The sequence below is a fragment of the Phyllobates terribilis genome, unplaced genomic scaffold (genome assembly GCF_046119375.1).
Source record: "Phyllobates terribilis strain yellow unplaced genomic scaffold, ASM4611937v1 Scaffold_65__1_contigs__length_7625178, whole genome shotgun sequence".
Taxonomy (NCBI): Eukaryota; Metazoa; Chordata; class Amphibia; order Anura; family Dendrobatidae; genus Phyllobates; species Phyllobates terribilis.
The window spans coordinates 4,361,470-4,422,417 of record NW_027362825.1 but is presented as its reverse complement, the minus strand read 5'-3'; the positions used below and the strand labels follow the sequence as shown (position 1 = coordinate 4,422,417).

Sequence of the window (60,948 nt, the reverse complement as noted above, 5' to 3'; positions counted from 1 at the left end):
GTGGGACTTGGTCTATTAGTCCATCTATACTGACCTCCATCAGGTTGCAAATTGAATAAAAAAATTTTCTGCATCTAGCTCTGAAAAAATATTTGGGCTTCTAGCGGTGTGTGGGACTTGGTCTATTAGTCCATCTATACTGACCTCCATCAGGTTGCAAATTAAAAATAATTTTTTTCTGCATCTAGCTCTGAAAAAATATTTGGGCTTCTAGCGGTGTGTGGGACTTGGTCTATTAGTCCATCTATACTGACCTCCATCAGGTTGCAAATTAAAAATAATTTTTTTCTGCATCTAGCTCTGAAAAAATATTTGGGCTTCTAGCGGTGTGTGGGACTTGGTCTATTAGTCCATCTATACTGACCTCCATCAGGTTGCAAATTAAAAATAATTTTTTTCTTCATTTAGCTCTGAAAAAATATTTGGGCTTCTAGCAGTGTGTGGGACTTGTTCTATTAGTCCATCTATACTGACCTCCATCAGGTTGCAAATTAAAAATAATTTTTTTCTGCATCTAGCTCTGAAAAAATATTTGGGCTTCTAGCAGTGTGTGGGACTTGGTCTATTAGTCCTTCTATACTGACCTCCATCAGGTTGCAAATTGAATAAAAAAAATTTCTGCATCTAGCTCTGAAAAAATATTTGGGCTTCTAGCGGTGTGTGGGATTTGGTCTATTAGTCCATCTATACTGACCTCCATCAGGTTGCAAATTAAAAATATTTTTTTTCTGCATCTAGCTCTGAAAAAATATTTGGGCTTCTAGCGGTGTGTGGGACTTGGTCTATTAGTCCATCTATACTGACCTCCATCAGGTTGCAAATTAAAAATAATTTTTTTCTGCATCTAGCTCTGAAAAAATATTTGGGCTTCTAGCGGTGTGTGGGACTTGGTCTATTAGTCCATCTATACTGACCTCCATCAGGTTGCAAATTAAAAATAATTTTTTTCTGCATCTAGCTCTGAAAAAATATTTGGGCTTCTAGCGGTGTGTGGGACTTGGTCTATTAGTCCATCTATACTGACCTCCATCAGGTTGCAAATTAAAAATAATTTTTTTCTGCATCTAGCTCTGAAAAAATATTTGGGCTTCTAGCAGTGTGTGGGACTTGGTCTATTAGTCCATCTATACTGACCTCCATCAGGTTGCAAATTAAAAATAATTTTTTTCTTCATTTAGCTCTGAAAAAATATTTGGGCTTCTAGCAGTGTGTGGGACTTGTTCTATTAGTCCTTCTATACTGACCTCCAGCAGGTTGCAAATTGAATATAATTTTTTTCTGCATCTAGCTCTGAAAAAATATTTGGGCTTCTAGCGGTGTGTGGGACTTGGTCTATTAGTCCATCTATACTGACCTCCATCAGGTTGCAAATTAAAAATAATTTTTTTCTGCATCTAACCCAGCCAATAGTTTTGGCCTAATACCACAGTTTGGCCACTCAGCTCTGCTCGGTTACCATCCATTGTTTTTTTGTGCAAACAACTCCAGAGTTGTGAATTAGTTAACCACCAAAATGAGTGGAAAAAGGCCTGCTGCTGGTGGAAAGGGGAATAGGCGTGTTGGGAAGGGGAAAAAAGGTTGTGTCCGTGGGGTAGGTGCAGAAGAAAGACCATCTTCCAGCCAAACTAAAATGTCTACTTCTTTTAGCGGACAATGTGATAAGATCCCTTTCTTACGGCCACGCCAATCGCTACAAATTCCAGATGAGGCACAAAAACAGCAGGTGCTTCAACGGATATCAAGTGCTCCTTTAAGTGGGCTCTCCTCCACATCAACTTCAACATCACAAATACTCCAGTCCTCAAAGGTGTCACCCAAATCGCACTTGCTTCCTCACAGCTCCCAAATCTCCAGCTGCCCGTCTGAGTATGAGGTAGAACAGATGGTTGAGTCTGCAGAGCTGTTTACTCATACTATAGCCTGGGAATCAGAGGTCGACTCCAGCGCTTCTGTGAATCCAGACGAGGAAATGATCTGCACTGATGCCCAGAATCTTTATGAGTCGGATCCAGGACCAGACGCAGAAGGTTCTGACCATAATGTAGACCCTCATTCCCAAACTGTAACTCCTGTTGGTGGAGACAATGAGGAAGACGATGATAAGACTCAAATACCTGATTGGAGCGACAACTTTAGTTTTTTGTCAGGGCAGGAACAGGTTGGCTCTGAGGACGACGGGTGTGATAACGCACAGGGTGATGATGATGAGGTCGGAGATCCCACTTACTGTCAACCCACAGTCAGCCAAGAGATGAGGTCAGCAGAGGAGGTGGAGGAAGATGCTAGTGACGACGAGGTCAGGTTGCGCCTTCCTGGACAGAGACGTAGTACTGGAAGCACGTCAACAACTGCATCCTCAAACACAACTCTGCCTCTCACCACAAGTCGTGGTGGCTCTTCAGGTCGCATGGGTGCTAAGCCTTGCATAGCCTGGGCATTTTTTCAGATCGATAAAGATGACCCAACTCGTGTTATCTGTAACATTTGTCAGCAAAAGCTAAGTAGAGGCCAAAAAATACATAGTTTGAGTACTTCATGCATGAACCGGCACATGGACATGAAGCATAAGTTGCAGTGGGAAGCTCAGTGTGCTACAATGCGGCCTAGCCGGCCGGGCCAACCACCGTCTGCCATATCTTGTGCATCCGCGGCCTCTTCATCCTCTGTGACTGGGGGGACAGCAGTCACACCTGTTTTGGGGCGCAGACCTGCCACCTCTTTACCCGCAACAGCCAGCGTGATTGGCAGGTCATCATTTTCTTTGGAGGTGGTAACACCAGCTGGTCTTGAGCGCTGTCCGACATCGATAGCACCACCTTTGGATCAAGGCAACCTAACATGTCCGCCTGCATCTTCCTCACAGACCGGCAGTTTGCCGGGGACACCCTTATCAACCCCGTCTAAGCACAATAGCCAGCCCTCGGTCCCTCAGATGTGGACAAGTAAAAGACCATTTCCTCCTAGCCATGAGAAAGCTAAGAGGTTGAATTTCACCATCTGCAAGCTCTTGGCTACAGAAATGCTGCCTTTCCGCCTGGTGGACACAGAGGATTTTCGAGACCTTATGTCCGTCGCAGTGCCCCAGTACCAGATGCCCAGTCGGCACTACTTCTCAAAGTAAGGTGTGCCTGCGCTCCACCAGCATGTCGCACACAACATCACCGCTTCTTTGAGAAACTCTGTGTGTGACAGGGTGCATTTCACCACAGACACTTGGACGAGTAGGCATGGACAGGGGCGTTACATGTCGCTGACTGGGCACTGGGTAACTATGGTGACAGCAGGACAAGGGGCTGCTGTCCAAGTCTTGCCGTCCCCACGAGTTGTGCACCCAAAGCCTGTCTGGTCATGCCACAAGCTTTCTAACTGCGCAGAAGGGATCCTGCACACCTCCTTACTATGCTGGCAGTAGGGCTCAACGTCATCAGGCGGTTTTTACATTGAAATGTCTGGGAAATGTGAGTCACACAGCTGAGGAGTTGTGGTCAGCTCTGGAGAACCAATTTCATGAATGGTTGTCTCCACTGGACCTGAAACCAGGGAAGGCCGTGTGCGACAATGCTGCAAACCTGGGTGCGGCCCTTCGCCGGGGCAATGTCACACACGTGCCTTGTATGGCTCACGTGTTGAACCTGGTTGTCCAGCAATTTTTAGCCCACTATCCCAGACTAGATGGCCTTCTGCAGAGGGCACGGTCGCTGTGTGCTCACTTCCGCCGTTCGCATCCCGCAGCTTAGCGACTTACATCTCTACAGAAGTCGTTGGGCCTGCCACTTCACCGGCTAAAATGCGATGGGCCTACCCGGTGGAATTCAACTCTGCACATGTTGCAGCGACTGTGGCAGCACCGACAAGCCCTGGTGCAATACGTTCTGACGTATAGCCTGGGCCAACGAGATTCAGAGGTGGGGCAAATCACGCTGGAGGAGTGGTCTCAGATCAGGGACCTATGCACCCTTCTGCACAGTTTTGAAATGGCGACGAAGATGTTTAGTGCTGATGATGCCATTATCAGCATGACTATTCCGGTGATTTACATACTGGAGCACATGTTAAACAGAATTCGGAGTCAGGTGGTGGCACAAGAGGAGGTGGAGGAAGTAGAGGAGGAGGAGTTGTATGCGGAAGGGCTAACATCTGCAAGGTCCAGACGGTCGGCAGCACCAAGGCGGCAGGCATGTGAGGGTGGGGGAGATGGTTTTACCAGGGCGCATGGTAGCAGCCAAACTAGTGAGGAAGGTGCAGGAGCCCAGGAAGAAGTGGAGGACGAACTGATGGAAGACTCATCAGATGAGGGAGACCTTGATCACATTTCTGTTGTGCGAGGTTGGGGGGAGAGGACAGAGGAAGGAAGCATGATTGTTACCTCGCCACCAACACAACAGGGACTTGGTGCTCCTGGATGCGCAACACACATGAGTGCCTTCTTGCTGCACTACCTGCAACATGACCCTCGAATTGTGAGAATTAGAAATAATCCTGACTACTGGGTTGCCACACTGTTAGATCCCCGGTACAAAAGTAAATTTGCAGAAATTATTCCTGCCATAGAAAGGGATGCACGCATGCAGGAGTATCAGCAGAGACTGTTGCAGAATCTTACATGTGCTTTTCCACAAAATACCAGTGGTGCACGTAGTGAATCTCACAGTTACAACTTGCCAACCGTGGGACCGTCAAGTGTTCAGCACTCAAACCGTAACAGAACCACAGTATCTGCTGGTAACATCAATTTTGCGGAATCATTTCACCACTTTTTTAGCCCATTCTTTGCAAGGCCACAGGAGACAAGAAGTCTGACACATAGTCAACGCCTAGAGACGATGGTACAGGAGTATCTCCAAGTAAACATTGAAGCCACGACTGTGTCACTGGACCCTTGCTCTTTTTGGGCTTCCAATCTGGATAAATGGCCGGAGCTAGCCACTTACGCCTTGGAGATCTTGTCATGCCCCGCAGCCAGCGTTCTGTCTGAACGTGTGTTCAGCGCTGCTGGTGGTGTGCTGACAGATAAGCGCACGCGGCTCTCCACTGATAATGTAGACAGACTCACGTTCATAAAGATGAACAAATCATGGATCCGAAACGACTTTTCTACCCCTGTGTCATCCTGGGGAGAGTAAAAGCTTGATGATTGGTTAAAATCCCCTACCAACCGTTTTAAGCTTTCAAATTACTAATCATGTTTATCTGTATCTTGACTGGAAAATAATTTGGGCTTTGTAGCAGTGTGCAGCACTGATCCTATTAGGCCATCTATAATAAGCTTCACCAGATTTAAAATTAAAAATAATTTTTAGCTGCATCTAGCCCGGAAAATAATTTTGGGGCTCCGAGATGCGCAAGACACATAAGTGCCTTCTTGCTGCACTACCTGCAGCATGACCCTCATATTGTCAGAATTCGAAGTAATCATGACTACTGGGTTGCCACACTCTTAGATCCCCCAAACTTTTCGATCAACCTTTTCATTTTAATAAAGACCAAAAAAATGGTCATTTTTGAAATTATAAGCATTAGCAGGTTGTTAGAAACTGAAATCAAACAGTTTTCAACTCAAAACTTTATTCTAGGTGATGTTACATTTTCACATAGGACCCCTTGTTCGAAAGGAGCTTCTGAACTCTCTCGTTCATTGAATTTGTCAGGTTTTGGATGGTTTCTGCTTCAATTGTTTTGCATGAGGACAGAATACCCTCCCAGAGCTGGTGCTTAGATGTGAACTGCCTCCCGCCATCATAGACACTCCTTTTAATGATGCTCCAAAGGTTCTGAATGGGGTAGAGGTCAGGGGAGCATGGGGGTCACACCATAAACTTGTCCCCTTTTATGCCCATATCAGCCAGAGATGCAGATGTTTTATGTGCAGCATGAGATGGTGCATTATCATGCAGAAAAATGATCTTGCTGTGAAATACACGGTTCTTCTTCTTGAACCATGGCAGGAAGTGCTGTTTGAGAAAATCCACATACATTATGGAGTTCATCTTTAGCGCCTTCAGGGATCCTAAAGGGGCCGACAATCTCTCTCCCCATGATTCCAGCCCAAAACATTACTCCACCTCCTCCTTGTTGGCGCTGTAGCCGTGTTTGCGTGGGGTGTCCATCAACCAGCCATCCTCCACTCCATTCATCTGGACCATCGAGCGCTGCACGGCACTCATCCGTGAACAAAACAGTTTTGAAATCAGTCTTCATGTAATGTTTGGCCCACTGGAGCCGTTTCTGCTTGTGTGAAGTGGATAGAGGAGGTCGACAGGATGGCGTATGCACAGCTGCAAACCTCTGAAGGACCCTGCATCTTGTTGTTCGGGGGACGTTGGAGGCACAAGCAGCTTCAAAAACTTGTCTGCTGCTATGACAAGGCTTTTTTGCCGCTGCTCTTTCAACCTGACGTAATTGCCTGTAGGAAAGAGTCCTCAATTTGCCCTTATCAGCACGCACACGTGTGTACTGTGAATCAGCTACATACTTCTTGATTGCCAAGACACTTCATCCTGATCATCGCACAATGTTGATTGTAGTCATGCCTTGACCTAAACACTCCACAATTTGTTGCTTCTCAGCAGCCGACACATCCTTTTTCTTTCCCATTTTGGCAGAAAATGTAGGCTGCTTAATAATGTGAGAGAGCCTTCTTAAGTAGTCTTGCCTTTCATTGGACACACCTGCCAAACTAATTAGCACAGGTGTCTGCAATTGCTTACAGTGATATAAAGAGCCCTGACACACATCACCATCAATGAGTTTAACTGACAAACAAACAAATTCTTCCCTTATCACTCCTAAACACTTTTTGCATAATAATTTGGAACGCGGTGTACATGTGCTTTTCCACAAAACACCAGTGGTTCACGTAGTGAATCTTACAGTTCTAACTTGCCAACCGTGGTCTGTATGGAATTGTTCAATAAAGGGCCCAAAATTAAGATAACATAGATGGGAGAGGTCTCTATGAATAGGAATTCCTAAGTATTTGATACCCTGTGAGGGCCAGGCAAAGGGAAAGTTGGACTGGATGGAATCCTATATGGATTTAGGGAGGGAGACATCGAGGGCCTCAGACTTCGCTGCATTGATTTTAAAATTTTACCATGTAACAAAGTGATCTATTTCAGCCATAACAGCAGGGATGGATATATGTGATTGAGTGATATATACTAGGACATCATCAGCAAATAGAGAGCACTTGTACTCGGTGCCTCCCACCTCAATCCACCTAATATTGGGGTTATGGCGAATTGATGAGAGCAGGTGCTCCGTCACTAGGATGTATAAGAGAGGGGACAGAGGACATCCCTGCCTTGTCCCATTGGTGATTGTGAAAGGTGATGAAAATGTTCTGACGCACCCCCTGGGCCTTGGGACACCCGGAGCCGGACCCTTTTTGGTGGATGCTGGTGGTTGTAGTCTTCGTGGCGGCGATCCGGTTCCGTGGCTCAGGGCGGTCAAACCAGTGGCTGAACTATTTATGTGGTTTTGATGTTTAAATGTCCGACTACGCCACCCATGGATTGCGGTCAGAGTGAACCGCCGCTACAGGGCAGACCGCTAAGGCTGGTGTTGTGGGTGCAGCAGAGCGTAGCATAACTCCCCACGGGAGGAGTATAGCCTCAGGGCAGTGTATGCGGAGGATGGGGGTGATGGTGCAGGGCAGCAGCAGTAACGACACGGAGTCAGTGATGCAGTTCAGGGCCTTTACTCACAGTTCTTATTATCCAGACCACGTCTGCAGGTAACGGCTGCCCACGTCGTACTGTGCTCACCAGGTGAGGGGCTCAGACAACTCCCAGATAACTTTGGAGCGCTTCACAGGACCCCCTTTGTGTGTCCTTTGTCTGGCCTTTCTTACCAACACTTCTGTCCGGCTGCCTCGGGCCTCCTCTTGGTAAACTTGGCGCCAGTTTCCCTGACCCTATGTGGTGCCTTCCTAGCGGGTGGAGCAAGGGGCTGCGCCACATAAAATGTCAGAGCCTCCGGTTTCTAGCTGAGGGTCGTTTCCTGCCTCCACTAGTTCGGGGACCGGTCTCCCCCTTTGGCCTGACCCCTCCACACAGGTGGATTCGGGCGTGCGGTGGCGACTCGCCCGTCCGCACCCCTGGGATCCCTTCATTCCTCGTTCCTGGAGCCTTCTCCGCTCCTCTTCCTTCCTTCTCCCTCTTGCAGGCCTGGGCCTGTGTTACTAGGCCCGCCTCCGGAGCAGAGCTCATGCAGAGCCCCTGCTCCCTGCCACTTCTGCTCAGACTTCTCTGCACTGAACTAAGATGGTGCCCACCTTTTATACTCCCTTCTCAATGCACCCAGGAACTGCTTCCTCCCTGCTCCTGCACTGCAGGGTTCCCCTTCCTCAGTGTTCCCTCCCCCCACTCCAGCCAGGGACAGGGACTGTCGTGCCCATCTCAGGGGCATATTGGTCGCCCTGCCCCACGGCAATGTGGTGTAATGCATGCAGGTGTCGGGTCCTGATCCACACTCCATCCTTATCTGAGAGTGAGATATCACACCTCTGGGTGAGGTGCAATACGTCTGTAGCAACCGAGCCCTCGGTGCTACAGTTCCATTTATCTTCAGCCTAGGTGACGTATTGTGATACAGGGCCGTGATTTTGGCTATAAAAGGGTCCCCTAGACCCCTACCCCAAGCTTTTTAAGAGAATCATATATGGCGTGCCAGGAGACTCTATGGAATGCTTTCTCAGCATCCAATGAGAGTATCTACTTACAAATTTTTAACTGCATCTAGCCCAGGAAATACTTTGTGCCTAGTAGCAGTGTCTGCTAGTCAGCGGATTATCCCGGCTGTTAAGCAAGCTACACCACCTGTAGTTTGGACACTTAATTTTTTCAAAGGAAATGCTTCGGGACCACGGGATACTCAGTGAAGAGCATCAGGAGGCACCCCAAGGCATAGGGGCTGGGACTGGCACTAGGATGCCTTGCGGTGGACAGCCAAGCTCGATCCTTATAAAAGCTTTTTAACTGCAGCAGCTTTAGTGGACGCTACTGGAGCTGGAATTACGCGGCTGCTGGCATGAGACTTGCCCTCCAATAGATCCTTGTAAATGGATTTAAAGTGTATTCATTCAAATTAGAGGGACAATTTAAATTAAAAAGCTTAGAGCTGCCTCCACCACAGGGGGGCTCTCTCGACCCACCAGCGGACAGGCACCAGTATTGGGAGAGGGGGGCTGGCCGTCAGGGTTCACCGCGGCTCTGGCACAAACCCGGCGACACGGAGGTGGCACGGGCAGGAGCGGACTGGCCGTGTTGGCTTCTCACTTTTTGGATTTTAGAAGGGCATGACATGCCTATATCTGTGTCTCCCCCTCCTTTTACTCCTCCACCTCTTTTCTTTTCACATGACTATATGTACTTGTCACTTTTCCATGTGTTAGTTGTGTCTTCTGAGCAGTTTGTCAGCTTTTGGACACCTTTGAAGGTGTTTTCTATGTGTTTCTATGTGTTTTTGTTTGCCTGCCATTGGTTTTAACGGTGTTCGAAGGTGTTCGACGAACAGTTCGGCGAACACACGGGTGTTCGACGAACCGAACCGAACTCGAACACTACGGGGGTGGCTCAACACTACTCATAACCAATAGACAACGATAGAAGCGTCTTACCTGGGCCAAGGAGAAAAAGACCTGGACTGTTGCTCAGTGGTCCAGCTTCACTGTCCACTGTCTCTGAAGAGAGGCAGCAGTGTAAGTGCAGGCCCCGCCCACTGCACTTGTTGCTCATTTGCATAACAATTAAACAGTACATTTCTCTAAAATGTAAACCCAGATTTTCAAAATAATGGTATTTATGTGATCAGCATTACAGGGACTTTATAAAAATGTCATTAGTTTGGGGTGTAAAACCTGATGAGAGGTTCCCTTTAAGAGCAATATTACAGATTTCAGTGTAATTATTTGCAGGGATCCAGGTAACATTAAGATGCTGTATGGCAATAAATCTGCTTTTGCTATTCCTTCCAGTGATTTTCCGATGTGTAAATTTATGACAAGCAAAATGTCAGCACTAATGGGGCCAATGTCTCACTCACATGTCTTATTCTGGGTGCGAATGGAAACAGGATGAAATCTTCACCCATCAGAATTATTTCTTTTGTTGCAAAGGGGAAGATTGAGGCCTGAATTGGAAATCTGTGATGAAACCAATAAACTAGATTATTTTGGCTGGAATCATTTTGGATTTTTCCCAGTTCTGGAGAAGATCCATAGTAATCTGCAGATGGGAAAGCAAAGATAATCTATCTGATCTGCTGATGGGCTGCAGCGTTCACTTGACAAGCAAAGTAACCAGATCCCCAGGTAACACGGCGCTCGGAGAGAAGAAGTTGGGCTTGTTTGGGATTTACAGTTTTTACTTCTTTTATTCTGTACACCGAGAGCATTGAAAAGGGATTTTCCAGTAGTGGACAAACCCTTTGAGGGTATATTCACACTTTGCGTTTTTGCTGCCTTTTTATTCTGCAGCAAAACCTGATCTCTTGCCAGGAGGTTTGTTCGGGATTTTTCTTGCTTTTTTGCTTGTTTTTTGGTGCGTTTTTTAACTGTCCTTTTGTCTCTTTTATGCATATACATAAAGTTCAGTGAAAAAAAGTCTCATTCTGGTTTTGACAAAAAAAATGCTGAAAAAACACTGAAAACCCTGACACCTGCGTTTTTGGTGCGTTTTTTCAGCATTTTTTTCATCACCCATTATTTCCAATGGGTGAAAAATTGCTGAAAAAAACACTGAAAGAAGTGACATGCTATATTTTGCAAAAAACCCAACCAAGGCACAAAATCCTGATAAAAAAAACATGATATGAGCATGAGATTTCTGGAATCTCATAGACTTTGCTGGTACTGTAAAACGCAACTGAAAATTTGCATAAAGAAATGCATCAAAAAACGTTGAAAAAAACATGATGTGTGAACATAGCTCCAAACCGCTGGACCTTCCCGCCATACATTTTCTACCAAGATATTAACTCTTTGTAGAAGAGTCGATAATACAATCAGCAATACCTGAATTTATAGTAGATAAAGGACAATCACTGGTAAAATTCAAGAAAGTTGCTCTTAGTGCAAACATTAACCTTAACATAATGGAGACAATAAAGAAATGTAGGAAGATAAAAAATGTTGGAGAAAAAGCTTATGAAGCACCCCAGATAGGACTCAAACCGACAAACCGTAGCTTAGGAGGCCAGTGCCTTATCCATTAGGCCACTGGGGCTTAGTGGGGGCTGATTGCTCACATTACCTGGACTTTTTTCACATTTCATAAATCAGTGGAAATGTTTTTTAGCTGATGTTCCTTTATTCTTTTAATACCACACCAGGATTGGTTTATTTTGTTTACAGTAATGTAGTAAAGCTCTGTATATCTATATTCCCGTATATACAGGTGTTAGTGCTCACATAACTGCGCTGTAAAGTAAGGAATGTGATCAGACAGGTCATCACTGATTGTCGATACGATATGGGGTCAGATCACAGTATGATATAGGATTAGGCTTCATCATATCCTCATTACGATATACCATATCAATGGCAGGGATTGGGTTAAAGGTGTTGTCTCACAAATAAATGTTTGTTTAATTCTCGATTCCTTAGATGTCCCTTTAAGAAATCATTGTAGGCTGAAATTAGTTAAAAGAAGCTTAGGGAGAAGAGCTGAAAGTCCGTGGCTCAATGCTGCGTTACCATATAAATTCTATATAAGATTTCAGTGTTATTATGTGTTCTAACATGTACTAATCAATTACAGGAGAGAAGCTGTACAATGTCAGGAAGGAAAAGAACTGATGTCAGAAGTGGGATTCGAACCCACGCCTCCAGAGGAGACTGCGACCTGAACGCAGCGCCTTAGACCGCTCGGCCATCCTGACTGCTGCTGAATGCTGTGAATTAACTGTTTCCAAACCAGTCAGCTACAAGCTGATTAGTGTTTATCATGAATGGAAATGTAGCATAATTTATTTTTATTATTGATCTTTAACCCCTTAGTGACAGAGCCACTTTTGAGATTAACGACCAAGCTCATTTTTTTCAATCTGACAAGTGTCACTCTTTGTGTTAATAATTCTGGAACACTACAACATATCTTAATAATTTTGAAAGCGTTTATTTGTGACATATTGTCCTTTATGTTAGCGGTAAATTTAAGTCAATATGTTTTTAGCTTTGTTTGTGAAAATATCTAAAGTTTGCTGAAAAGTTTGAGAAATTTGTCATTTTCAAACTTTGAATGCTTATATCCTTAACCCCTTTACAGCCTGGGGCATAATAGTATGCACCAGACTGTCACCCCCCGTTCAGCGCGGGCTCCGGTGGTGAGCCCACACTGAACCAGGCACATGTCAGCTAATTTTTACAGCTGACATGTGCCCGCAACAGCCGCAGGTGGAGTCGCGATCCACCACAGCTGTTAACATGTTAAATGCCGCTGTCAAACTCTGACAGCGGCATTTAACAGCGCCGCGCTGGAAGTGCGTTTCTTACCCCGCCCATCGGTGACTCCTTCACGTGATCGCGGGTCACTGATGGGTGGGCATGACAACCCTGGGTCTGCAGCAGACCCCATAGGTTGTCATGTACTGATCGCTATGAGCGCCACCTAGTGGTTGGTGCTCATAAGCACAGGAGCATTTCTGCTACATAGAGGTGATCTGTTCATCACCTCTATGTAGCAGAGACGATCGGACAGTTGCTGCTTCTAGTATCCTATGGAGACTATAGAAGCATGCAAAAAGTAAAAAAAAATGTTTTTAAAAATATTAAAAAAATAAAAAATATATAAAAGTTTAAATCACCCCCCTTTCACGCCATTCAAAATAAAATAATAATAAAAAAACCACATGCACATATTTGGTATCGCTGCGTCCAGAATCACCCGTTCTATCAATATAAAAAAATAATTAATCCGATCGGTAAACGGCGTAACGAGAAAAAAATTCTTGAAGATTGAAGTTGAAACGGGGCTGGGTCTTTCAGCATGACAATGATCCCAAGCACACCGCCAAGGTAATGAAGTGGCTTTGTAAGAAGCATTTCAAGGTCCTGGAGTGGTCTAGCTAGTCTCCAGATCTAAACCCTATAGAAAACCTTTGGAGGGAGTTGAAAGTCCGTGTTGCCCAGCGACAGCCCCAAAACATCACTGTTCTAGAGGAGATCTGCATGGAAGAATGGGCCAACATACCAGCAACAGTGTGTGCCAACCTTGTGAAGACTCACAGAAAATGTTTGACCTCTGTCATTGTAAACAAATGATATATAACAAAGTATTGAGAAGAACTTTTGTAATTGACCAAATACTTATTTTCCACCAAAATGTGAAAAAAAATTCTTTCCATATCAGACAATGTGATTTTCAGGATTTGATTTCCCATTTTGTCTCTCATAGTTGAGGTCTACCTATGATGGCAATTACAGGCCTCTCTCATCTTTTTAAGTGGGAGAACTTGCACAATTGGTGGCTGACTAAATACTTTTTTCCCCACTGTATATGTCTACTTTATGTCAGCATCATTTCCCAAACCTCCTTTTATTTCGTTGGGATGTTAGAAAAGTTAAAATTTAGCAGCAAGATTTAATATTTTTTTTAAGAAAATTTAAGAAAATTTCCAAGTCCTATTTTTCACAGACCTAGTCAGTTTTGAAGTGACTTTGAGGGTCCTATATTTTGGAAAAACACCACTGGATTCACCCTAAGAACTTGTTCACCCAATACATTCCCAAACAAAAATGACAATGCAGTAAACTGATGCGTTTTTACTATATCTTTTAATTTTGCAAAAAAAAAAATGCATTGGGAACGCATCATGTGAACACAGTCTTGAACTTTATTTTTATGCTATTCAAATTAGTAAAGAAATTAAAAAATGTTTTTTTCATTGCTTCAAAATTTATTTTTATATATGCAGAAGAATATGTAAAAATATTCTTTAAAAGATGCTTTTCCTTTTGCCGAAACCCAGGATTGAACCAGGGACCTTAAGATCTTCAGTCTAACGCTCTCCCAACTGAGCTATTTCGGCTGGTGATGTGCTGCAAACTTCAACAATGTAAACCGAGGTCTAGAAAAGTTTCAATAAAAGAAAATTATATTTTTATATCACCGGCAGTTCTAAGGCTGTGTGCCCACGATGCGTTTTTTAAGCATTTCCGCAGCGGGAAAAACGCTGCAGAAATGCTTAACAAACGCTTGGTAGAAGGCTGCCATGTTCCCCAATGATAATCCGCATGTGCTGTGCACATGCTGCAGAAGTTTCCACTGCGGATTATCATTGCGGAAAAAAAAGCAGCACTACCAATTATTTTGCGGAAGCGCTGCGTTTTCGCCGCCATTGACTTGCATTAGATTGCATGGATTACGCATCACTGTATATGTAGATGCGCATTCCATGCTTTCTAATGTGCGGATGGTACCCGGGTGTAGAGGAGAGGAGACTCTCCTCCGGACCTGGGTACCATAGAAAACTGTAAAAAAAAAGAATAAAATAAAAAATAAATATATACTTACCTTCTGGCGGCCCGAGCTGCGCTCCTCCTCGCATGCTGGCAGTTCGCGATGGACTGAAGGACCTGCGCTGACGTCATAGTCATGTGACGGGTCACGCGACGCTGAAGTCGACAGGTCCTTCAGTCTACCGCTGCCGGCAAGGGAGAACGGAGGGAAGCAAGACACCGGGGGCCATTAGAGGGTAAGTATATATTTTTATTTTTAGTTTTTTACCATTCTTTCGGTCATAGTATATAAATCCAAGCCGTTTGCATGGATTTATATAGTGTGACCAAGTTGACAAGCACTTTCCAAGTGATGCTAAAATCGCTTGGAAAGCGCTTGTCAACCCGCATGTGGAAATACAAGTGAAGAACGCTTCACATCCGCATGTCCCTGGCAGGAAAACGCATGTACAGTCCGCATGTACAATCCACATGTACAATCCACATGTACAATCCACATATACAATCCGCATGTACAATCCACATGTACAATCCGCATGTACAATCCGCATGTACAATCCGCATGTACAATCCGCATGTACAATCCGCATGTACAATCCACATGTACAATCCGCATGTACAATCCGCATGTACAATCCGCATGTACAATCCGCATGCGTTTTTTTCTGCCAGGGAGATGCAGAAACGGTCAGGAAAAATCCTGAGCATTTCTGCATTGTGGGCACATAGCCTTAACATTAATTTTCCTAGTGGAAATATAGAAAGTTCTATCAGCATATTGATAGTAATACAAGAGTGGAGAAGTCAGGGTAGAAATACCCACAATTTGTTATAAGACCTTTTTATTGTATTTAGAACAGACCAAATACTGCACTTTACTGTACAGAGAAACACCTTCACGAGGACCCGTCCCAAGGTCAGAACTGAGCAGTTTTTGCCCCTATTTTATTCCCACTGTTCCCCTGAGTTTACCGCTTTTTGCTCTTTGAAATTCACCATCCAGTTCCTGAGATATGGGCATTTTTGTTTAGTGATAATTTTTGTCTTTTACCAAGGGGGCGTTGCTCGCAGGGTAATAATGCAGAGCAGCCTAAAGACACGCCCACAGAGAATCCTGTGAGCCACACCCCTTTGCCAAAGAACAGAAAAATTTGTACTAAACGTAAAGATCCCAGATCTCTGGAATTGCATGGCAGGTTCAAAAAAAAGGAATAATGAGAGCAACAGCAGGAATAAAGCAAGGGGCAAAAACTGGAAACTTTTGACCCGGTGATAGGTCATCTTTAATGGTCTTAAAAACAGCCATAAATCACAACTGCTAAATGATACACTGCACATGTACATGCTTTCTGGAAACAGGGTGATCATCTAGGCTGGAGCACATGATTTTTACATCATTTAGACGCCAATGTCCTCCCTTCCACAGAGGAAACCATTAGCGCTCAATTCAGGATGGGGCTGGAACTTGGCCTGCGGCTAATTTTAAATGGAATCTGTCACCAGGTATTTGCTGTTATCTGAGAGCAGCATAATGTAGGGACAGAGATCCTGATTCAGCAACGTTTCACTTGCTGGGCTGCTTGCTGTAGTTTTGATAAAATCCCTGTTTTTTCTGCTGCAGATTTAGCAGTGCTCTGAATGCTGAGCTTTGTATAACTCTGCCCACACCACTGATTGACAGCTTTTGTGTACACTGCATAGGCAGAAAGCTGCCCATCAGCAGTTTGGGTGTGGTTATACAGAGCAGGAGAACTACATGTGCTATTGTGATAATCTGCTGATAAAACCCTGATTTTATTGAAATTGCAAAAGCTGCACAGTAAGTGATACATTGCTGGAATCAGGGGTTCTTACCCTACATCATTGTAGATTTTAAGCTCTTACGAGCTGGGTCGTCAGTTTTTTTGCCTTAATTATTGTATTATCTCTAACTGTTACTTATGACTGTTGTATATGAACCTCTGAATTGTAAGGACCGATCCAGATTCACTGTCCTTTCTGGAGGAGGTTTTATCTTTCATGATTGGGCTGAGTTACTGCAATCAAATTGACATTACTCCTAAGAATAATATACTACTTACACTCCCTCTGCCAGTCTTGTTACAGTGATTGGCAGGTCACTATTTATTCAGTAACCTGCCTCTTCCTCCCGAGATCCAGTGCCATCATTCCCCATGGTAGAGAATAGGGAAGAGCAGCAGCAGTGTAAGTGCAGGCCCCGCCCACTGCACTTGCGGCTCATTTGCATAACAATGAAACAGTGCATTTCTCTAAAATGTAAACCCAGATTTTCAAAATAATAGCATGGCTATAATCAGTATTACAGGGGCTTTATATAGGGGGCTTTATCAGAATTCTTTCTTTTGTTGCAAAGGGGAAAATTGAGGCCTGAATTGGAAATCTGTGATGAAATCAAAAAACTAGATTATTTTGTCTGTAATCATTTTGGATTTTTCCCAGTTCTGGAGACGATCCATAGTAATCTGCAGATGGGAAAGCAAAGATAATCTACCTGATCTGCTGATGGGCTGCAGCGTTCACTTGACAAGCAAAGTAACCAGATCCCCAGGTAACTCGGCGCTCGGAGAGAAGAAGTTGTGCTTGTTTGGGATTTACATCTTCTTCTTCTTTTATTCTGTATACTGGGAGCATTGAAAGGGATTTTCCAGTAGCGGATGACAACTATAAAACCGCTGGACCTTCTTGCCTTACATTTTCTACCACGATATTAACTCTTTGTAGAAGAGTCGATAATACAATCAGCAAAACCTGAATTTATAGTAGATAAAGGACAATCACTGGAAAAATTCAAGAAAGTTACTTTTATTTAGTGCAAACATTACCCTTAACGTAATGGAGACCATAAAGAAATATAGGAAGAAAAAAATGTTGGAGAGAAAGCTTATGAAGCACCCCAGATGGGACATGAACCCACAATTCCTGGCTTAGGAGGCCAGTACCTTATCCATTAGGCCACTGGGGCTTAGTGGGCCTGATTGCTCACATTACCTGGACTTTTTTCTATTTCATAAATCAGTGAAAATATTTAAAAGCAGAAACCCGGCCGGCTGCTGCTTCTAAGAAGGCGAGATTGAATTCTCTGAAAAAAGTAGATGGAAAAGGGAAGGAAATGGTAATAAATTCCATCACATTTGGGGCAAATGCTCTCATTAAAACGAATATCGTGAAAAAAACATGAAGGAAAAGTATTTGAAACAAAAACTACATTGTGACTCTGAAACACTGCAGCATTTCAGAGAAAAACCTAATATAAGGGCTCTTGCACACAAATGATTTTCTTGGACGAGTTCTATCTGTGGTTTTCACTGATTGCTCTTGTGCGTATGATATTCTATGGGGCTGTGCACATGTTCAATTTTTTCCCCAGACTGAGTAGTCCACTGAAAAAATCTGAGATATGTCCAATTTTCATTCGAGTACAGGTCCATGAAAGAAATCAGATCGCACTCAGATGACATCTGAGTGTGCTTCAATTTTCAGGGACTGAGAGAGTGGAGAAAATGATCAAAGTCTGAATCAGAATAATAGGACTGTTTTTCTCAGATGTAGAATGGTCCTGTGACCCCACCGTAAAGGTCAGCCGGGGACCAGGACGCATGAGTGACTAGTGGAAAAGGTTGGTCCCTGCAGCTCCTCCCGCCCGCTCCTCTGGAATGATATGTCTCTCTCAGTGTGTGTATATAGGGAGAGACCTGTCAGTCATTGTCAGCGGATGAGGGGAAGCGACCAGGAACCGAGCTGCAAAGGAGACTGGTAGGAAAGGTCGTTCAGGTTCCCTTTAGACTACATTACTCACAAATACATTATACTTATGAATTGTTAGGTACTTAGCACACAAATTGGCCAATTCATGTGCGCTCACTAGATATGAAAAGGTGATCTATCTTTGAGGTGCTGTCACTAACTTAGACCTCAGGTAGGAGAGCAATACGACACTTAATAATCACAAGCAGTAGTGTAGCTACCACGGGGGCAGGGTGGGACGGTTGCCCCGGGCCCCACACTCTGAGGGGGCCCACCCGGAGCTACACTATTGTAACTGTAGCGGCGTGAGCAGCACGCCGCTACAGTTACACTCTGGACAGAGCAAGGAGACTCGATGTCCCTGCATTGCCTGGCGGCCGCTTTGGGGCCCTTGGGCAGGAGGGGGGCCCCCGGTGCCAGCATCGGGCCCCCCCACCATTCAGCGCAACCGCGAGCTCCCTCTCCAATTAGTTCCCATAGTTTCCTCTGTGTCTGACGTCACTGTTGTCATCACTTGGCACCCGGCCCCCTGAGCTGAAGATGTGTGCGGGCCGGGTGCTCAGAGCAGCGGGGGAACTAGGAGGAGAAAGAGGTGAGTATTGTGCTTATTTATTTTTTCTTATGGGGGGGATTATGCTGCAGACAGCCTAAGGGGGTGGGGGTATTATGCTACAGACTGCCTATGGGGGGGATTATCCTACAGACTCTGCCTATGGGGAGTGCATTATACAGTGGTGGGCAAAAGTATTGGCACCCCTGCAATTCTGTCAGATAATACTCAGTTTCTTCCTGAAAATGATTGCAATCACAAATTCTTTGGTATTATTATCTTCATTTAATTTGCTTGCAAGGAAAAAAACACAAAAGAGAATGAAGCAAAAATCAAATCATTGATCATTTCACACAAAACTCCAAAAATGGGCCAGACAAAAGTATTGGCACCCTCAGCCTAATACTTGGTTGCACAACCTTTAGCCAAAATAACTGCGAACAACCGCTTCCGGTAACCATCAATGAGTTTCTTACAATGCTCTGCTGGAATTGTAGACCATTCTTCTTTGGCAAACTGCTCCAGGTCCCTGATATTTGAAGGGTGCCTTCTCCAAACTGCCATTTTGAGATCTCTCCACAGGTGTTCTATGGGATTCAGGTCTGGACTCATTGCTGGCCACCTTAGCAGTCTCCAGTGCTTTCTCTCAAACCATTTTATAGTGCTTTTGGACCTGTGTTTTGGGTCATTGTCCTGCTGGAAGACCCATGACCTCTGAGGGAGACCCAGCTTTCTCACACTGGGCCCTACATTATGCTGCAAAATTTGTTGGTGGTCTTCAGACTTCATAATGCCATGCACACGGTCAAGCAGTCCAGTGCCAGAGGCAGCAAAGCAACCCCAAAACATCAGGGAACATCTGCCATGTTTGACTGTAGGTACCGTGTTCTTTTCTGTGAATGCCTCTTTTTTTTTCCTGTACACTCTATGTTGATGCTTTTTCCCAAAAAGCTCGACTTTTGTCTCATCTGACCAGAGAACATTCTTCCAAAACATTTTAGTTTTCTCAGGTAAGTTTTGGCAAACTCCAGCCTGGCTTTTTTATGTCTCGGGGTAAGAAGTGGGGTCTTCCTGGGTATCCTACCATACAGTCCCTTTTCATTCAGACGCCGACGGATAGTACGGGTTGACACTGTTGTACCCTCGGACTGCAGGGCAGCTTGAACTTGTTGGGATGTTAGTCGAGGTTCTTTATCCACCATCCGCACAATCTTGCGTTGAAATCTCTCGGCAATTTTTCTTTTCCGTCCACATCTAGGGAGGTTAGCCACAGTGCCATGGGCTTTTTGATGACACTGCGCACGGAAGACACAGGAACATTCAGGTCTTTGGAGATGGAATTGTAGCCTTGAGATTGCTCATGCTTCCTCACAATTTGGTTTCTCAAGTCCTCAGACAGTTCTTTGGTCTTCTTTCTTTTCTCCATGCTCAATGTGGTACACACAAGGACACAGGACAGAGGTTGAGTCAACTTTAATCCATGTTAACTGTCTGCAAGTGTGATTTAGTTAATGCCAACACCTGTTAGGTGCCACAGGTAAGTTACAGGTGCTATTAATTACACGAATTAGAGAAGCATCACATGATTTTTCAAACAGTGCCAATACTTTTGTCCACCCCCTTTTGTAGGTTTGGTGTGGAATTATATCCAATTTGGCTTTAGGACAATTCTTTTTGTGTTTTTTCATTGAAGACAAATTAAATGAAGATAATAATACCAAAGAATTTGTGATTGCAATCATTTTCAGAAAGAAACTGAGTATTATCTGACAGAATTGCAGGTGTGCCAATACTTTTGGCCACCACTGTACTATATTGAGGACTATCTGGCACATTATACTATATGTAGGCTATTTGTGCAGTGTGGGGATTACAGTTAGGGTCATACCGTGTGGGAGATTATGTGGGGTCTTTGCACATTGTAGGGGACATCATATGTGTGGGAGATAATGTGGGGTCATTTGTATAGTGTAGGGGCCATCATACAATGTGGGAGATAATGTGGGGTATTTGTGCAGTGTGAGGGCCATCATACAATGTGGGAGATAATGTGCGGTCTTTTCACAGTGTGGGGGCCATCATACAGTGTGGGAGATAATGTGGGGTCTTTGCACAGTGTGGGGTCCATCATACAGTGTTGTAGACATCAATTTGTAGGCTACTAAGGGGTCAGTATACTGTGTGTTGGGTACTATACAGTGAGGGGGCATTATACTATGTATAGGAGAGCATCATACTCTGCATAGGGAGCTGTATATAGGGGGAGACTCAGGACATTATTAAATGTTAAGTGGGCACTTATCGTTATAGGGTAACTCAGGTTATTGTGACTGTCAGAGGGGCACACAGAGGGCATTATTACTTTCTAAGGGGCAAAATTTGGTCACTGTTTTCTAGGGCACTTGCACATGGCATTACTATATGCTAGAGGGTTGTTTTACTATCTTGAGAGCACACAGAAGGTGCAGTAATATGGACACGTACAGCAACAGAGGCTCAGTATTGGGGTATCAGCAGGAAGAGGTGTTTGTGCAGGTTGGGACTAGATGGGGACGGGGCCTGAAATGTAAGGAATCAAATGTGTCTTTGTTGTTATCTCTGCAGACCTGAGAGTCTGAGTCCTGGATGGAGAAGTCGTTGTGTCAGTCTGGGCCAGATGAAAAAGAAGGGAAAAGTGAACAATTTAATTAGAAAGAACGTCAACTGTAAGTTACTACATATAACAGTGCTGTGATCTCTTATATATTCTGCAGGACTGGTATCTAGCAATATGTCACCATATGGCGGTAATAGCAGTGCTGGTCTTTGTATAGAGATTATTTTCAGTAACAGCGCTGTCATCTGCTGAGGTTCTCCTACATCCACTATCTGGGTGCGCCACTATTTTTGTAATCAGGGTTACTTGGTTAGGGGCCCACTCAGAAGTTTCGCCCACACTGAACCAAAGCCCTAGATACGCCTCTGCTCACAAGCTATAAAAATGTTGATATTCGTTTACAAGTCTGTAACCTACATGTGGTATAGATATCTGGGCTCAGACTGGCCCACCGGTCAACAAGGAATCCTCGGGTGGGCCCCCAGTGTGCCCCTGAGCCTTGGGCATAACGATAGTAATTATGTCCTATGTCACCACTGCCACCCTTTTGTATTTTACAGTTGTTCCTCCACTATAACGAGGAAAAGGCCAAAAAGATATTTGCATATAGCTGTTGTGTGACCCCTAGAGTCAGTTCCACCTGTGTACACCAAAGATCCTAGTCTGACCATACTGATCTCTAGTGGCCAATGTGACAACTGCAATTTTTCATTACAAATTGTTTTGTTTTTTTAGCTGATGTTCCTTTATTCTTTTAATACCACACAGGGATTGGTTTATATTGTTTACAGTAATGTAGTAAAGCTCTGTATATCTATATTCCCGTATATACAGGTGTTAGTGCTCACATAACTGCGCTGTAAAGTAAGGAATGTGATCAGACAGGTCGTCACTGATTGTCGATACAATATGGGGTCGGATCACAGTATAGATAGGATTAGGCTTCATCATATTCTCATTACGATATACAACGGCATGGAAAGGGTTAAAGGTGTTGTCACACAAATAAACATTTATTCAACTCTTGATTCCTTAGATGTCCCTTTAAGAAATCATTGTAGGCTGAAATTAGTTAAACAGCTGAAGGTCCGTGACTCAATGCTGCGTTACCATATAAATTCTATATAAGATTTCAGTGTTATTATGTGTTCTAACATGTACTAATCAATTACAGGAGAGAAGCTGTACAATGTCAGGAAGGAAAAGAACTGATGTCAGAAGTGGGATTCGAACCCACGCCTCCAGAGGAGACTGCGACCTGAACGCAGCGCCTTAGACCGCTCGGCCATCCTGACTTCTGCTGGTTTAAGTAAATTAACACTTTCTAAACTAAGCAGTAGAAAGATGAGCATTACTTGTGATGAAAGGAAATATATCATGATTTATTTTATTTCAATATGCATTTTTAATTCCTTAGTGACGGAGCCAATTTTGAGCTTAGCGACCAAAGCCACATTTTTAAAAACTGACACGTGTCACTTTATGTGATAATAACACTGTAATGCTTAACATATCCCCGTGATTCTGAAAGTGTTTTTTCATGACACATTGTACTTTATATTAACGGCAAATTGAGGTCAATATGTTTTTAGTTTTTCTTGTGAAAATATCTAAAGTTTGCTGAAAATTTTTAAATGTTACCAATTTTTTAACTTTAACTGCTTATATCCTAAAACCAACTAGTCAGACAACCAAACAAGTTAATAAATAACATTTCCTATTTGTCTACTTTATGTCAGCATCATTTCCCAAACCTCCTTTTATTTCGGTAAGATGTTAGAAAGGTTAAAATTTAGCAGCAAGATTTAATTTTCTTTTTTAAGAAAATGTAAGAAAATTTCCAAGTTCTATTTTTCACAGACCTAGTCAGTGTTGAAGTGACTTTGAGGGGCCTATATTTTGGAAAAACACCACTGAATTTAAACTAAGAACTTGTTCACACAATGCATTCCCAAACAAAAATGACACCGCAGTGAAACTGATGTGCTTTTACTGTATTTTTTAAGTTTACTGCAAAAAATGCATTGGGAAGGCATCATGTGAACACAGTCTGGACCTTTATTTTTATGCCATTCAAATTAGTAAGGAAATTAAAAAATATTTTTTTCTTTGCTGCAATACATATTCCTTATAACACAAAATACTAATAAAAAAACTCCAACAAAACTAGACATCTACGTATCAGCAAAAAATAAAAATAGGCATTTTAGCCTTGCATGAGAAAGTGTCATATACATTTTTGGATTTTTTATTAGTTTAGTTTTGATTTGTAAATAACAATTAGTAATAAAATGTTGCAGTTGTCTTAGTGTCCACTAGATGTCAGTATCAGGTGCACACATTACAGATTTGTAAACCATGATTGCCATTTTTAAGATTATGATATTAAGTGTCTTTATGATCTGTGAATTGTGGAGTCCTGGAAAAAAATCAATGCAATAGAAAATGTAAAATTATACTTTAAAAAAATACCTCTCCATATGCCAAAACCCAGGATCAAACCAGGGACCTTTAGATCTTCAGTCTCAAGCCCCCATCTCACATAGCGATATCGCTAGTGAGATCACTGCTGAGTCACTGTTTTGGTGTCTCACCAGCAACCTCACCAGTGATGTTGCTATGTGTGACACTTTGCAAAGATCAGGCCCCTGCTGTGAGGTCGCTGATCGCTGCAAAGTGTCCTGGACCATTTTTTGGTCGTTGGCCTCCCGCTGGCCAGCACACATCGCTGTGTGTGACCAGCGGGACCAACGATCAGGCTGGTAACCATGGTAAACATCGGGTTACTAGGGGCACACGCGCACTTAGTAACACGCTGTTTACCATGGAAACCACTCTGCTATGGTGCGCGGAGGCTACCGTTCACCTTAGCAGAGTCGCATCCATGATAAACAGCGGGTTACTAGGGGCACACGCGCACTTAGTAACCCGATGTTTACCATAGTTACCAGCCTGCTCCTGCTTAAGCAGCAGGCTGGTAACGGGAGCAGGACATCGTGGAACGATCCTTTCCACGATGTCGCTGCTCCCCTGATCGCTGGTGAGCATGCCTGTTTGACTGCTCACCAGCAATGTATTAGCGATGCAGCAACGATCCCTGACAGGTCGTATCGTTGTCGGGATCGCTGCTGCATCGCTTAGTGTGACGGGGCCTTAACGCTCTCCCAACTGAGCTATTTCGGCTGGTGATAAGCTGTAAACTTCGATAATGTAAACTGAGGTCTAGAAAAGTTTCACTAAAAGAAAATTATATTGTTATATCACCGGCAGTTCTAAAAATGTATTTTCCTAGTGGGAAAATAGAAAGTTCTATCAGCATATTGACCATTATACAAGCGTGGAGAAGTCAGGGTAGAAATACCCACAATTTGTTACAAGACCTTTTTATTGTATTTAGAACAGACCAAATACTGCACTTAACTGTACAGAGAAACGCCTTCACGAGGACCCGTCCCAAGGTCAGAACTGAGCAGTTTTTGCCCCTATTTTATTCCCACTGTTCTCCTGAGTTTACCACTTTTTGCTCTTTGAAATTCACCATCCAGTTCCTGAGATATGGGCATTTTTGTTTATTGATAATTTTTTGTCTTTTACCAAGGGGGCGTTGCTCGCAGGGTAATAATGCAGAGCAGCCTAAAGACACACCCACAGAGAATCCTGTGAGCCACACCCCTTTGGAAAAGAACAGAAAAATATGCAGTAACATAAAGATTCCAGATCTCTGGAACTGTATGGCAGGTTAAAAAAAAGGAATAATGAGGGGATCAGCGGGAATAAAACAAGGGGCGAAAACTGGAAACTTTTGACCCGGTGATAGGTCATCTTTAATGGTTTTAAAAACAGCCATAAATCACAACTGCTAAATGATGCACTGCACATGTACATGCTTTCTGGAAACAGGGTGATCATCTAAACTGGCGCACATGATTTTTACATCATTTAGACACCAATGTCCTCTCTCCCATAAAGGCAAAATTCAGGATGGGGCTGGAACTTGCCCTGTTGCTGATTTTAAATGGAATCTGTCACCAGGTATTTGCTGTTATCTGAGAGAAGCATAATGTAGGGACAGAGACCCTGATTCAGCAACGTTTCAGTTGCTGGGCTGCTTGCTGTAGTTTTGATAAAATCCCTGTTTTATCTGCTGCAGATCTAGCAGCTTTCTGAATGCTGAGCTTTGCATAACCACCCAAACTGCTGATTGACAGCTTTCTGAGTACACTGTATAGGCAGAAAGCTGCCATTCAGCGGTTTGAGTGTGGTTATTAGAATTACATGTCCTATAGTGATAATCTCCTGCTGATAAAACACTGATTTTATTGAAATTGCAACAAGCTGCACAGTATGTGATACATTACTGGAATCAGGGGCTCTTATCCATCATTGTAGATTGTAAGCTCTTACGAGCAGGGTCGTCATTATTTTTGCTTTAATTATTGCATTATCTTTAACTGTTACTTATGACTGTTGTATATGAACGTCTGAATTGCAAAGTGCTGTGGAATATGTTGGCGCTATATAAATAAAGATTATTATTATTATATCATGCTATTCTTAGATAAAAAAGCCCCCCAAAAAACTGCTCACAGATTCCCTTTAAATTCTATAAAACCGACAAACAAGCAGCAGCCAGCTATGATACAGAATTCGTTGATGTTTTCATACCTCACCAGATTTTCTTTACAGTTTTGAAATCTGGCACTCTGCCCAATCCCAGTATACCACTAGCAACCATTTCAGTGCGCCAAAAGCCAGGGATGGAGAATACCTAATTGACCTATTATAGGCGCATATCTGTCATCAATATTGATGTTAACCTTACTGGCAAAATATTCACTATTTATCTCATCCTGGATTTGGGATTATTGGCAGGGACCACATAGATGTCTTGGTTGCTGTTAAGCCGATGTCTTTCCCACTATTCATTGCTGCAAAATATTAAGATTTGAGAGTCCTCAGTGGTTGATACCTTTTAATGGCTAACTGAAAAGATGGTAGCAAGTTGCAAGCTTCAGAGACTACTCAGGCCTCTTCATCAGGCATAGTATAACAGTTACATAGTTATACACAATGGGACACAGAAATAATGTAATAGATGAGAGAGGTAGCATACAGCAGAGCTGTTACTGTGGGAGAAAGATAAACAGTTCTGGCTGTAAATATTGGATTAGTTCATAGATAAGGACTGTGAAAGTTTTATTGTCCGATGATTAAGGTCTGGTCCAGGTTTATGATGACCCCAAAGTTCTAAGGACCACATTCCTTAGTTGATGTAGAATGACATTTATGTTACCTGTCTCACCTATTACATTATTTCTGTGTCCCATTGTTTATAAATATGTGACTCTTCAGATTTTGTGTTGTACTATGCCTGATGAAGAGGCCTGAGTAGTCTCGAAAGCTTGCAACTTGTTACGATCTTTTCAGTTAGCCATTAAAAGGTATCAACCACTGATGACTCTCAAATCTTAATATTTTTCTATGTACTGGCTAAGACGGTACAAGAATATTCATTGCTGCAGGCAGTCATGCTCCTGTTCCTTGACATGCACAAAGCCTTGGTTCCCTTCTTGGAGATACCTCTTTCCTTGCATGGGTTTGTAAGTTACAGTATGTATAGTTTGTCCTCTAAAAGGGGTTGTCCACCTGGTGACAGATTCCCTTTAAGGACTGATCCAGCTTCACTGTCCTTTCTGGAGGAGGTTTTAGATTTTATGACTGGGCTGAGTTAATGCAATCAAATCCTTGCACACCCACTGCCTGTCTTGTGACAGTGATTGGCAGGTCACTATTTATTAGGTAACCTGTCTCTCCCACCCTAGATCCAGTGCCATCATTCCCCATGGTAGGGAATAGGGAAGAGAGGCAGCAGTGTAAGTGCAGGCCCCGCCCATTGCACTTGCGGCTCATTTGCATAACAATGAAACAGTATATTTCTCTAAAATGAAACCCAGATTTTCAAAATAATAGCATGCCTATTATCAGACATTCTGGGCACTTTGTATAGATAGCATTAGATTGGGGTATAAAACCTGATGAGAGGTTCCCTTTAAAAGCAATATTCCTGGTTTCAGTGTAATTATTTGCAGGGAACCAGGTAACATTAAGATGCTGTTTGGCAATAAATCTGCTTTTGCTATTCCTTCCAGTGATTTTCCTTTGTGTAAATTTTAGGAAAAGCTAAATGTCAGCACTAATGGGGCCAATGTCTCACTCACATGTCTTAATCTGGGTGCGAATGGAAACGGTGAAATTTTCACCCATCAGAATTCTTTCTTTTGTTGCAAAGGGGAAAATTGAGGCCTGAATTGGAAATCTGTGATGAAACCAAAAAACTAGATTTTTTGGCTGGAATCATTTTGAATTTTTCCCAGTTCTGGAGAAGATCCAAAGTAATCTGCAGATCGGAAAGCAAAGAAAATCTATCTGATCTGCTGATGGGCTGCAGCGTTCACTTGACAAGCAAAGTAACCCGATCCCCAGGTAACATAGCGCTCGGAAAGAAGAAGTTGGGCTTACTTGGGATTTACATCTTTTTCTTCTTTTATTCTGTACACCGAGAGCATTGAAAAGGGATTTTCCAGTAGCGGATAACAACTATAAAACTGGACCTTCTCGCCTTACATTTTGTACTAAGATTAGTGTTGAGCGAGCATGCTCGACACTGTTCGGTACTCGCCCGAGCATCTCACTACTCGGGATGTTCGGCGAGCACCGAGCATTTCCGGGTTACTCGGGCGGGAGCTCGGGTCTCCGCCCTGCACGTTTGGCGCTCTTTACAGAGCCAATGAACATGCAGGGATTGCCAGCCAGTCACTGTAATGCCGCAGCCATGTTGTTTGTGTGCATTGCAGTGATTGGCTGGCCGCACAGCGTCACCTCGAGTATTTAAAACTGGGCGCCGCCATCTTGGACACAGTCGCCCGGGATCAGAGAGTGTAGGGTCAGTGCTGCTGAGTTAGGGAGAGATATATAGTGCGAAATAGGTAGTGTAGGGTCCCTAAAGGCTGCCAAATCAAACAAACAGTCCTTCTCAGGACTAATATCCATCCCAGATATCGGGCAGGCAGGCAGGCTGTATAGGAGACGCAGTGGTTACACCAACAAACAATGCATTACAGTACTGTGTGCTCCTGCTGGTCAAATTGCTAGACTTATCCCCTGGTCTCAGGGGCCAGGAAAAATCCTTTTTTTTTTCATCTAAATCCTGTATTTATTTATTTTTCCTCAGTCAAACTGTACAAATACGCGTGTAACATACCTGGCGGCGTCCTTGCATAGTGGTCCATCTCCCACTGTGCAGGAGCGCGCACTTGATCTCCTGTCCAGAATGTCTCTCTGGCTTCCCTCCATGCTGTCTGTTTGTGTCTGTCTCTGCTGCTTAAGGGCGGCGCCCGATCACTTCCTGCTTTTTGTACCTGCTGTGGGTCACACCCCTTGTGCGTCCTCAGCCTATTGCTGTCTGACACTTGGTATATAGCTCAGCAGCTCCCTTCTATCCCTGCCTGAGCATAGTGTTTCCTTCAGTGTGTGCTTGCACACTGAAGGTGCCAGGTCCCTTTCTTTGTTTCCTTGTCTGCCTTTCCTGGAGGCTGTATTTCCAGGCCTGTCTGAACTTAGTCCTGTATGTCTCCTGCTTTTCGGTATCAGCTCCCGTGTCTGAACTGAGTCCTGTATGTCTCCTGCTTTGCGGTATCAGCTCCCGTGTCTGAACTGAGTCCTGTATGTCTCCTGCTTTTCGGTATCAGCTCCCGTGTCTGAACTGAGTCCTGTATGTCTCCTGCTTTGCGGTATTAGTTCCCGTGTCTGAACTGAGTCCTTTCTGTGTTCTCTTGTCTGTCCTGTCTGAACACGCTCCTAGCCTGTTCCTCCCGCCTTCTAGGGGCCGATTACCTAGACCCGCTCCTGTATCTTGTCTGTCCTGTCTGAACTCGCTCCTAGCCTGTTCCTCCCGCCTTCTAGGGGCCGATTACCTAGACCCGCTCCTGTATCTTGTCTGTCCTGTCTGAACACGCTCCTTGCCTGTTCGTCCCGCCTCTCTGGGGGCAGTATTCCCAGACCCGCTCCTGTATCCCGCTGTAGTGTCGGTCTCCTCCGTACACTCAGTTCCAGTCTGAACTCTCTCCTATCCTTTACCTGTTTTGCCTCTATGTCCGTTCCCTTCCTTTTTCTGCAGAGTCTGAACTCGTACCTAACTCCTGCCTGTTGTCTCTGTACTCCCGTTTGTGAGTTTGTGGTCCACTCGCTACTTCACTGCAAGTACCCTGTGGGTGTCTGGCTCTGCCTTTCCCTTCCTGTCTGTTCCGTGTGAACAGAGCCCTGTCCTCCCTGCTCAGCCTTGTCTTCACTCTAGCCGTGCTTGCCTGTACCCCTCTGCCTGTATTGTTCCTGAGTCCCAGTGTGTACTGGGTCCTATCCCGCCTGTGTTCCTACCTGCTAGTGCCTCCCTGTCTGCACTCTTGCTGTGCTTGCCTGTACCCCCCCTGCCTGCTTACCCGCCTGCCTGCATACCAGTCGTGCCTGCCTATACCCACCAGTCTGTGTGCCAGCCTACCAGCCTGTTCCAGTAATCCCTGTGTGGGTCAACCCCCGTGTCCGGAGTTTGACCTGGAGTAGCACCTGGTCCCTCTGCCCGGTTTCTCCCTGGTGCACTGGCGTCGTATGCCGTCGTGCCATCTTGGTCGGATCGGCCAGATACTTAGTCACGCCCCTCCAGGCACTCTCCGGTTCATGGTCCAGTGGAACCACTACAACCGCACACGCCAGTCTGTCCGGGCGTGTGCATAACAACGCGTCTTATTAACCTTTTGGTATTCCCCCACCCCCCAAAAAATTGAGTGTGTCTGTCACCGATCAGACATCAATATATCTGTTTAAATGAGTCTGGTGTAGGCCAGATAACTAGAACTTTGGTTTTGCAGTCCCATTGTTCAAATCTCTGTATTATACGGCTTTTGGCCGTTTTTCCGTAAAAAAAAAACAGTAATAGTGCCTCCCTGACTGTTCAGACACAAATATATCTGTTTAAAACATTCTGGTGTAAGCCACATAACTATCACTGTGATTTTGCAGTTCCACGGTTCAAATCTCTGTATTTTACTGGTTTTGGCCTTTTTTACGTAAAAAAAAACAGTAATAGTGTCTCCCTGACTGTTCAGACACAAATATATCTGTTTAAAAGACTCTGGTGTAGGCCAGATAACTAGAACTGTGGATTTGCAGTTCCATGGTTCAAATCTTTGTATTATCCAGCTTTTGGCCTTTTTTCCGTAAAAAAAAACAGTAATAGTGCCTCCCTGACTGTTCAGACGCAAATATATCCATTTAAAAGATTCTGATGTAGGCCAGATAACTATAACTGTGGTTTCACAGTTCCACGGTTCAAATCTCTGTATTATCCTGCTTTTGGCCTTTTTTCCGTAAAAAAAACAGTAATAGTGCCTCTCTGACTGTTCAGACACAAATATATCTGTTTAAAAGATTCTGGTGTAGGCCACATAACTAGAACTGTGGTTTTGCAGTTCCATGGTTCAAATCTCTGTATTATCCTGCATTTGGCCTTTTTTCCGTAAAAAAGACTGTAATAGTGCCTCCCTGACTGTTCAGACACAAATATATCTGTTTAAAAGATTCTGGTGTAGGCTAGAGAGCTAGAACTGTGGTTTTGCAGTTCCACGGTTCAAATCTCTGTATTATCCTGCTTTTGGCCTTTTTTCCATAAAATAAAACAGTAATAGTGCCTCCCTGACTGTTCAGACACAAATATATCTGTTTAAAACATTCTGGTGTAGGCCAGATAACTAGAACTGTGGTTTTGCAGTTCCATGTTTCAAATCTCTGTATTATCCTGCTTTTGGCCTTTTTTCCGTAAAAAAAACAGTAATAGTGTCTCCCGGACTGTTCAGACACAAATATATCTGTTTAAAAGATTCTGCTGTAGGCCAGATAACTAGTACTGTGGTTTTGCAGTTCCAAGGTTCAAATTTCTGTATTATCCAGCCTTTGGCCTTTTTTCCATAAAAAAAACAGTAATAGTGCCTCCCTGACTGATCAGACACAAATATATCTGTTTAAAAGATTCTGGTGTTGGCTAGAGAGCTGGAACTGTGGTTTTGCAGTTCCACGGTTCAAATCTCTGTATTATCCTGCTTTTGGCCTTTTTTCCATAAAATAAAACAGTAATAGTGCCTCCCTGACTGTTCAGACACAAATATATCTGTTTAAAACATTCTGGTGTAGGCCAGATAACTAGAACTGTGGTTTTGCAGTTCCAGGGTTCCAATCTCTGTATTATTCTGCTTTTGGCCTTTTTCCATGAAAAAAAACAGTAGTAGTGTCTCCCTGACTGTTCAGACACAAATATATCTGTTTAAAACATTCTGGTGTAGGCCACATAACTATAACTGTGGTTTTGCAGTTCCACGGTTCAAATCTCTGTATTATTCTGCTTTTGACCTTTTTTCTGTAAAATAAACAGTAATAGTGTCGTGCTGACTGTTCAGACACAAATATATCTGTTTAAAAGATTCTGGTGTAGGCCACATAACTATAACTGTGGTTTTGCAGTTCCACGGTTCAAATCTTTGTATTGTCCTGCTTTTGGCCTTTTTTCCATAAAAAAAAAAACAGTAATAGTGTCTCCCTGACTGTTCAGACACAAATATATCTGTTTAAAAGATTCTGGTGTAGGCCAGATAGCAAGAACTGCGGTTCTGCAGTTCCACGGTACAAATCTCTGTATTATCAATCTTTTGGCCTTTTTTCCGTATAAAAAAACAGTAATAGTGTCTCCATGACTGTTCAGACACAAATTTATCTGTTTAAAAGATTCTTGTGTAGGCCAGATAACTAGAACTGTGGTAGTTCCATTGTTCAAATCTCTGCATTATCCAGCTTTTGGCCTTTTTTTCCGTAAAAAAAACAGTAATAGTGTCTCCCTGACTGTTCAGACACAAATATATCTGTTTAAAAGATACTGGTTTAGGCCAGATAACTGTAACTTTGGTTTTGCAGCTCCACGGTTCAAATCTCTGTATTATCCAGCTTTTGGCCTTTTTTCCGTAAAAAACAAAAAATAGTGTCTCACTGACTATTCAGACACAAATATATCTGTTTAAAAGATTCTGGTGTAGGCCAGATAACTAGAACTTTGGCTTTGCAGTTCCACGGTTCAAAACTCAGTATTAACCAGCTCTTGGCCTTTTTTCCGTAAAAAAAAAACAGTAATAATGTCTCGCTGACTGTTCAAACACAAATATATCTGTTTAAAAGATTCTGGTGTAGGCCACATATCTATAACTGTGGTTTTGCAGTTCCACGGTTCAAATCTTTGTATTGTCCTGCTTTTGGCCTTTTTTCCATAAAAAAAACAGTAATAGTGTCTCCCTGACTGTTCAGACACAAATATATCTGTTTAAAAGATTCTGGTGTAGGCCAGATAGCAAGAACTGCGGTTCTGCAGTTCCACGGTACAAATCTCTGTATTATCAATCTTTTGGCCTTTTTTCCGTATAAAAAAACAGTAATAGTGTCTCCCTGACTGTTCAGACACAAATTTATCTGTTTAAAAGATTCTTGTGTAGGCCAGATAACTAGAACTGTGGTAGTTCCATTGTTCAAATCTCTGCATTATCCAGCTTTTGGCCTTTTTTCCCTAAAAAAAAACAGTAATAGTGTCTCCCTGACTGTTCAGACACAAATATATCTGTTTAAAAGATAATGGTTTAGGCCAGATAACTGTAACTTTGGTTTTGCAGTTCCACGGTTCAAATCTCTGTATTATCCAGCTTTTGGCCTTTTTTCCGTAAAAAACAAAAAATAGTGTCTCCCGGACTGTTCAGACACAAATATATCTGTTTAAAAGATTCTCGTGTAGGCCAGATAACTAGTACTGTGGTTTTGCAGTTCCAAGGTTCAAATTTCTGTATTATTCAGCCTTTGGCCTTTTTTCCATAAAAAAAACAGTAATAGTGCCTCCCTGACTGATCAGACACAAATATATCTGTTTAAAAGATTCTGGTGTAGGCTAGAGAGCTAGAACTGTGGTTTTGCAGTTCCACGGATCAAATCTCTGTATTATCCTACTTTTGGCCTTTTTTCCATAAAATAAAACAGTAATAGTGCCTCCCTGACTGTTCAGACACAAATATATCTGTTTAAAACATTCTGGTGTAGGCCAGATAACTAGAACTGTGGTTTTGCAGTTCCATGGTTCAAATCTCTGTATTATCCTGCTTTTGGCCTTTTTTCCGTAAAAAAAACAGTAATAGTGTCTCCCGGACTGTTCAGACACAAATATATCTGTTTAAAAGATTCTGGTGTAGGCCAGATAACTAGTACTGTGGTTTTGCAGTTCCAAGGTTCAAATTTCTGTATTATTCAGCCTATGGCCTTTTTTCCCAAAAAAAAAACAGTAATAGTGCCTCCCTGACTGATCAGACACAAATATATCTGTTTAAAGATTCTGGTGTAGGCTAGAGAGCTAGAACTGTGGTTTTGCAGTTCCACGGTTCAAATCTCTGTATTATCCTGCTTTTGGCCTTTTTTCCATAAAATAAAACAGTAATAGTGCCTCCCTGACTGTTCAGACACAAATATATCTGTTTAAAAGATTCTGGTGTAGGCCAGATAACTAGTACGGTGGTTTTGCAGTTCCAAGGTTCGAATTTCTGTATTATTCAGCCTTTGGCCTTTTTTCCATGATAAAAACAGTAATAGTGCCTCCCTGACTGATCAGACACAAATATATCTGTTTAAAAGATTCTGGTGTAGGCTACAGAGCTAGAACTGTGGTTTTGCAGTTCCACGGTTCAAATCTCTGCATTATCCTGCTTTTGGCCTTTTTTCCATAAAATAAAACAGTAATAGTGCCTCCCTGACTGTTCAGACACAAATATATCTGTTTAAAACATTCTGGTGTAGGCCAGATAACTAGAACTGTGGTTTTGCAGTTCCACGGTTCAAATCTCTGTATGATTCTGCTTTTGGCCTTTTTCCATGAAAAAAAACAGTAATAGTTTCTCCCTGACTGTTCAGACACAAATATATCTGTTTAAAACATTCTGGTGTAGGCCACATAACTATAACTGTGGTTTTGCAGTTCCACGGTTCAAATCTCTGTATTATTCTGCTTTTGGCCTTTTTTCCGAAAAAAAAACAGTAATAGTGTCTCGCTGACTGTTCAGACACAAATATATCTGTTTAAAAGATTCTGGTGTAGGCCACATAACTATAACTGTGGTTTTGCAGTTCCACGGTTCAAATCTTTGTATTGTCCTGCTTTTGGCTTTTTTTCCATAAAAAAAAAACAGTAATAGTGTCTCCCTGACTGTTCAGACACAAATATATCTGTTTAAAAGATTCTGGTGTAGGCCAGATAGCAAGAACTGCGGTTCTGCAGTTCCACGGTACAAATCTCTGTATTATTAATCTTTTGGCCTTTTTTCCGTATAAAAAAACAGTAATAGTGTCTCCCTGACTGTTCAGACACAAATTTATTTGTTTAAAAGATTCTTGTGTAGGCCAGATAACTAGAACTGTGGTAGTTCCATTGTTCAAATCTCTGCATTATCCAGCTTTTGGCCTTTATTCCGTAAAAAAAACAGTAATAGTGTCTCCCTGACTGTTCAGACACAAATATATCTGTTTAAAAGATACTGGTTTAGGCCAGATAACTGTAACTTTAGTTTTGCAGCTCCACGGTTGAAATCTCTGTATTATCCAGCTTTTGGCCTTTTTTCCGTAAAAAACAAAAAATAGCGTCTCACTGACTATTCAGACACAAATATATCTGTTTAAAACATTCTTGTGTAGGCCAGATAACTAGAACTTTGGCTTTGCAGTTCCACGGTTCAAAGCTCAGTATTGTCCAGCTCTTGGCCTTTTTTCCGTAAAAAAAAAACAGTAATAATGTCTCGCTGACTGTTCAGACACAAATATATCTGTTTAAAAGATTCTGGTGTAGGCCAGATAACTATAACTGTGGTTTTGCAGTTCCACGGTTCAAATCTCTGTATTATTCTGCTTTTGGCCTTTTTTCCGTAAGAAAACCCAGTAATAGTGTCTCGCTGACTGTTCAAACACAAATATATCTGTTTAAAAGATTCTGGTGTAGGCCACATAACTATAACTGTGGTTTTGCAGTTCCACGGTTCAAATCTTTGTATTGTCCTGCTTTTGGCCTTTTTTCCATAAAAAAAAACATAATAGTGTCTCCCTGACTGTTCAGACACAAATATATCTGTTTAAAAGATTCTGGTGTAGGCCAGATAGCAAGAACTGCGGTTCTGCAGTTCCACGGTACAAATCTCTGTATTATCAATCTTTTGGCCTTTTTTCCGTATAAAAAAACAGTAATAGTGTCTCCCTGACTGTTCAGACACAAATTTATCTGTTGAAAAGATTCTTGTGTAGGCCAGATAACTAGAACTGTGGTAGTTCCATTGTTCAAATCTCTGCCTTATCCAGCTTTTGGCCTTTTTTCCGTAAAAAAAACAGTAATAGTGTCTCCCTGACTGTTCAGACACAAATATATCTGTTTAAAAGATACTGGTTTAGGCGAGATAACTGTAACTTTGGTTTTGCAGTTCCACGGTTTAAATCTCTGTATTATCCAGCTTTTGGCCTTTTTTCCATAAAAAACAAAAAATAGTGTCTCACTGACTATTCAGACACAAATATATCTGTTTAAAAGATTCTGGTGTAGGCCAGATAACTAGAACTTTGGCTTTGCAGTTCCACGGTTCAATGCTCAGTATTATCCAGCTCTTGGCCTTTTTCCGTAAAAAAAAAACAGTAATAATGTCTCGCTGACTGTTCAGACACAAATATATCTGTTTAAAAGATTCTGGTGTAGGCCAGATAACAAGAACTGCAGTTCTGCAGTTCCACGGTTCAAATCTATGTATTACCCATCTTTTGGCCTTTTTTCCATATAAAAAAACAGTAATAGTATCTCGCTGACTGTTCAGACACAAAAATATCTGTTTAAAAGATTCTGGTGTAGGCCAGATAACTTGAAATTTGGTTTTGCAGTTCCACGGTTCAAATCTATGTATTATTCATCTTTTCGCTTTTTTTCCGTATAAAAAAACAGTAATAGTGTCTCCCCGACTGTTCAGACACAAATTTATCTGTTTAAAAGATTCTGGTGTAGGCTAGATAACTAGAACTGTGGTTTTGCAGTTCCACGGTTCAAATCTCTGTATTATTCTGCTTTTGGCCTTTTTCCATGAAAAAAAACAGTAATAGTGTCTCGCTGACTGTTCAGACACAAATATATCTGTTTAAAAGATTGTGGTGTAGGCCACATAACTATAACTGTGGTTTTGCAGTTCCACGGTTCAAATCTCTGTATTATCCTGCTTTTGGCCTTTTTTCCATAAAAAAAACAGTAATAGTGTCTCCCTGACTGTTCAGACACAAATATATCTGTTTAAAAGATGCTGGTGTAAGCCAGAAAACAAGAACTGCGGTTCTGCAGTTCCACGGTTCAAATCTCTGTATTATCCAGCTTTTGGCCTTTTTTTAAGTAAAAAAAAACAGTAATAGTGTCTCCCTGACTGTTCAGACACAAATATATCTGTTTAAATGTTTCTGGTATAGGCCAGATAACTAGAACTTTGGTTTTGCAGTTTCACAGTTCAAATCTCTGTATTATCCAGCTTTTGGTCTTTTTTCCGTAAAATGAACAGTAATAGAATCTCCCTGATTGTTCAGACACAAATATATCTATTTAAAAGATTCTGGTGTAGGCCAGATAACTAAAACTTTGGTTTTGCAGTTCCACGGTTCAAATCTCTGTATTATCCAGCTTTTGGCCTTTTTTCCGTAAAAAAATCCCCAGTAATAGTGTCTCGCTGACTGTTCAGACACAAATATATCTATTTAAAAGATTCTGGAGTAGGCCAGATAACTAGAACTTTTGTTTTGCATTTCCACGGTTCAAATCTCAGTATTATCCAGCTTTTGGCCTTTTTTCCATAAAAAAAAACAGTAATGGGGTCTCCCTGACTGTTCAGACACAAATATATCTGTTTAAAAGATTCTGGTGTAGGCCAGATAACTAGAACTGTGGTTTTGCAGTTCCATGGTTCAAATCTCTGTATTATCCAGCTTTTTGCCTTCTTTCCGTAAAAAAAAACAGTAAAAGTGTCTCCCTGACTGTTCAGACACAAATATATCTGGTTAAAAGATTCTGGTGTAGGCTAGATAACTAGAACTGTGGATTTGCAGTACCACGGTTCAAATCTCTGAATTATCCAGCTTTTGACCTGTTTTCCGTAAAAAAAAACAGAAATAATGTCTCACTGACTGTTCAGACGCCAATATATCTGTTTAAAAGATTCTGGTGTAGGCCAGATAACTAGAACTTTGGTTTTGCAGTTCCACGGTTCAAATCTCTGTATTATTCAGCTTTTGGCCTTTTTTCCGTGAAAAAAAACCAGTAATAGTGTCTCGCAGACTGTTCAGACACAAATATATTGGTTTAAAAGATTCTGGTGTAGGCCAGATAACTAGAACTTTGGTTTTGCAGTTCCACGGTTCAAATCTCAGTATTATCCAGCTTTTGGCCTTTTTTCCATAAAAAAAAACAGTAATAGTGTCTCCCTGACTGTTCAGACACAAATATATCTATTTAAAAGATTCTGGTGTACGCCAGATAACTAGAACTTTGGTTCTGCAGTTCCACGTTTCAAATCTCAGTATTATCCAGCTTTTGACCTTTTTTCCGTAAAAAAAAACAGTAATAGTGTCTCGCTGACTGTTCAGACACAAATATATCTGTTTAAAAGATACTGGTTTAGGCGAGATAACTGTAACTTTGGTTTTGCAGTTCCACGGTTTAAATCTCTGTATTATCCAGCTTTTGGCCTTTTTTCCATAAAAAACAAAAAATAGTGTCTCACTGACTATTCAGACACAAATATATCTGTTTAAAAGATTCTGGTGTAGGCCAGATAACTAGAACTTTGGCTTTGCAGTTCCACGGTTCAATGCTCAGTATTATCCAGCTCTTGGCCTTTTTCCGTAAAAAAAAAACAGTAATAATGTCTCGCTGACTGTTCAGACACAAATATATCTGTTTAAAAGATTCTGGTGTAGGCCAGATAACAAGAACTGCAGTTCTGCAGTTCCACGGTTCAAATCTATGTATTACCCATCTTTTGGCCTTTTTTCCATATAAAAAAACAGTAATAGTATCTCGCTGACTGTTCAGACACAAAAATATCTGTTTAAAAGATTCTGGTGTAGGCCAGATAACTTGAAATTTGGTTTTGCAGTTCCACGGTTCAAATCTATGTATTATTCATCTTTTCGCTTTTTTTCCGTATAAAAAAACAGTAATAGTGTCTCCCCGACTGTTCAGACACAAATTTATCTGTTTAAAAGATTCTGGTGTAGGCTAGATAACTAGAACTGTGGTTTTGCAGTTCCACGGTTCAAATCTCTGTATTATTCTGCTTTTGGCCTTTTTCCATGAAAAAAAACAGTAATAGTGTCTCGCTGACTGTTCAGACACAAATATATCTGTTTAAAAGATTCTGGTGTAGGCCACATAACTATAACTGTGGTTTTGCAGTTCCACGGTTCAAATCTCTGTATTATCCTGCTTTTGGCCTTTTTTCCATAAAAAAAACAGTAATAGTGTCTCCCTGACTGTTCAGACACAAATATATCTGTTTAAAAGATGCTGGTGTAAGCCAGAAAACAAGAACTGCGGTTCTGCAGTTCCACGGTTCAAATCTCTGTATTATCCAGCTTTTGGCCTTTTTTTAAGTAAAAAAAAACAGTAATAGTGTCTCCCTGACTGTTCAGACACAAATATATCTGTTTAAATGTTTCTGGTATAGGCCAGATAACTAGAACTTTGGTTTTGCAGTTTCACAGTTCAAATCTCTGTATTATCCAGCTTTTGGTCTTTTTTCCGTAAAATGAACAGTAATAGAATCTCCCTGATTGTTCAGACACAAATATATCTATTTAAAAGATTCTGGTGTAGGCCAGATAACTAAAACTTTGGTTTTGCAGTTCCACGGTTCAAATCTCTGTATTATCCAGCTTTTGGCCTTTTTTCCGTAAAAAAATCCCCAGTAATAGTGTCTCGCTGACTGTTCAGACACAAATATATCTATTTAAAAGATTCTGGAGTAGGCCAGATAACTAGAACTTTTGTTTTGCATTTCCACGGTTCAAATCTCAGTATTATCCAGCTTTTGGCCTTTTTTCCATAAAAAAAACAGTAATGGGGTCTCCCTGACTGTTCAGACACAAATATATCTGTTTAAAAGATTCTGGTGTAGGCCAGATAACTAGAACTGTGGTTTTGCAGTTCCATGGTTCAAATCTCTGTATTATCCAGCTTTTTGCCTTCTTTCCGTAAAAAAAAACAGTAAAAGTGTCTCCCTGACTGTTCAGACACAAATATATCTGGTTAAAAGATTCTGGTGTAGGCTAGATAACTAGAACTGTGGATTTGCAGTACCACGGTTCAAATCTCTGAATTATCCAGCTTTTGACCTGTTTTCCGTAAAAAAAAACAGAAATAATGTCTCACTGACTGTTCAGACGCCAATATATCTGTTTAAAAGATTCTGGTGTAGGCCAGATAACTAGAACTTTGGTTTTGCAGTTCCACGGTTCAAATCTCTGTATTATTCAGCTTTTGGCCTTTTTTCCGTGAAAAAAAACCAGTAATAGTGTCTCGCAGACTGTTCAGACACAAATATATTGGTTTAAAAGATTCTGGTGTAGGCCAGATAACTAGAACTTTGGTTTTGCAGTTCCACGGTTCAAATCTCAGTATTATCCAGCTTTTGGCCTTTTTTCCATAAAAAAAAACAGTAATAGTGTCTCCCTGACTGTTCAGACACAAATATATCTATTTAAAAGATTCTGGTGTACGCCAGATAACTAGAACTTTGGTTCTGCAGTTCCACGTTTCAAATCTCAGTATTATCCAGCTTTTGACCTTTTTTCCGTAAAAAAAAACAGTAATAGTGTCTCGCTGACTGTTCAGACACAAATATATCTGTTTAAAAGATTCTGGTGTAGGCCAGATAACTAAAACTTTGGTTTTGCAGTTCCACGGTTCATATCTCTGTATTATCCAGCTTTTGACCTTTTTTCCGTAAAAAAAAACCTAGTTATAGTGTCTCTTTGACTGTTCCGACACAAATATATCTGTTTAAAAAATTCTGGAGTAGGCCAGATAACTAGAACTTTTGTTTTGCATTTCCACGGTTCAAATCTCAGTATTATCCAGCTTTTGGCCATTTTTCCATAAAAAAAACAGTAATGGAGTCTCCCTGACTGTTCAGACACAAATATATCTGTTTGAAAGATTCTGGTGTAGGCCAGATAACTAGAACTGTGGTTTTGCAGTTCCACGGTACAAATCTCTGTATTATCCAGCTTTTGGCCTTTTTTCCGTAAAAAAAAACAGTAAAAGTGTCTCCCTGACTGTTCAGACACAAATATATCTGTTTAAAAGATTCTGTTGTAGGCCAGATAACTAGAACTGTGGTTTTGCAGTTCCACCGTTCAAATCTATGTATTATCCTGCTTTTGGCCTTTTTTCCGTAAAAAAAAAAAAAAAATAGTGTCTCGCTGACTGTTCAGACACAAATATATCAATTTAAAAGATTCTGGTGTAGGCCAGATAACTAAAACTTTGGTTTTGCAGTTTCACGGTTCAAATCTCTGTATTATCCAGCTTTTGGCCTTTTTTCCATAAAAAAAACAGTAATGGTGTCTCCCTGACTGTTCAGACACAAATATATCTGTTTGAAAGATTCTGGTGTAGGCCAGATAACTAGAACTGTGGTTTTGCAGTTCCATGGTTCAAATCACTGTATTATCCAGCTTTTGGCCTTCTTTCCGTAAAAAAAACCAGTAATAGTGTCTCGCTGACTGTTCAGACACAAATATATATGTTTAAAAGATGCTGGTGTAGGCCAGATAACTAGAACAGTGGATTTGCAGTACCACGTTTCAAATCTCTGAATTATCCAGCTTTTGGCCTGTTTTCCGTGAAAAAAACAGTAATAGTGTCTCCCTGACTGTTCAGACGCCAATATATCTGTTTAAAAGATTCTGGTGTAGGCCAGATAACTAGAACTTTGGTTTTGCAGTTCCACCGTTCAAATCTCTGTATTATTCAGCTTTTGGCCTTTTTTCCGTAAAAAAAAAACAGTAATAGTGTTTCGCTGACTGTTCAGACACAAATATATATGTTTAAAAGATTCTGGTGTAGGCCAGATAATTAGAACTGTGGTTTTGCAGTTCCACGGTTCAAACATCAGTATTATCCAGCTTTTGGCCTTTTTTCCACAAAAAAAAGCAGTAAAAGTGTCTCGCTGACTGTTCAGACACAAATATATCTGTTTAAAAGATTCTGGTGTAGGCCAGATAACTAGAACTGTGGTTTTGCGGTACCACGGTTCAAATCTCTGAATTATCCAGCTTTTGGCCTGTTTTCCGTGAAAAAAAACAGTAATATTATCTCCCTGACTGTTCAGACACCAATATATCTGTTTAAAAGATTCTGGTGTAGGCCAGATAATTAAAACTTTGCTTTTGCAGTTCCACGGTTCAAATCTCTGTATTATTCAGCTTTTGGCCTTTTTTCTGTAAAAAAAAACAGTAATAGTGTCTAGCTGACTGTTCAGACACAAATATATCTGTTTAAAAGATTCTGGTGTAGGCCAGATAACTAGGACTTTGGTTTTGCAATTCCACAGTTCAAATCTCAGTATTATCCAGCTTTTGGCCTTTTTTCCGTAAAAAAAAACAGAAATAGTGTCTCCCTGACTGTTCAGAGAGAAATATATCTATTTGAAAGATTCTGGTGTACGTCAGATAACTAGAACTTTGGTTCTGCAGTTCCACGGTTCAAATCTCAGTATTATCCAGCTTTTGACCTTTTTTCCGTAAAAAAAAACAGTAATAGTGTCACGCTGACTGTTCAGACACAAATATATCTATTTAAAAGATTCTGGTGTAGACCAGATATCTAGAACTGTGGTTTTGCAGTTCCACGGTTCAAATCTCAGTATTATCCAGCTTTTGGCCTTCTTTCCGTAAAAAAAAACAGTAAAAGTGTCTCCCTGACTGTTCAGACACAAATATATCTGTTTAAAAGTTTCTGGTGTAGGCCAGATAACTAGAACTGTGGATTTGCAGTACCACAGTTCAAATCTCTGAATTATCCAGCTTTTGGCCCGTTTTCCGTAAAAAAAAACAGTAATAATGTCTCCCTGACTGGTCAGACCCCAATATATCTGTTTAAAAGATTCTGGTGTAGGCCAGATAACTAGAACTTTGGTTTTGCAGTTCCACCGTTCAAATCTCTGTATTATTCAGCTTTTGTCCTTTTTTCCGTAAAAAAAAAACAGTAATAGTGTCTCGCTGACTGTTCAGACACAAATATATATGTTTAAAAGATTCTGGTGTAGGCTAGATAATTAGAACTGTGGTTTTGCAGTTCCACGGTTCAAACCTCAGTATTATCAAGCTTTTGGCCTTTTTTCCGGAAATAAAACAGTAATATTGTCTCGCTGACTGTTCAGACACAAATATATCTGTTTAAAAGATTCTGGTGTAGGCCAGATAGATAAAACTTTGGTTTTGCAGTTCCACGGTTCAAATCTCTGTATTATTCAGCTTTTGGCCTTTTTTCCGTAAAAAAAAACAGTAATAGTGTCTCGCTGACAGTTCAGACACAAATATATCGGTTTAAAAGATTCTGGTGTAGGCCAGATAACTAGAACTTTGGTTTTGCAGTTCCACGGTTCAAATCTCAGTATTGTCCAGCTTTTGGCCTTTTTTCGGCAAAAAAAAACAGTAATAGTGTCTCCCTGACTGTTCAGACACAAATATATATGTTTAAAAGATTCTGGTGTAGGCCAGATAACTAGAACTGTGGTTTTGCAGTTCCACGGTTCAAACCTCAGTATTATCCAGCTTTTGGCCTTTTTTCCGGAAATAAAAACAGTAATATTGTCTCGCTGACTGTTCAGACACAAATGTATCTGTTTAAAAGATTCTGGTGTAGGCCAGATAACTAGAACTGTGGTTTTGAAGTTCCACGTTTCAAATCTCTGTATTATCCAGCTTTTGGCCTTTTTTCCATTAAAAAAAACAGTAAAAGAGTCTCGCTGACTGTTCAGACACAAATATATCTGTTGAAAAGATTCTGGTGTAGGCCAGATAACTAGAATTTTGGTTTTGCAGATCCACGGTTCAAATCTCAGTATTATCCAGCTTTTGGACTTTTTTACGTAAAAAAAAACAGTATTAGTGTCTCGCTGACTGTTCAGACACAAATATATCTGTTTAAAAGATTTTTGTGTAGGCCAGATAAATAGAACTTTGGTTTTGCAATTCCACGGTTAAAATCTTAGTTTTATCCGTGTTTTCCAGGTTTTGGCCTTTTTTCCGTAAAAAAAAACAGTAATAGTGTCTCCCTGACTATTCAGACACAAATATATCTGTTTAAAAGAATCTGGTTTAGGCCAGATAACTAGTACTGTGGTTTTGCAGTTCCACAGTACAAATCTCTGTATTATTCAGCTTTTGGCCTATTTTCTGTAAAAAAAAACAGTAATAGTGTCTCGCTGACTGTTCAGACACAAATATATCTGTTTAAAAGATTCTGGTGTAGGCCAGATAGCTAGAACTTTGGTTTTGCAGTTCCACGATTCAAATCTCAGTATTATCCAGCGTTTAGCCTTTTTTCCGTAAAAAAAATCAGTAATAGTGTCTCCATGACTGTTCAGACACAAATATATCTATTTAAAAGATTCTGGTGTAGGCCAGATAACTAGAACTTTGGTTTTGCAGCTCCACTGTTCAAATCTCTGTATTATCCAGCTTTTGGCCTTTTTTCCGCAACAAAAAAAACAGTACTAGTGTTTCACTGACTGTACAGACACAAATATATCTGTTTAAAAGATTCTGGTGTAGGCCAGATGAGTATAACTTTAGCTTTGCTATTCCAAGGTTCAAATCTCTGTATTATCCATCTTTTGGCTTTTTTCCGTAAAAAAAAAAAAAAATTGTGTCTCTCTGACTGTTCAGACACAAATATATCTGTATAAAAGATTTTGGTGTAGGCCAGATAACTAGAACTTTCGTTTTGCAGTTCCACGGTTCAAATCTCTGTATTATTCTGCTTTTGGCCTTTTTTCCGTAAAGAAAAACAGTAATAGTGTCTCGCTGACTGTTCAAACACAAATATATCTGTTTAAAAGATTCTGGTGTAGGCCACATATCTATAACTGTGGTTTTGCAGTTCCACGGTTCAAATCTTTGTATTGTCCTGCTTTTGGCCTTTTTTCCATAAAAAAACAGTAATAGTGTCTCCCTGACTGTTCAGACACAAATATATCTGTTTAAAAGATTCTGGTGTAGGCCAGATAGCAAGAACTGCGGTTCTGCAGTTCCACGGTACAAATCTCTGTATTATCAATCTTTTGGCCTTTTTTCCGTATAAAAAAACAGTAATAGTGTCTCCCTGACTGTTCAGACACAAATTTATCTGTTTAAAAGATTCTTGTGTAGGCCAGATAACTAGAACTGTGGTAGTTCCATTGTTCAAATCTCTGCATTATCCAGCTTTTGGCCTTTTTTCCATAAAAAAAACAGTAATAGTGTCTTCCTGACTGTTCAGACACAAATATATCTGTTTAAAAGATAATGGTTTAGGCCAGATAACTGTAACTTTGGTTTTGCAGTTCCACGGTTCAAATCTCTGTATTATCCAGCTTTTGGCCTTTTTTCCGTAAAAAACAAAAAATAGTGTCTCACTGACTATTCAGACACAAATATATCTGTTTAAAAGATTCTGGTGTAGGCCAGATAACTAGAACTTTGGCTTTGCAGTTCCACGGTTCAAAGCTCAGTATTATCCAGCTTTTGGCCTTTTTTCCGTAAAAAAATCCCCAGTAATAGTGTCTCCCTGACTGTTCAGACACAAATATATCTGTTTAAAAGATTCTGGAGTAGGCCAGATAACTAGAACTTTTGTTTTGCATTTCCACAGTTCAAATGTCAGTATTAACCAGCTTTTGGCCTTTTTTCCATAAAAAAAACAGTAATGGGGTCTCCCTGACTGTTCAGACACAAATATATCTGTTTAAAAGATTCTGGTGTAGGCCAGATAACTAGAACTGTGGTTTTGCAGTTCCATGGTTCAAATCTCTGTATTATCCAGCTTTTTGCCTTCTTTCCGTACAAAAAAAACAGTAAAAGTGTCTCCCTGACTGTTCAGACACAAATATATCTTGTTAAAAGATTCTGGTGTAGGCTCGATAACTAGAACTGGGGATTTGCAGTACCACGGTTCAAATCTCTGAATTATCCAGCTTTTGACCTGTTTTCCGATAAAAAAAACAGAAATAATGTCTCACTGACTGTTCAGACGCCAATATATCTGTTTAAAAGATTCTGGTGTAGGCCAGATAACTAGAACTTTGGTTTTGCAGTTCCACGGTTCAAATCTCTGTATTATTCAGCTTTTGGCCTTTTTTCCATGAAAAAAAAACAGTAATAGTGTCTCGCAGACTGTTCAGACAGAAATATATTGGTTTAAAAGATTCTGCTGTAGGCCAGATAACTAGAACTTTGATTTTGCAGTTCCACGGTTCAAATCTCAGTATTATCCAGCTTTTGGCCTTTTTTCCATAAAAAAAACAGTAATAGTGCCTCCCTGACTGTTCAGACACAAATATATCTGTTTAAATCATTCTGGTGTAGGCCACATAACTATCACTGTGATTTTGCAGTTCCACGGTTCAAATCTCTGTATTTTACTGGTTTTGGCCTTTTTTACGTAAAAAAAAACAGTAATAGTGTCTCCCTGACTGTTCAGACACAAATATATCTGTTTAAAAGACTCTGGTGTAGGCCAGATTACTAGAACTGTGGATTTGCAGTTACATGGTACAAATCTTTGTATTATCCAGATTTTGGCCTTTTTTACGTAAAAAAAAACAGTAATAGTGCCTCCCTGACTGTTCAGACGCAAATATATCCGTTTAAAAGATTCTGATGTAGGCCAGATAACTATAACTGTGGTTTCACAGTTCCACGGTTCAAATCTGTGTATTATCCTGCTTTTGGCCTTTTTTCCGTAAAAAAAACAGTAATAGTGCCTTTCTGACTGTTCAGACACAAATATATCTGTTTAAAAGATTCTGGTGTAGGCCACATAACTAGAACTGTGGTTTTGCAGTTCCATGGTTCAAATCTCTGTATTTTCCTGCTTTTGGCCTTTTTTCCGTAAAAAAGACAGTAATAGTGCCTCCCTGACTGTTCAGACACAAATATATCTGTTTAAAAGATTCTGGTGTAGGCCTCATAAATAGAACTGTGGTTTTGCAGTTCCATGGTTCAAATCTCTGTACTATCCTGCTTTTGTCATTTTTTACGTAAAAAAGACAGTAATAGTGCCTCCCTGACTGTTCAGACAAAAATATATCTGTTTAAAAGATTCTGGTGTAGGCCAGATAACTAGAACTGTGGTTTTGCAGTTCCATGGTTCAAATCTCTGTATTATCCTGCTTTTGGCCTTTTTTCCGTAAAAAAAACAGTAATAGTGTCTCCCGGACTGTTCAGACACAAATATATCTGTTTAAAAGATTCTCGTGTAGGCCAGATAACTAGTACTGTGGTTTTGCAGTTCCAAGGTTCAAATTTCTGTATTATTCAGCCTTTGGCCTTTTTTCCATAAAAAAAACAGAAATACTGCCTCCCTGACTGATCAGACACAAATATATCTGTTTAAAAGATTCTGGTGTAGGCTAGAGAGCTAGAACTGTGGATTTGCAGTTCCACGGATCAAATCTCTGTATTATCCTACTTTTGGCCTTTTTTCCATAAAATAAAACAGTAATAGTGCCTCCCTGACTGTTCAGACACAAATATATCTGTTTAAAACATTCTGGTGTAGGCCAGATAACTAGAACTGTGGTTTTGCAGTTCCATGGTTCAAATCTCTGTATTATCCTGCTTTTGGCCTTTTTTCCGTTAAAAAAACAGTAATAGTGTCTCCCGGACTGTTCAGACACAAATATATCTGTTTAAAAGATTCTGGTGTAGGCCAGATAACTAGTACTGTGGTTTTGCAGTTCCAAGGTTCAAATTTCTGTATTATTCAGCCTATGGCCTTTTTTCCAAAAAAAAAAACAGTGATAGTGCCTCCCTGACTGATCAGACACAAATATATCTGTTTAAAAGATTCTGGTGTAGGCTAGAGAGCTAGAACTGTGGTTTTGCAGTTCCACGGTTCAAATCTCTGTATTATCCTGCTTTTGGCCTTTTTTCCATAAAATAAAACAGTAATAGTGCCTCCCTGACTGTTCAGACACAAATATATCTGTTTAAAAGATTCTGGTGTAGGCCAGATAACTAGTACTGTGGTTTTGCAGTTCCAAGGTTCGAATTTCTGTATTATTCAGCCTTTGGCCTTTTTTCCATGAAAAAAACAGTAATAGTGCCTCCCTGACTGATCAGACACAAATATATCTGTTTAAAAGATTCTGGTGTAGGCTACAGAGCTAGAACTGTGGTTTTGCAGTTCCACGGTTCAAATCTCTGCATTATCCTGCTTTTGGCCTTTTTTCCATAAAATAAAACAGTAATAGTGCCTCCCTGACTGTTCAGACACAAATATATCTGTTTAAAAGATTCTGGTGTAGGCCACATAACTATAACTGTGGTTTTGCAGTTCCACGGTTCAAATCTTTGTATTGTCCTGCTTTTGGCCTTTTTTACATAAAAAAAAACATAATAGTGTCTCCCTGACTGTTCAGACACAAATATATCTGTTTAAAAGATTCTGGTGTAGGACAGATAGCAAGAACTGCGGATCTGCAGTTCCACGGTACAAATCTCTGTATTATCAATCTTTTGGCCTTTTTTCCGTATAAAAAAACAGTAATAGTGTCTCCCTGACTGTTCAGACACAAATTTATCTGTTTAAAAGATTCTTGTGTAGGCCAGATAACTAGAACTGTGGTAGTTCCATTGTTCAAATCTCTGCGTTATCCAGCTTTTGGCCTTTTTTCCGTAAAAAAAACAGTAATAGTGTCTCCCTGACTGTTCAGACACAAATATATCTGTTTAAAAGATTCTGGTGTAGGCCAGATAACTAGATCTTTGGCTTTGCAGTTCCACGGTTCAATGCTCAGTATTATCCAGCTCTTGGCCTTTTTCCGTAAAAAAAAAACAGTAATAATGTCTCGCTGACTGTTCAGACACAAATATATCTGTTTAAAAGATTCTGGTGTAGGCCAGTTAACAAGAACTGCAGTTCTGCAGTTCCACGGTTCAAATCTATGTATTATTCTTCTTTTCGCTTTTTTTCCGTATAAAAAAACAGTAATAGTGTCTGCCCGAATGTTCAGACACAAATTTATCTGTTTAAAAGATTCTGGTGTAGGCTAGATAACTAGAACTGTGGTTTTGCAGTTCCACGGTTCAAATCTCTGTATTATTCTGCTTTTGGCCTTTTTCCATGAAAAAAAACAGTAATAGTGTCTCGCTGACTGTTCAGACACAAATATATCTGTTTAAAAGATTCTGGTGTAGGCCACATAACTATAACTGTGGTTTTGCAGTTCCACGGTTCAAATCTCTGTATTATCCTGCTTTTGGCCTTTTTTCCATAAAAAAAACAGTAATAGTGTCTCCCTGACTGTTCGGACACAAATATATCTGTTTAAAAGATGCTGGTGTAAGCCATAAAACAATAACTGCGGTTCTGCAGTTCCACGGTTCAAATCTCTGTATTATCCAGCTTTTGGCCTTTTTTTAAGTAAAAAAAAACAGTAATAGTGTCTCCCTGACTGTTCAGACACAAATATATCTGTTTAAATGTTTCTGGTATAGGCCAGATAACTAGAACTTTGGTTTTGCAGTTCCACAGTTCAAATCTCTGTATTATCCAGCTTTTGGTCTTTTTTCCGTAAAATGAACAGTAATAGAATCTCCCTGATTCTTCAGACACAAATATATCTATTTAAAAGATTCTGGTGTAGGCCAGATAACTAAAACTTTGGTTTTGCAGTTCCACGGTTCAAATCTCTGTATTATCCAGCTTTTGGCCTTTTTTCCGTAAAAAAATCCCCAGTAATAGTGTCTCGCTGACTGTTCAGACACAAATATATCTGTTTAAAAGATTCTGTAGTAGGCCAGATAACTAGAACTTTTGTTTTGCATTTCCACGGTTCAAATCTCAGTATTATCCAGCTTTTGGCCTTTTTTCCATAAAAAAAAACAGTAATGGGGTCTCCCTGACTGTTCAGACACAAATATATCTGTTTAAAAGATTCTGGTGTAGGCCAGATAACTAGAACTGTGGTTTTGCAGTTCCATGGTTCAAATCTCTGTATTATCCAGCTTTTTGCCTTCTTTCCGTAAAAAAAAACAGTAAAAGTGTCTCCCTGACTGTTCAGACACAAATATATCTGGTTAAAAGATTCTGGTGTAGGCTAGATAACTAGAACTGTGGATTTGCAGTACCACGGTTCAAATCTCTGAATTATCCAGCTTTTGACCTGTTTTCCGTAAAAAAAAACAGAAATAATGTCTCACTGACTGTTCAGACGCCAATATATCTGTTTAAAAGATTCTGGTGTAGGCCAGATAACTAGAACTTTGGTTTTGCAGTTCCACGGTTCAAATCTCTGTATTATTCAGCTTTTGGCCTTTTTTCCGTGAAAAAAAAACAGTAATAGTGTCTCGCAGACTGTTCAGACACAAATATATTGGTTTAAAAGATTCTGGTGTAGGCCAGATAACTAGAACTTTGGTTTTGCAGTTCCACGGTTCAAATCTCAGTATTATCCAGCTTTTGGCCTTTTTTCCATAAAAAAAAACAGTAATAGTGTCTCCCTGACTGTTCAGACACAAATATATCTATTTAAAAGATTCTGGTGTACGCCAGATAACTAGAACTTTGGTTCTGCAGTTCCACGTTTCAAATCTCAGTATTATCCAGCTTTTGACCTTTTTTCCGTAAAAAAAAACAGTAATAGTGTCTCGCTGACTGTTCAGACACAAATATATCTGTTTAAAAGATTCTGGTGTAGGCCAGATAACTAAAACTTTGGTTTTGCAGTTCCACGGTTCATATCTCTGTATTATCCAGCTTTTGGCCTTTTTTCCGTAAAAAAACCCCTAGTTATAGTGTCTCTTTGACTGTTCCGACACAAATATATCTGTTTAAAAAATTCTGGAGTAGGCCAGATAACTAGAACTTTTGTTTTGCATTTCCACGGTTCAAATCTCAGTATTATCCAGCTTTTGGCCATTTTTCCATAAAAAAAACAGTAATGGAGTCTCCCTGACTGTTCAGACACAAATATATCTGTTTGAAAGATTCTGGTGTAGGCCAGATAACTAGAACTGTGGTTTTGCAGTTCCACGGTACAAATCTCTGTATTATCCAGCTTTTGGCCTTTTTTCCGTAAAAAAAAACAGTAAAAGTGTCTCCCTGACTGTTCAGACACAAATATATCTGTTTAAAAGATTCTGTTGTAGGCCAGATAACTAGAACTGTGGTTTTGCAGTTCCACCGTTCAAATCTATGTATTATTCTGCTTTTGGAATTTTTTCCATAAAAAAACAGTAATGGTGTCTCCCTGACTGTTCAGACACAAATATATCAATTTAAAAGATTCTGGTGTAGGCCAGATAACTAAAACTTTGGTTTTGCAGTTTCACGGTTCAAATCTCTGTATTATCCAGCTTTTGGCCTTTTTTCCATAAAAAAACAGTAATGGTGTCTCCCTGACTGTTCAGACACAAATATATCTGTTTGAAAGATTCTGGTGTAGGCCAGATAACTAGAACTGTGGTTTTGCAGTTCCATGGTTCAAATCACTGTATTATCCAGCTTTTGGCCTTCTTTCCGTAAAAAAAACAGTAAAAGTTTCTCCCTGACTGTGCAGACACAAATATATCTGTTTAAAAGATTCTGGTGTAGGCCAGATAACTAGAACAGTGGATTTGCAGTACCACGTTTCAAATCTCTGAATTATCCAGCTTTTGGCCTGTTTTCCGTAAAAAAAAACAGTAATAGTGTCTCCCTGACTGTTCAGACGCCAATATATCTGTTTAAAAGATTCTGGTGTAGGCCAGATAACTAGAACTTTGGTTTTGCAGTTCCACCGTTCAAATCTCTGTATTATTCAGCTTTTGTCCTTTTTTCCGTAAAAAAAACCCAGTAATAGTGTCTCGCTGACTGTTCAGACACAAATATATCTGTTTAAAAGATTCTGGTGTAGGCCAGATAACTAGAACTGTGGTTTTGCGGTACCACGGTTCAAATCTCTGAATTATCCAGCTTTTGGCCTGTTTTCCGTGAAAAAAAACAGTAATATTATCTCCCTGACTGTTCAGACACCAATATATCTGTTTAAAAGATTCTGGTGTAGGCCAGATAATTAAAACTTTGCTTTTGCAGTTCCACGGTTCAAATCTCTGTATTAATCAGCTTTTGGCCTTTTTTCTGTAAAAAAAAACAGTAATAGTGTCTCGCTGACTGTTCAGACACAAATATATCTGTTTAAAAGATTCTGGTGTAGGCCAGATAACTAGAACTTTATTTTTGCAGTTCCACGTTTCAAATCTCAGTATTATCCAGCTTTTGGCCTTTTTTCCGTAAAAAAAAACAGAAATAGTGTCTCCCTGACTGTTCAGACAGAAATATATCTATTTGAAAGATTCTGGTGTACGCCAGATAACTAGAACTTTGGTTCTGCAGTTCCACAGTTCAAATCTCAGTATTATCCAGCTTTTGACCTTTTTTCCGTAAAAAAAAACAGTAATAGTGTCTCGCTGACTGTTCAGACACAAATATATCTATTTAAAAGATTCTGGTGTAGACCAGATATCTAGAACTGTGGTTTTGCAGTTCCACGGTTCTAATCTCTGTATTATCCAGCTTTTGGTCTTTTTTCCGTAAAATGAACAGTAGTAGAATCTCCCTGATTGTTCAGACACAAATATATCTATTTAAAAGATTCTGGTGTTGGCCAGATAACTAAAACTTTGGTTTTGCAGTTCCACGGTTCAAATCTCTGTATTATCCAGCTTTTGGCCTTTTTTCCGTAAAAAAACCGAAGTAATAGTGTCTCCCTGACTGTTCAGACACAAATATATCTGTTTAAAAGATTCTGGAGTAGGCCAGATAACTAGAAATTTTGTTTTGCATTTCCACGGTTCAAATCTCAGTATTATCCAGCTTTTGGCCTTTTTTCCATAAAAAAACAGTAATGAGGTCTCCCTGACTGTTCAGACACAAATATATCTGTTTAAAAGATTCTGTTGTAGGCCAGATAACTAGAACTGTGGTTTTGCAGTTCCACGGTTCAAATCTCTGTATTATCCAGCTTTTGTCCTTTTTTCCGCAAAAAAAAACAGTAATAGTGTCTCGCTGACTGTTCAGACACAAATATATCTGTTTAAAAGATTCTGGTGTAGGCCAGATAACTAGAACTGTGGTTTTGCAGTACCACCGTTCAAATCTATGTATTATCCTGCTTTTGGCCTTTTTTCCGTAAAAAAAAAAAAAAATAGTGTCTCGCTGACTGTTCAGACACAAACATATCTATTTAAAAGATTCTGGTGTAGGCCAGATAACTAAAACTTTGGTTTTGCAGTTTCACGGTTCAAATCTCTGTATTATCCAGCTTTTGGCCTTTTTTCCATAAAAAAAACAGTAATGGTGTCTCCCTGACTGTTCAGACACAAATATATCTGTTTGAAAGATTCTGGTGTAGGCCAGATAACTAGAACTGTGGTTTTGCAGTTCCATGGTTCAAATCACTGTATTATCCAGCTTTTGGCCTTCGTTCCGTAAAAAAAAACAGTAAAAGTGTCTCCCTGACTGTTCAGACACAAATATATCTGTTTAAAAGATTCTGGTGTAGGCCAGATAACTAGAACTGTGAATTTGCAGTACCACAGTTCAAATCTCTGAATTATCCAGCTTTTGGCCTGTTTTCCGTAAAAAAAAACAGTAATAGTGTCTCCCTGACTGTTCAGACCCCAATATATCTGTTTAAAAGATTCTGGTGTAGGCCAGATAGCTAGAACTTTGGTTTTGCAGTTCCACCGTTCAAATCTCTGTATTATTCAGCTTTTGTCCTTTTTTCCGTAAAAAAAAAACAGTAATAGTGTCTCGCTGACTGTTCAGACACAAATATATATTTTTAAAAGATTCTGGTGTAGGCTAGATAATTAGAACTGTGGTTTTGCAGTTCCACGGTTCAAACCTCAGTATTATCAAGCTTTTGGCCTTTTTTCCGGAAATAAAAACAGTAATATTGTCTCGCTGACTGTTCAGGCACAAATATATCTGTTTAAAAGATTCTGGTGTAGGCCAGATAAATAAAACTTTGGTTTTGCAGTTCCACGGTTCAAATCTCTGTATTATTCAGCTTTTGGCCTTTTTTCCGTAAAGAAAAACAGTAATAGTGTCTCGCTGACAGTTCAGACACAAATATATCGGTTTAAAAGATTCTGGTGTAGGCCAGATAACTAGAACTTTGGTTTTGCAGTTCCACGGTTCAAATCTCAGTATTGTCCAGCTTTTGGCCTTTTTTCCGCAAAAAAAACCAGTAATAGTGTCTCCCTGACTGTTCAGACACAAATATATCTATTTAAAAGATTCTGGTGTACGCCAGAAAACTAGAACTTTGGTTTTGCAGTTCCACGGTTCAAATCTCAGTATTATCCAGCTTTTGGCCTTTTTTCCGTAAGAAAAAACAGTAATAGTGTCTCGCTGACTGTTCAGACACAAATATATATGTTTAAAATATTCTGGTGTAGGCCAGATAACTAGAACTGTGGTTTTGCAGTTCCACGGTTCAAACCTCAGTATTATCCAGCTTTTGGCCTTTTTTCCGGAAATAAAAACAGTAATATTGTCTCGCTGACTGTTCAGACACAAATGTATCTGTTTAAAAGATTCTGGTGTAGGCCAGATAACTAGAACTGTGGTTTTGAAGTTCCACGGTTCAAATCTCTGTATTATCCAGCTTTTGGCCTTTTTTCCATTAAAAAAAACAGTAAAAGAGTCTCGCTGACTGTTCAGACACAAATATATCTGTTCAAAAGATTCTGGTGTAGGCCAGATAACTAGAATTTTGGTTTTGCAGATCCACGGTTCAAATCTCAGTATTATCCAGCTTTTGGACTTTTTTACGTAAAAAAAAACAGTATTAGTGTCTCGCTGACTGTTCAGACACAAATATATCTGTTTAAAAGATTTTGGTGTAGGCCAGATAACTAGAACTTTGGTTTTGCAATTCCACGGTTAAAATCTTAGTTTTATCCGTGTTTTCCAGGTTTTGGCCTTTTTTCCGTAAAAAAAAACAGTAATAGTGTCTCCCTGACTATTCAGACACAAATATATCTGTTTAAAAGAATCTGGTTTAGGCCAGATAACTAGTACTGTGGTTTTGCAGTTCCACAGTACAAATCTCTGTATTATTCAGCTTTTGGCCTATTTTCTGTAAAAAAAACAGTAATAGTGTCTCGCTGACTGTTCAGACACAAATATATCTGTTTAAAAGATTCTTGTGTAGGCCAGATAACTTGAAATTTGGTTTTGCATTTCCACGGTTCAAATCTCTGTATAATCCAGTTTTTGGCCTTTTTTCTGTAAAAAAAACGCAGTAATGGTGTCTCCCTGACTGTTCAGACACAAATTTATCTGGTTAAAAGATTCTGCTATAAGCCAGACAATTAGAACTTTGGTTTTGCCGTTCCACGGCTCAAATCTCAGTATTAACCAGCTTTTGGCCTTTTTTCCGTAAAAAAAACAGTAATAGTGTCTCCCTGACTGTTCAGACGCAAATATGTCTGTTTAAAAGATTCTGGTGTAGGCCAGAGAAATAGAACTGTGGTTTTGCTGTTCTACGGATCAATTCTCAGTATTATCCAACTTTTGGCCTTTTTTCCGTAAAAAAAAACAGTAATAGTGTCTCGCTCACTGTTCAGTCACAAATATATCTGTTTAAAAGATTCTGATGTAGGCCAGATAACTAGAACTATGGTTTTGCAGTACAACGGTTCAAATCTCTGTATTATCCAGCTTTTGGCCTTTTTTCCGTAACAAAAAAACAGTAATAGTGTCTCGCTGACTGTTCAGACAGAAATATATCTGTTTAAAAGATTCTTGTGTAGGCCAGATAACCAGAACTTTGGTTTTCCAGTTACACGGTTCAAATCTCAGTATTATCCAGCTTTTGGGCTTTTTTCTGTAAAAAAAACAGTAATAGTGTCTCCCTGACTGTTCAGACACAAATATATCTGTTTAAAAGATTCTGGTGTAGGCCAGATAACTAGAACTGTGGTTTTGCAGTTCCACGGTTCAAATCTCTGTATTTTCCAGCTTTTGGCCTATTTTCCGTAAAAAAAACAGTAATAGTTTCTCGCTGACTGTTCAGACGCAAATATATCTGTTTAAAAGATTCTGGTGTAGACTAGAAAGCTAGAACTTTATTTTTGCAGTTCCACGGTTCAAATATTTGTATTATCCAGCTTTTGGACTTTTTTCCTTAAAAATAAAACAGTAATAGTGTCTCCCTGACAGGTCAGAAAAAAATATATCTGTTTAAAAGATTCTGGTGTAGGCTAGATAACTAGCACTGTGGTTTTGCATTTCCACGGTTCAAATCTCGGTATTATCCAGCTTTTGGCCTTTTTTCTATAAAAAAAAAAACAGTATTAGTGTCTCGCTGACTGTTCAGACACAAATATATCTGTTGAAAAGATTCTGGTGTAGGCCAGAGAAATAGAAGTGTGGATTTCCTCTTCCACGGGTCTAATCTCCTTTCTATTACCCTTTTTCCATTGATAGTGCGAGTGTGTTAGCTATTTTACTTAATTTACAATGGGCCAGGCACGTTGCAAGTGACGTGGACCTGGACGTTCTGGTGATGGTGCGTGTAAAGGATGGAGCCGTGGCCAAGGTGAAAATGTGCCACAGCCAACAGCCACATCTTCTCGCTCCCACTTCTTGACAGAATTACTAGGGAAGCACACTACAACATCAGTATTGCGAACTGGTCAGTGTGAACAGGTTATTAATTGGATAGCAGATAATACTTCCAGTTACCTGGGCACCACCACCTCCGGTCTGTCTTCCACACGGTCAAGTTTTAGTAGCCGTGAGTCTCGACTGCATACTCCTCCTCACCCTGATGCTCCTTCCTCCCACCATGCCAAGTGTCGTCAGACAGCAGCTGATCCCACAGTTGGACACTCAGAAGAGCTGTTCACTGGTCCATTTCCATATTTGTGCCCCTAGCCTGCTCCGCTTGATGTGGCGGAAGAGGAGATCCCATGTAGCGATGCCCAAATATTTGAACAGCCACGGCCAGAGAAAGTCAATGCTGGCAATTTTTCACAAGAGGTGGACGATGACGAGACACAATTGCCACGAAGTGAGGTGGAGGATCGTGGTGCTGAAGTGGAAGAGGAGGAGGTGGTGGTTATCTAGTAACTGACGCAACATGGCAGGAGGACACGCAGAGCGAAGCCAGCAGCACACAGGGGGAGGGAGGCAGAGTACCCCAACAGGCAGGAAGAAGCAGTGTGGTGGCCGCACACAGAAGGCGGGTAACAGTTCCCCGTAACACCAACACGATGGACATTGCCAGTGCAACCGGTAGGTCTTTCAGAGTCTGGGATTTTTTTAACGACTCTGCTGATAACCCCATAAAGGCCATTTGTACCACCTGCCATGCCAGCATCAGCAGGGGTGACAAAACTACCAGCCTGACCACCACCAGCATGATCAGGCACATGTCAGCAAAGCACCCGACTTTGTGGGGCGAACACCAGGGTCCACGACCAGTGTCAGCATGTGTCACCACTGCTTCTTCCGCTGTTGTGCGTTTAAGAGAACCCCCTGTTGTGCGTGAAAGGTAATCTCCTGTCCATACTGCATGCAAAGATGCCCCCTCCTCTCAGTCTTCACTTGTTATGGAAGTTTCTCAAGAAACAACATCCACGTCCACGTCCCACCGCAGCATTCAATTGTCCATATCCCAGACCTTTGAACGAAAGACCAAATTCGCAGCCAACGCCCCACAGGCCACAGTCGTAAATTCGCACATTTCACGACTGCTTGCGTTGGAAATGCTGCCTTTTAGGCTGGTGGAGACGTAATCATTCCGCAACCTTATGGCGGTGGCCTTCCCTCGGTACTCGGTCCCCAGCCGAGGATTGTGGGCCCTATGTCAGTCAGAGTTGCCCCCACAGTGTACAGCTCCTGCGCATCACCCTCCTCCTCCTTCTCCTGTTCAGCCTCCATCTCAGATATCACCACATCAGTTACAAGCTGAAAACACTGCAGTACTGCCTCAGCCAAGCGGCAACAGGCTGTGCTGAAACTCATAAGCTTAGGTGATAAAGCTCACACTGCTTGTGAGTTGTGGACAGCTGTGAAAGAGCAGGCAGATCTGTGGCTGAGACCGCTGAACCTACATCCAGGCATGGTCGTGTGTAACAATGGCCGTAACCTGGTGGCAGCTCTGAGGCGAGGCGTGATCACACACGTACCACGCCTGGCTCATGTGCTTAACCTTGTGGTTCATCGGTTTCTTAAATTGTATCCCGAGTTGCCAGATCTGCTCATCAAAGTACGCCACCTGTCAGCTCATTTTCGGAAGTCGGCTACAGCTTCCGCCACCCTTGCTGTGTTGCAGCAGCGTTTGCAGCTTCCGGCACACCGACTGGTGTGTGATGTCCCTACACATTGGGAACTCTACCCTCCACATGTTGCAAAGGATTTGTGAGCAGTTGTGGAGTAGCAGCTGCAACAAGGCCGTCGATATTCAGGTCAGAATCTACACATAAGACCTCAGGAGTGGACCTGGATGTCTGACATATGTACCATCCTGACAAACTTTGAGGAGTCCACCAAGATGGTGAGTGGCGATGACGCCATCATTAGCGTCAGCATCCCACTTGTCTGTCTTTTGCAACGCTCTCTGCAGAGAATTAAAGAGGAGGCATTGCAGCCAGAGTATGATGAGATGGATCAAGATGCCGTAGCGGGCAATTACACACAGTCCAGCCTCATCTCATCCCAACGTGCATTGGGGGGCAATGATGGAGAGGAGGAGGAGGAGGAAGAACAGGAGCTGGTATCATGCGCTGTAGACGGTAGTACCTGTACAACTGTCATAGCGTCGGTTCAGCGTGGTGGCCTGATGACAGAGGTGGAGTTGGAGGAGGAGGAGGAGAGCATGGTCAGTCGTCATCTTGGTGAGGACACGGAAGTCTTGCCCGTTACCAGTCTGGCACGCATGGCTGACTTTATGTTACGCTGCCTTAACCGTTACCCTCGCATTGTCAAAATGTTGGGTGACAGTCATTACTGGTTGGTGACACTTTTAGACCCCCGCTACAAGGAGAACTTTCACTCTCTTATTCCTGAGGTGGAGAGGTCTACAAAAATGGGTCGGTATCAGAAGATCCTTGCTGCAGAACTGTTAAAAAAATTCCCATCTGAACACTCTAGCGGCAGAGGTCACAGTTCGTTGCCCAACCAAGGTGTACAGGCGAGAGAGACGCAACTCCAATCTAGCAGAGGCAGGGGAACACTGTCAATGTACTGGGACAGTTTTCTGAGACCCGCCTAGCTTACGGGCCCTGAGGCGCGGGGTACTCTTACAAGGAGTGGAAAGTTTCAAAAGATGATGAGGGAGTACCTTGCCGACACTACCAGCATCCTCCATGATTCCTCTTTGCCTTTTAATTATTGAGTATCCAAGCTGGACACTTGAAATGAACTTGCTCTGTACGCCTTGGAGGTCCTGCCCTGCCGCTACAGTGTTATCAGAGAGTGTTTTTAGTGCCGCTGGGGGAATTATAACTGATAAGCGCACTTGCCTGTCAACTGACAATGCTGACAAGCTGACCCTTATCAAAATGAACAAGGGTTGGATTGGGCCAGACTTCTCATCACCACCAAATGACAGCAGAGTAACATAAAGTCAAATCCACTCTGTTATTTCGGGAGGTGTATTCCCATGCACCGCTTTACACCCACACATGGGTATACACTTCCTCATTTCGGCTGTATTTTGCTCTTCTCCTTATCCTCAACCTCCACCACCACTATACCAGCAGGGTGACAGTGGTCCGTGTTGCCAGCATTGCAAGTCCCTCCGTCCTAATTTTTGGCAACTTTTGCTTGGAAGGCATAGGCGAAAACTTAGAGAGACCCACTCCCCAATAATGGGTAGAAGGTTTTTAGTACGCTGTAATCCACATCTCTTTCAAGGGGCATTGCAGTTCCTCATAATTTTTGGAAAGTCTTCCATTCACTGCTTAGGCCAACAGTGTACAGGAGACCCAGTTGCTGTAAATGGAAAAAACAGTTTAGTTAAGGCCCTCTGACCTCCATGTCACTTCCAAGGGGCATTGGAGTGCCTCAAAATTTTTGGTAGGCATTGCACTCACTGTATGCCCTAATTCTGTGCAGCCGAACCGCTCATTTTGGTACAGAAACATATCCTACAAGACATGTGTGGTTGACTGGCCTGATGTGAATGGTCCCTGTTCCTCCTGCTCTTTCTCCTTTGCCACCAAATCATCCATCATTCATCACCTGAAGCTTTGTTTTAACGGGAGTCATAGAACTGGGATAGTAGCAGGAAAACGTCCAGCAATCCTCGGAGGAGGTAGGATATGCGCCAAAACGCTGACCAACTCAGGCCTAGCCGCAACTACATACATGCGATTGCAGTCCAAGGAACAGAAAGCTAAAGAGATGGATGGCCTCATGATCATGAATAGTTTACTCGTTGTGTAGGAGGCCGACCACTGCTGCTGTCTACCTTCTGAACTTAGTGTTGAAGCCTGATTGACCCAGGACCCACAATCCTCTATGTCTGGAGGACGTGTTGCATCCCAGTTTCCAACTGTGTCCCGGCTTCCACAATATTATCCCAGTGTGAAGGCGTCAGTCAGATGCACCATCCCTGGCCACATTCACTTGTCCACATGTTTGTGGTTAGGCTGTCCTTAAAATAGGGGCTAGGGACAATTTATGGACACCTGGCCACCCCCAGGCGGCTTGGGACCATTTGTGGGCACCCGTCCGCCCCCAGGCGGCGGGGACCGTGTGTGGGCACCCGGCCGTGGGCAGCTGGGGACTGAGTATGGACACCCGGCCGCCCCCTGGTGGCTGGGGACCAAGCGTGGACACCCGGCCACCGGGCGGGTGGGGACTGAGTATGGATGCCAGGCCGCCGAAGCAGCCATGACATGGTGGCCAGATTCCGCCTCCACATGCCTAAAAGGCCCAATTTCAAGTGCAAGCAAGCAAGCAGTATGGTATTGTTGCCTGGCGGTGGGTGGGTGGCAGGCTGTTTACTTGCGCTTGCATTGCTAGGAATGGGGGAGGTACAATTGAACACTGCCCTGGGACAAGGACTTGCACGGGGATAGTTGTAAGTCTGCATCTTCTGATGCGGCAAGGATCACTTCTGATGGGCACACTTTTAGGCAGTGACCTGGGTGTCAGAGATGCTTCCAGGGGTCTTCCCCATG

General features: G+C 41.4%; 3 non-coding genes across 3 annotated transcripts; all 3 read right to left on the bottom strand.

Moving 5' to 3' along the window:
• Positions 1-11,797: 11,797 nt before the first annotated feature.
• TRNAL-CAG (transfer RNA leucine (anticodon CAG)) lies at positions 11,798-11,880 on the bottom strand. Its single transcript has one exon. It is a non-coding gene; the product is annotated as a tRNA-Leu (tRNA).
• A 2,075-nt stretch (positions 11,881-13,955) lies between these two features.
• On the bottom strand, positions 13,956-14,028 carry TRNAF-GAA (transfer RNA phenylalanine (anticodon GAA)). Its single transcript has one exon. It is a non-coding gene; the product is annotated as a tRNA-Phe (tRNA).
• An 8,553-nt stretch (positions 14,029-22,581) lies between these two features.
• On the bottom strand, positions 22,582-22,664 carry TRNAL-CAG (transfer RNA leucine (anticodon CAG)). The gene has a single exon. It is a non-coding gene; the product is annotated as a tRNA-Leu (tRNA).
• Positions 22,665-60,948: the final 38,284 nt, after the last annotated feature.